At 34.8% G+C, this 72,089-nt stretch overlaps 4 protein-coding genes and 1 pseudogene across 4 annotated transcripts; all 5 read right to left on the bottom strand.

The window, feature by feature from the left end:
- Positions 1-2,158: 2,158 nt before the first annotated feature.
- LOC145005489 (putative germin-like protein 2-2) lies at positions 2,159-2,907 on the bottom strand. Its single transcript, XM_078964572.1, has 2 exons — positions 2,793-2,907; positions 2,159-2,694 (listed from the first exon to the last, which is right to left on the bottom strand). The coding sequence occupies exons 1-2, from the start codon at positions 2,905-2,907 to the stop codon at positions 2,159-2,161; spliced, it is 651 nt and encodes a 216-aa protein (XP_078820698.1).
- Positions 2,908-17,265: 14,358 nt separating this feature from the next.
- On the bottom strand, positions 17,266-18,009 carry LOC145005096 (putative germin-like protein 2-2). The gene is made up of 2 exons (XM_078964144.1): positions 17,895-18,009; positions 17,266-17,801 (listed from the first exon to the last, which is right to left on the bottom strand). The coding sequence occupies exons 1-2, from the start codon at positions 18,007-18,009 to the stop codon at positions 17,266-17,268; spliced, it is 651 nt and encodes a 216-aa protein (XP_078820270.1).
- A 15,040-nt stretch (positions 18,010-33,049) lies between these two features.
- On the bottom strand, positions 33,050-33,798 carry LOC145005920 (putative germin-like protein 2-2; annotated as a pseudogene).
- Positions 33,799-36,318: 2,520 nt separating this feature from the next.
- LOC145007009 (uncharacterized) lies at positions 36,319-39,453 on the bottom strand. The gene is made up of 3 exons (XM_078966014.1): positions 39,112-39,453; positions 37,217-39,012; positions 36,319-37,132 (listed from the first exon to the last, which is right to left on the bottom strand). The coding sequence occupies exons 1-3, from the start codon at positions 39,451-39,453 to the stop codon at positions 36,319-36,321; spliced, it is 2,952 nt and encodes a 983-aa protein (XP_078822140.1).
- A 28,293-nt stretch (positions 39,454-67,746) lies between these two features.
- LOC145005092 (putative germin-like protein 2-2) lies at positions 67,747-68,627 on the bottom strand. The gene is made up of 2 exons (XM_078964139.1): positions 68,445-68,627; positions 67,747-68,351 (listed from the first exon to the last, which is right to left on the bottom strand). The coding sequence occupies exons 1-2, from the start codon at positions 68,557-68,559 to the stop codon at positions 67,816-67,818; spliced, it is 651 nt and encodes a 216-aa protein (XP_078820265.1). The 5' UTR covers positions 68,560-68,627; the 3' UTR covers positions 67,747-67,815.
- Positions 68,628-72,089: the final 3,462 nt, after the last annotated feature.

Genomic DNA, 72,089 nt, shown 5'->3' with positions numbered 1-72,089 from the left:
AAACAAGAAATCTATTTATTTCTTCAGTTTGATTCAATTAAAACCTCAAAAAGTCACAAATCGGTATCGAAGAAACGCATAAAAAGTCACAGATTGGTTCGTGCTTTGGGGTTTAAATAAGAGAAAATGTATAGAGTAATGAAAAGAAAGAAGAATGAGAAATAGGTTCCCTAATGGCGTGGTAGATGAGCTTGATCATGTCAGGTTCATGTTTTAGGGCTCCATAGAAAGCGCACATGCCCATAGAACCCAAACCCTAAGTTGATACCTCTAAACCCTATGAACCCAGTTTGACTCTTCGAACTGCTACCATTTTCTATCTTTGTTCTTCTTCTATGGATCCATGAAAACGAAGGTTGACTGATTTCTTCATACAGGAATCCATGTCGGTGTTAGTGTTATCCAGAGCATAGGGATGAGCAATTTTTCCCAAATCCCGATCCGGTAATGATACCGTACCGGAACCGGTACCGAACCGTACCGAATTTAAAAATATGGGACGGTACTTGGTACTCCAAATACATAAAATTCGGGATTCGGAACCTCCGGTACCGGTACTAGTACCGAAAAACGGTACCATTCCCGGTACCGGTACCGATGATTTTAATTCGGTTCGGAACTCGGGATTTACTTTTGATCAAATTAGGTTTTCAGGAAATCGGGAACGGTACGGGTCGGTACCGGTTCCGTCCCATGCTCATCTCTACCAGAGCCGATGATGGTGTAGCGGCGGGAGCTACTGGTTTGGCGAATGATTCCATCGGAAGAAGAATGGATGAATGGATAGAGCTTGGGGACGAGGAAAGAGGGCATCACTAGGAGAAAAACGAGAGAGAGGGAAGTGAAAACTAACCATAAATCACCCAAGGCAGGTTTTTTTAGTTATGGGATTCCCCCCCCCCCCCCCCCCCCCCCCCCCCCCCCCCCCCCCAATTTGCTACTAAGGATGAGACGCGCGTTTGCCTAAAAATTTATAAAACGACAAGTAATTTTAAGGCACAAAAAAATGCGTGTCTTAAATCCTTCAACTTTATAAGAGATGACGTTTTCTTTAGGATACCCACATCTGCGTATCTTAAATCAGTGCGTGTAATAATTTGCGTGTCATTAAAAGCCTATTTTCTAGTAGTGGAGGTTGATATTGCTATTGTTTGGTTGCTTCTTTAGTTTTTTTGGGAAAGAGGCCATAATCCCGGCAAAGATATTGCTTGGTTGCTTCTTTAGTTTGTTCTATAGAGAAGTTGACAATCCTAGTTATTTCTCATAGTTTTTGATTAATGGAATGAAAACGAAGAAGAGATGCTTTTATTCTCATTGACTGATACGTGTTGTTACTTACGTGGCTTGAGAATATGTTATTATGTTGTTTTTAATTACCAGGTCATCAAGGATACAAACCCACCCCGTTTCCTAGCTAAAAAGGTTGTAATTGACAACAATTTTGTAACTTAAATGACATTGCACAAAAATCACTTTAGTGAGCAATCCGGGACAAAACCAATAGTTAATTGTATTACATTATCATTTTCCATTTTTGGGAAAAACGACACACCTAAGAAAATGCATATGGATATATAAATATGGACAAAATTTGTTAAAAGTTTAGGACACCCATAAATATGTAGATTAGAAGATTAAGTTCCAAAGGAAACAGTAATTTGAAAAGTGCGTTGATTCTGAGATTTTCAGAAGTCTGATATACCTTTCAGCCACCAGACCTGATATCAGGTTTTCAGTGAGCCTGATCAGCCATTTCAAGGAATTCCCCAAACACAATCCAACAAGATATCCAAGTTATTGATTATCATATACCCTCACCACACTCATAATCCCAGTTTAATAATGACATATTTTCTAGATTTTACTGGTTATACAACCCTTTTTGCATCCGGGTGTGATTTAAGACTGTAAATTCCGCATCTACAGCCTACAGGTAATATTTGGTTGTCACTAGCTAATAAAAACTATTAAATATAACCATTAGCATGTCAAACCAACATATTAAATAAAGTACACCATGAATAAATACAAACTTGAAAAGACAATTGCACACAAATAAATTTGAAAGAAACCATCAAAAGAAGCCTATGAATGAAATCAAATGATTACACGAACATTGACTGCAGTAAACGTTTTGTAATTGAAACTGTTTGTAACTTTAGAACTTAGCTTGTAGCTGATCCACCACACTCTTATCCACTTGGAATGCCCTGGCGAGGATATCCCATGGAATTGAAGGATTTGCACCGAAAACAGCATTTGCAATTGTTATTGCACCTGGGTTTTGACTGCTTAATGCAGCAATAACAACCGCATTTCCATTACCCACATTCTGCTGGAAATGAACAAGTCCCACAGGGAACACGAAAACATCACCCTTTTGCAACACCTTGGTGATAAAGCGGTTATCAGGATTAGAAGTGACAAATCCAACTTGTAGAGTCCCTTCAAGAACTGTAAGAATCTCTGTGGCTCTCGGGTGAGTGTGAGGAGGATTAAGTCCCCATGGTGCATAGTCAATTCGAACCATTGAGATGCCTAAAGTGTTTAGCCCTGGTAACTGAGTCGCAAAGACTGGGGTCACCTTTGATCCCAATTGGTTTGATGTGTTACCCCTGAGATGTAGCCCACTGAAGAAGAAATCGGCCGCTTGAACTTGCATTGGGTTCTTGCATGTGGCACCATTTACTTTGACTGAAAGTTAAACAACATTTTGTTTGTTAAAATAAAAGGTAAATGTAATTAAAAGAGCACATCAGATGTGTGACAATGAATCAATGATTAGACAATACCTGAGCTGCTGGAGTCGGCTACACAAAAATCTTGGAGGGGGCTTGGCTCGTAGGCTAAGGCAAGGTAGTTAAAAGTAAGTGCTACAACACTCAATAGAACGAGTTTGTTCCACATTTCTTTTAATAATAAGAATAACAGCAACACAAAGATATAAGAATGTGAGCTCTAGGAAATAGAAACAATGGAGAGGGTATTTATTGGTGAATGAATCTGCTTTGTGGTTCCATATATATAAGGCTGATTTGCATGGTTCTTGATTTTGTTCTTTACTGTGTCTTTCCGCATCCAATGAAAAATAATCTATCTATTAGAATTGCCGTCTAACACGTAAAAACACCATTAGGCCCCACTACAATATGAATAGATGGCAGATCACTTTGGATTATAAGGAATTGGTCAGCCGGCTTTTTAGCTGCTTTTATTCCTTTATGTTGCCAAGAATTGGTCGCATCAGTTCTGAAATATTAAAAAGCTAAATTGCGTACCATGTTCCTTTTAAGTGCTAATTTTACAAATTAATAACACTCGGCATGAGAGTGATTATCATATGTGTCTACACTACAAAAAATGTTGGCATTAGCGGCGACATGTAACGTTACATGTCGCCGCTAATGCCAACATTTCTTGTAGTGTAGACACATATGATAATCACTCAAATGCCTTGCGTCGCCGCTAAAGGTGTCGCCGCTAATGCCAACCTAATAGCGATCTGCATCAAACGAACCCTGTCCGTCCAATTTGTTTTCAATCGAAGGGTCGTAAAGGAACGAAAAAATGCGCTGATTTTCCCCCAGGGTGTCGCCGATAATACCAAGGCGTTGCCGCTATTGCCCGTCGCCGCTAAAGGCCTTCCCAGATAACCCCCAACAACTTCCTTTTCTCATTTGTGTCGTTCCTTTCAGCATCTCTCACTGAAAACCGGCGATGGACTTTGAGGACCGGAGACGCAAGCGACTGCCGACCACCAGCCACTCCTGTCGCCACAAAACTGGCACACCGTCGACCACCTCCATTACCGGCGACGTAGAGGTAATCACTGGCGACCTATAGCTCTAATTCCGAATTTTTGACATTGATGGTCGAATTCCTCCCTATTTATTATTATTATTATTATTATTATTATTATTATTATTATTATTATTATTATTACTTTGTTTTGGTGCTAATTTGGGTGGTAAATGGGTAGTATTCTTCAATTTTGTTGTGTGATTATTCAATTTTTTTTGTGTGATTGTCTTTGGATTGATGGATATGGAAGTGTTTATGCATTTTGTGGGATTATATATATGTTTTTTTTTTTTTTTTTTTTTTTTTTTTTTTTTTTTTAGATTTGTGGGAAGGGAAGTGTTTATGCATTATGTATATGTTTTTTTATTTATGTTTATACCACATCAACTTAAAAATGAAATTTGGCATGAAATTTAAATTGGATATTGAAATTGGATGTATATATACATTTGTATGAAATTAAAATTAGATGTAGGCATTTGTTTGAAATTGGATGTATACATTTGTTTGAAATTATATGTTTAATTGTATGAAATTGGAATATGCAAGTTGTATTATATGTCTAAAATGAACTGAAAATTGGAATTGAATGTATTCTATAAATGTATGATTATGTGATATTTAGGATTTATAATTTGGCTTAATTAGGTTATTAATAGAAACTTACTTCTAGTAATGTATTTTATATGGTTTTAAAGTGCTTAATTTTGTTAGTGATTTAATGTTGGTCATTACAATTTTAGCTTAATTAGGTTAATTATTGTTTTCATTTTTTAAAAAATCAATAGAAAAATAGTAAACTAATTGTAAAATCAAATTAAATTAGTTTTAAAATCAAGTTAATATTAATATTAAAATAAAATTAGTTCAAAAAAGTAAACTAATAACAAAAAAGAAAGTATTAAATTAATTAGAAAATCCAAATAAGTTACCTGTAGAATCAAATTAAATTAATTATAAAATCAAATTAATATTAATATTAAAATATAATAAAACTTGTTATAAAATCAAATTAAATTAATGTTAAAAAACTAATAAAAAAAAGAAAATATTAACTTAATTATAAAATTATATTAAGTTAAAATTTAAATCAAGGTGCTTAATTTTGTTAGTGACTTAATGTTGGTCATTACGACTTTAGCTTAATTAGGTTATTAACAGCAACATACTATTAGTAATTTTAATTTAATTATAGATAAAAATTAAATTAATTTTTAAAAAATCAATAAAAAAATAATAAATTAATTGTAAAATTAAATTAAATTAGTTTTAAAATCAAGTTAATATTAATATTAAAATAAAAAAAAATTATTTTTAAAAAATTAAACTAATAATAAAAATAAAAATATTAAATTAATTAGAAAATCAAAATAAGTTACCATTAGAATCGAATTAAATTAATTATAAAATCAAATTAAATTAATCTTAAAAAAACTAATAACGAAAAAGAAAATATTGAATTAATTATAAAATAAAACTAATTTAATTTTAAAATCAAAGTGCTTAATTTTGTTAGTGACTTAATATTGGTCATTACAACTTTAGCTTAATTAAGTTAATAATTGCAACATTCTTCTAGTAATTTTAATTTAAATATAGAATAAAATTAAATTAATTTTAAAAAAATCAACAAAAAGAAAATATTAAATTAATTGTAATATCAAATTAAATTAGTTTTAAAATCAAGTTATATTAATGTTAAAATAAAACAAATTAGTTAAAAAAATAAACTAATAACAAAAAAGAAAATATTAAATTAATTAGAAAATCAAAATAAGTTACCTTTAGAATCAAATTAAATTAATTAGAAAATTAAATTAATATTAATATTAAAATAAAATAAATTAGTTATAAAATCAAATTAAATTAATGTTAAAAGAAACACTAGTAACAAAAAAGAAAATACTAAATTAACTATAAAACAAAATTAAGTTATTATTATTATTATTATTATTATTATTATTATTATTATTATTATTATTATTATTATTATTATTATTATTTTGAGTTTAGCTATTTTTAATTTAATTTAATTTAATTATCATCGTACAACAAGTGAGATGGCTAATGTTATTGATGATGTTATGTGGGAGTTGAGAGACAATGATACCAACATCGATGAAGGAACCTCGAACACAAGTCATTGCAAATTTGTACCATTTGTAAAGAGAGCCGGTGGATTGATAAAAACACCAAGGGTAAGAAGGTGGCTTATAAGGTGTTACAGTACTTTCCAATGACCCCTAGACTACGACGTTTGTATTGTTCAAGGTAGACTTCCAAAAATATGATATGGCATAGTACTGGGAGATCAGAAGATGGTGTGATACGTCATCCCGTTGATAGAGAGTCTTTGAAATTTTTTGATGTAGATTACCCTAACTTCTCGAGTGAACCTCGCAACATATGTATAGGGCTGGCAGTTGATGGCTTTAATCCATTTGGTAACATGTGTAATTTGCATAGCGTGTGGCCTGTCTTACTCACCACATACAATCTGCCACAATTAGGGTTTCAATCTGAACCTAGTATGCATAGCGTACACTATGGTACGCCCGACATACAAGGTAGCCTCCGCGTCAAGAACACACTCATGAGTACGCGCAACGTACTCAATTGCCATAAAATATTTCAAGGACTAAATTTGACAACTTAGGGAATGAAGGAGGACCAAGGGGATATACTTGATTTCGGGATGTTACATCATATTTCATTACGACGTGTTGTGGGCCATGAGAAACTCACCTGAAGTCCTTTGAAATGTTATGTATGTCGTTCGCCATATCTCGCTCTACCTAAATATCATTAAAAGGATAAACATCAGAGGGGAAGATGGATTAGTTACTGTTTTGTTCAAGAAATTGATCAATGACTTCTCAAAACACAAATTAACTTGGATCGTTATCTGGCCTCCTCATTTAACCAATGACTGAAAGCTTCCCTATGCTCATTCTCTAGCCATGCTTGTATTTTCATGAGATGTTTATTTTTAAGATGTATCTGGTGTCGCCTATGTGTACATTGATGAACATTAAATTTTGAATTGTTGAATATCAAACCAATAGACATGCAAGAAAACCGACAAATAATATTGAGAATTATATATCGATTAATTGCGAATAAAACAAATCCATATATTTATATGGATAAAATGAGTAAATGGGTTAAGCCAAAAGTCCCGGCTTAATGTATTAAGACCCCAACATACTTTATGCATGTATATATACATCATTGTGTTAATGTATTATATATTGCTATCCATATATTTTATATATGGGATTAATGTATTATATAGTTATCCAGTCTAAGTGTTTATAATTAATTAACACACTTTTACATGTATACATATTAAGTGATGAATTCAGTAATGTATTAATGAATTAAGCTCTTAATCTGGATTGTATAAATAAATGCATAACTAATCAAACAAATAATGAATATACAATTAGTAATATACTTACTCGATATACAGATACACTTCAGGTGTATTTTGCAGTATAAAGAAATGTGCTATGCGGAAGAGTTCTAGACAAACTTCAGAGTGATATGAAGCTTCAATAATATCAAGCTTTCCAACAATTCCAACAAATCCAACAACAACAATTCCAGCCACAACCATCACAACCCCTCATTCGTTAGATTTTGTTTTGGAAACTCAACCTTTACTGCTACCTCAACCTAAAAAAAGGAAAAAAAACCGGCCCGACCAACACCACCCAAGAAAGGGTCCCATGGACAAAAGAAGAAGAAGAAAAGATCACCGAGGCATGGATTTTGGCTTCCCAAGACCGATTGATGGCGATAGTCAAACGTTCGGTTGTTTTTGGGAGAAAGTTCGCTCGGTGTTTTATGAGTTAACGGGAAGTGAAAGTCGAAATCCCAATCAAATTAGCTCCAAGTGGCGCAATATTCGACTCAAATGTAACGGATTTGGAGGAATTTACAACAACCTTCTAAACATACGAAAAAGCGGATCAAATGATTTTGATGTTTTCAAGGCGACTTTGGACCAATTCGAAAAAACAATGGCAACCCGCAAAGCTTTTCCGTATGTGAAACCTTGGCTAAAGTTGAAAGATGCTCCGAAATGGAAAGAGCAAACGTAAGGAAGTTCACAATCTTCCGGTTAAAAATGTTAAAGAAACCTTGACGGAACGTCTCAACAATCGGATGGCCGAACACATTTTGACATAAACGACGAACCGCTCGATCTTGAAGACGAGCAACCTCTACGTTGGCCCGTTGGAAGAAATAAAGCAAAATAAAACGGCTTCAACGTCTTCGGGATCTAGTGTTATAGATCAATTTGGAGAGAAATTTGATCGTTATATGCACGTTCAAGGAATGAAGGTGGAGTTTTGAGTCGGGTAGAACAAAAAATGATAGAAACACAATCGGTGATTCAAATAAAAACCGATATGGAAACCTTGAAAATGAAAGCGGACGAACTCGAAGACGAAGGTTTGAAGCTATTTCTTGCGATGAAGGAGTCCATTCGAGTCCAATGTAGGAATAGGGGATAGTTTTTTAGTTAAACTTGGTAATTTTAGTTTATTTATTTCTAATGTTATTTTTTTTATTTTAATCAATGCAATTTTTATTTCTAATGTTATTTTTTTTATTTTAGTTAATGTAATTTTTATTTCTAATGTTATTTTTATTTTTATTTTTTTAATTAATGAAATTTGGTATTTTAAATTAATGAAAACTAGTATCTAATTAAAAAAATTATATGATTTTTATGTATTTTTTATTTAAATTTAATTATAAAATGAGGTGGAGTGGTGTGCTTAGTGGTAGGTATCACATGGTTAATGGTAGGAAGCGTGGTGATGATGTGGCACCCACCACTATAGTGGTTAATGGTGGGTATAACGGATGGTTTAAGTAGTAAAAAGTAAAATAGAGAACTGACATGAGGACATGCCCGCCGTTAAGGTTATTTGGAATGACTTGAGAAAGAGCAAATGCATGAGAAGTATGAGGCTGCTGCAACTGTTTTGGATATTGATTATCATTCTTTGCAAAAAAATGATTATATGATTACAATAGAATCATTCATAATAATTGTATAAAATAAGTTAGAAAGCTGTTGAGAGACTACCTGTGTCCTTCTGTAATGTTGTTTATGTCCAATCATAATTTTCTCAAAATGAGATTTCAGTGTATCCTCTTCCATTGGTCCTGTAACCATTGAAATAATTGTCTTGCACTGCCCGGTATAAACATCCAAAAACCAACAATCATACTCATACATATATATTAACATGTGTATTTTATACATAAAAAAGAAAAGAAATTGAATATTGCCTCTGGAATGTCGGGTAAAGTAGAGGGATAAGGTTGGGAGTTCCCTGAATCTTCAGCACTATCAGCCCCATCACTAGTATTTTGATCCATTAATATTTTATGCCGCTCTTTGCATTCTTTTGACTTGCGAAAAATGCACTGCACATACATGTAACAAACCAACCTTTTTAATATAAAAAACTTTAAGAAAAATTAAAAAGTTCTTCGAATATGATACTTACCTTGAACAGCATCATGAAGATACCATACAGATGTTGGGGTTGAAACACACTTTTATTCAGAACTAGAACAAAAGAGAAGAGCTTATACGCTCAATATTACAAGAAAAAGAAACAACCCTCTAATACTCACTCTAAGTATTACTCACTACACTCTCTGTTTTTGTGGTGCCTTACAACTCAGATTACAACTTCTATTTATACTAAAGCTAGCCACTATAAGTACTGTGGCAATTTATTGTGTTCATCGTATGAAATAAAGAGGCTGCCATTTCTAGTTGTTATTGTCAACAAAGGAGGCATTCATTTGTCAACTAAAGAGGATGGTGCAGCTACTCATGGCAGGTTCACACCCAAGTAGGTTTACACTCACATTTTCCCCCTTAAACCGAACTTGGCTCGAGATTCGTCACTCCGATCATGTTTCGCATTTCACCATGTATCACGTATGCTAAAGCTTTTGTAAAGATGTCCGCCCGTTGATCCTTCGAGTTGACATATTCTACTATAATTTGCCCACGTTCAACACATTCCCGTATGAAGTGATAACGAATGTCAATGTGTTTGCTTCGTCCATGAAACACATGATGTTTCATCAATGCGATTGCTGACTTGTTATCAACATATAAGGTGATAGGCATGATATGATGTCTCGTGAGCTCCTTCACGAGATTAGCAAGCCAAATGGCTTGACATGCTGCTGTTGTAGCTGCCATGAACTCGGCTTCACACGTGGACAAAGCAACAGTCTTTTGCTTTTGGGATTGCCAAGTTATCAAGTTCCTTCCTAGATAGAAAATTATTCCACTTGTGCTCTTGCTATCAACAGGGTCACCTCCAAGATCACTATCGGTAAAACCAACCAAATCTTCAATTTCATGACCTCTTCCATAATTGATTCCATAATCAACTGTTCCTTTCACATACCGTAAGATGTGTTTCACAACTTAGAAGTGCAAAACGGTCGGTTCCTCCATGAAACGACTTGCAATTCCAACAGAAAATGACAAGTCTGGTCGAGTGTGAGTCAAGTACCTCAAACAACCTACCACTCGCCTATATTCAGTTGGATCAACTTTTTCACCATCTTCATCCTTTTTAACCTTCAACTTAGGTTCCATTGGTGACATTGTCAGATTGCAATCCAGCAACCCAAATTGCTCTAAAATCTTTTTTGCATAAGCTGTTTGTCGCAAAGATATTCCCCACTTCTTTTGCGAAACTTCAATTCCAAGGTAGTAAGAAAGTAATCCCAAGTCACTCATTTCGAATTCTTTCTTCATTTGTTCTTTGATTTCGACAACGTCGTTAGTGCTCGATCCGGTAATGATCAGGTCATCAACATAGACACGAACAATAAGAATTTTCTCTTTTGAGTTCCTTTTGTAAACAGCTGGCTCTTGTGAACTTTTTGTAAAACCAAGCCTTTTTAAGCTTTTATCCAAACGAATGTTCCAAGCTCGAGGAGCTTGTCGTAGACCATAAAGAGCTTTATGAAGCTTGAACACCTTATGACTGTTTGCTCTATCAACATAACCTTCTGGTTGGGTGACATAAACCTCCTCTTTGAGATCTCCATTGAGAAAAGCTGACTTGATATCGAGATGGTGGACAACCCACCCATGTTGAGCTGCTAAGTCAAGAATGAGTCTTACGGTGTCAAGTCGTGCTACAGGTGCAAAAACTTCATCAAAGTCGACTCCTTCCTTTTGTACAAATCCTTTTACTACAAGTCGAGCTTTATGCTTCACCACTTTTCCCAAGTTGTCTTTCTTCACTTTAAACACCCATTTCAAACCGATTGCTTTGTTTCCGGGTGGCAAATTGGTAAGTTGCCATGTCTTATTCTTCTCGATTGCATCCAACTCTGCTTGCATAGCCTCCTGCCATGCTTTAGAGGTTATTGCCTCTTTAAAATTCAAGGGTTGATTTGATGCAATAATCAACAATTCTCCGAGTTCAAGGAACACATTTTCGCCTTCAAAATAGATATCGGTTAATGGACGTAATCCCCTTGGCCCAATCTCACTAGAAGGGCTTTCCATATGGGGCGAGGTTGAAGAAAACGGGGCTGAGACAGGAGTTTGTGAGGCCGGTTCAGGCTCGTCAAATTCAGCATATGGTTGTCCAGCTTGGATAGCATCGATTCCTAGACTGTTTGGTTGTTTCGGGTTGATTTCGGGGTCATTTTGAGGTGTTTCGAGGTGTATTTGGGGTTGTGGTTCAATTATGGTAAAGGTCTTAGGAGTCGCCATCTCTTCTTCTTTGTTTTTGTACCAATTCCATTCTTCTTTTTCGTCAAAAACAACATCGCGACTAACTTGCAACTTTCGGTCTTGCGGATCAAACAAATGGTTGCCTTTAGTTCGATCTTCCACACCTAAATACACCATCTTTTTACTTCGATCATCAAGTTTCTTCAAGTGACCACCTACAAGTTTAGCAAAAGCAACACAACCAAAAACTTTTAGATGTTCAAGGTTAGGCTTTTTGCCAAACCATGTTTCATAAGGTGTCTTGTCGGGAAGTGCTTTTGTTGGCAGGCGGTTGAGAAGATAAATTGTATGTCTAATCGCTTCTCCCCAAAACTCTCCCGGGACATTTCTACCTTTGAGCAGACTTCTTGCCATGTCCATAACGGTTCAATTTCGCCTTTCTACAACTCCGTTCTGTTGAGGCGAATATGGTGTTGTAAGATGCCTTTGAATACCATTTTCTTCACAAAATAATGAGAATTCTTTTGAAGTGAATTCTCCCCCTCGGTCCGTTCGAAGTATCTTTATTTGATAACCCGAATTCTTTTCAACCATCAACTTGAACCGTTTGAAAGCGCTCAAGGCTTGAGACTTCTCTGATAGCATGTAAACCCACATCCACCGGCTAAAATCATCTACTAAAAGGAGAAAATATTTACTCCCTCCAACAGATGTAGGTGTGATCGGACCACATAAGTCCACATGAACAAGTTGTAGAGGTTTTTGAGCCCGAAAAACTGCATGATCCGGGAAAGGAATTCGGGTTTGTTTGGAAAGAACGCACCCTTCACATACTTGGTTTGGGTGCTCAATCTTTGGGACTCCGATTGCCATATTCTTTTCGGACAACTTCTTTAAGGCGAGAAAGTTAACATGACCGAGTCTAGAATGCCATATCCAATCTGGTTCGTCTTTTGTTGCTAAAAGACAAGTCGGTCTATCGGTCCTTAAAGGAGTTTTATATAACCGGTTTGGGGATCGTTTAACTCTTAAAAGTAGAGTTTTGTTTCTATCAAACAATGTCAGATCCGAGCCATCCATTATGACCCGACTCCCTTCCTCCGTCATTTGTCCAAGACTAATAATATTGTTTTTTAGACTTGGAATGAAATATACCTCATTAAGGATTCTTTGGTCACCATTTTTGCTATCGATTAAAATCGACCCTTTTCCTAAAATAGCGACGGACGAACCATCCCCAAATTTCACGTGACCCGTAACGTGCTCATCTAGTTCGCGAAACTTTGAGCGGTCTCCAGTCATGTGATTGCTAGCACCGTTGTCGAGATACCATACCTCGGACTCGACTCTACTTTCTCCAGATGTAAGAAGATTAACAAAAATCTTCTCTCTTAGAGACACCTTTTTGTTTGCATATTCTTGTGCGGCTACCATCATCAAAATAGGCTCTTCTTCATTGGCTTGAGCGAGGTTCGCCTCCTCACCTCGATTCTTGTTTGGACACTCCAATGCATAATGACCAAATTGTTTACAAGTAAAACATTTGATTTTACTTTTATCCTTTCGAGAAGGATTATGGTCATTCCGATTTGTATTGTACTCGCGACCACCTCCTTGGCCACGTCCACGACTTCGGCCTCGTCCCCGACCTCGGTTACCATGTCCTCCTCGTCCTCTTGAAGTGTTTGACGAGTTTCTCTCTCCAGTTTGCTTTGAACGAGATGCCCACTCGACATGTGTAAGCAATAGAGAAGGTCTTCCTTCTTTTTCTCCATAGCTTCGAAGTCTCTCTTCATGGGTCTTAAGACGACCCACAACTTCTTCCACCGTCATATTCTTCAAATCTCCGAATTGCTCTATAGATGTTACGATTTGTATAAATCGTATCGGTACGGCTCGCAGAAACTTCTTCACAACCGTTATTTCTTCAATCTTTTCACCTAGAGATCGAATACCGGTTACGATAATATTCAATCTCATGGAAAAATCATCTACCAATTCACTGTCTTTCAACCGGATCACCTCGAAGTCACTTATCAAGGTTTGAGCTTTAGCCTCCTTGACCCGATCGGCTCCTATGTGCATCATCTTAAGCGTTTCCCATGCTTCTTTAGCTGTGTCCTTCTCAGCTAACATCAGAAGTACATCCTCTGGAATTGCTTGATAAATAGCCGCAAGAGCCATCCGATCTTTACGTACGTCCGTTTCTGCATTTTTAATTACATCCCATACTCCTTGTGCTTGTAAATTCACTCGCATTTTTATGGCCCACACCGCGTAGTTCATCTTGGTGAGCATTGGATAGTGTAACGTAACACTACCGTCTTTCCCGGTCCTTTGAAAACTTTCAACTTCGGCTTGAGAAGATGATGAAGTTGGTGTAGTCATTTTTGGCATATACTTGGGCATACATAATAATGGTTTTTTTTTTTTTTTTTTTTTTTTTTTTTTTTTTTTTTTTTTTTTTTTTGAAGTACAGGGACCAATATGAACTTTTCAGAAGTTCAGGGTGCAAATAGAACTTTTACGGACGTAAAACAGGGGCTAAACTGAAAATTTTCTGAAAAACGGGACAAAAAATGCAATTTTTCTGAAAAACAGGGGCTGAATTGCACTTTTCGGAAGAACAGGGGCTAAACTGCAATTTTCTGAACTTTGGTCAGCCGCTGATGTCATTGATGACGTCACTGCTACAGTGCTGCTACAGTACTCGTTACAGTGTCGTCTTCTCCGGCGAACACTGGTTTTTCCGGCCAACTTTCCGGCGACTTTTGACCGGCGATTTGGAAGCCTTCCGGTGGTCAAAAAATTCAAAAAAATATATTTTCGGAATCCTCGGAACGAGAACTTTCCAATGGTGTACTCCGAAATTGTTTTTGAGATAAAAAATTTTCAACCAAAAAACAAAGAATGCTCCCCCGGAGCTTAACCAAGCTTTGATACCACTTGTTGGGGTTGAAACACACTTTTATTCAGAACTAGAACAAAAGAGAAGAGCTTATACGCTCAATATTACAAGAAAAAGAAACAACCCTCTAATACTCACTCTAAGTATTACTCACTACACTCTCTGTTTTTGTGGTGCCTTACAACTCAGATTACAACTTCTATTTATACTAAAGCTAGCCACTATAAGTACTGTGGCAATTTATTGTGTTCATCGTATGAAATAAAGAGGCTGCCATTTCTAGTTGTTATTGTCAACAAAGAAGGCATTCATTTGTCAACTAAAGAGGATGGTGCAGCTACTCATGGCAGGTTCACACCCAAGTAGGTTTACACTCACAACAGATACAATAAAAAAATATTTGCGGAAGTTGAAGAAGAATTCTATCGTCACAGAACAAGAAACACTCCCTTCAATTCATGATTCGTACTGAACAAACCCTAATTGTAGGAAAATGCACAAAGAAAAAGTAGAAACAGGAAAGGAGAACTCGTCTGCACTTGAACACAGAGAAAAAAATAAATCTATTTATTTCTTCAGTTTGATTCAATTAAAACCTCAAAAAGTCACATATCGGTATCGAAGAAACCCATAAAAAGTCACAGATTGGTTCGTGCTTTTGGGTTTAAATAAGAGAAAATGTAGTAGAGTAATGAAAAGAAAGAAGAACAAGAAATCAGGTCCCTAATGGCGTGGTAGATGAGCTTGATCACGTCAGGTTCATGTTTTTGGGCTCCATAGAAAGCAGACATGCCCATAAAACCCAAACCCTGAGCTGATACCTCTAAACCCTATGAACCCAATTTAACTCTTCGAACTACTACCATTTTTCTATCTTTGTTCTTCTTCTATGGATCCATGAAAACGAAGGTTGACTAATTTCTCCATACAGGAATCCATGTCGGCGTTAGGGTTATCCAGAGCCGATGATGGTGTAGCGGTGGGAGCTACTGGTTTGGCGAATGATTCCATCTAGGGATGAGCAAAAGGACCGAACCGGTTGGAACCGGCCCGAACCGGACCGGAACCGGGAACCGGCTTCGGCCAAAATCAAGAACCGAACCGGCCCGGCGGTTCTATCGGTTCCGGTTCTACCGGTTCCCGGTTCCTACCGGTTCTTGTCGTGTCATCAAATGTTGGAACTGGTCCTTGAAAAATAGCATAATACGGTTCCGGTTTTTGCCGGTTCTACCGGTTCCGGTTATATTGGTTCCGGTTCCTACCGGTTCCCGGTTACAAAAATCCACAAAAATAACGTTCCGGTCCCGGCTCGACCGATTGCATTGGGTTCCGCTTCCGGTGCCGGTTCCGGTTCCAGTACCGGTTCTCCGGTCCATTTGCTCATCCCTAATTCCATCGGAAGAAGAATGGATGAATGGATAGAGCTTAAAGATGAGGAAAGAGGGCATCATTAGGAGAAAAACGAGAGAGAGGGAAGTGAAACCTAACCCTAAATTACGCAAGGCAGGTTTTTTAAGTTATGGGATTCACCCCCCCCCCCCCCCCCCCCCTTTTCGCTACTAAGGATGAGACGCGAGTTTGCCTAAAAATTTATAAAACGACAAGTAATTTTAAGGCACAAAAAAATGCGTGTCTTAAATCCTTCAAATTTTTTAAGAGATGGCATTTTCTTTACGTTACCCACATTTGTGTATCTTAAATCAGTGCGTGTAATAATCCGCATGTCATTTTAAACCTATTTTCTAGTACTGGAGGTTGATATTGCTATTGCTTGGTTGCTTCTATAGTTTCTTTTTTTTTTTTTTTTTTTTTTTTTTTTTTTTTTTTTTTTGGGAAAGAGGCCACAGCCCCGGCAAAGATATTGCTTGGTTGCTTCTTTAGTTTGTTCTATAGAGAAGTTGAAAACCCTAGTTATTTCTCATAGTTTTTGAGTAATGGAATGAAAACGAAGAAGAGATGCTTTTATTCTCATTTACTGATACGTGTTGTTACTTACGTGGCTTGAGAATATGTTATTATGTTGTTTTTAATTACCAGGTCATCAAGGATACAAACCCACCCCGTTTCCTAGCTAAAAAGGTTGTAATTGACAACAATTTTGTAACTTAAATGACATTGCACAAAAATCACTTTAGTGAGCAATCCGGGACAAAACCAATAGTTAATTGTATTACATTGTCATTTTCCATTTTTGGGAAAAACGACACACTTGAGAAAATGAATGGAATATATAAATTTGGAAAAAATTTGTTAAAAGTTTAGGACACCCATAAATATGTAGATTAGAAGATTAAGCTCCAAAGGAAACAGTAATTTGAAAAGTGCGATTGATTTTGAGATTTTCTGAAGTCTGATATACCTTTCAGCCACCAGACCTGATATCAGGTTTTCAGTGAGCCTGATCAGCCATTTCAAGGAATTCCCCAAACACAATCCAACAAGATATCCAATTTATTGATTATCATATACCCTTACCACACTCATAGTCCCTAACTTAATAATGACATATTTTCTAGATTTTACTGGTTATACAACCCTTTTTGCATCCGGGTGTGATTTAAGACTGTAAATTCCGCATCTACAGCCTAGAGGTAATATTTGGTTGTCACTAGCTAATAAAAACTATTAAATATAACCATTATCATGTCAAACCAACATAATAAGTAAAGTACACCATACAAACTTGAAAAGACAATTGCACACAAATAAATTTGAAAGATACCTTCAAAAGAAGCCTATGAATGAAATCAAATGATTAATTACACGAACATCGACTGCAGTAAACGTTTTGTAATTGTAACTTTTTGTAACTTTAGAACTTGGCTTGTAGCTGATCCACCACACTCTTATCCACTTGGAATGCCCTGGCGAGGATATCCCATGGAATTGAAGGATTTGCACCGAAAACAGCATTTCCAATTGTTATTGCACCTGGGTTTTGACTGCTTAATGCAGCAATAACAACCGCATTTCCATTACCCACATTCCGCTGGAAATGAACAAGTCCCACAGGGAACACGAAAACATCACCCTTTTGCAACACCTTGGTGATAAAGCGGTTATCAGGATTAGAAGTGACAAATCCAACTTGTAGGGTCCCTTCAAGAACTGTAAGAATCTCTGTGGCTCTTGGGTGGGTGTGAGGAGGATTAAGTCCCCATGGTGCATAGTCAATCCGAACCATTGAGATGCCTAAAGTGTTTAGCCCTGGTAACTGAGTCGCAAAGACTGGGGTCACCTTTGATCCCAATTGGTTTGATGTGTTACCCCTCAGGTGTAGCCCACTGAAGAAGAAATCAGCTGCTTGAACTTGCATTGGGTTCTTGCATGTTACACCATTTACTTTGACTGCACGTTAAAGACAATATTTATTTTGTTAAAAATAAAAGGTAAATGTAATTAAAGGAGCACATCAGATGTGTAACAATGAGTAGACAATACCTGAGCTGTTGGGGTCGGCTACACAAAAATCTTGGAGGGGGCTTGGCTCGTAGGCTAAGGCAAGGTAGTTAAAAGTAAGTGCTACAACACTCAATAGAACGAGTTTGTTCCACATTTCTTTTAATAATAAGAATAACAGCAACACAAAGATATAAGAATGTGAGCTCTAGGAAATAGAAACAATGGAGAGGGTATTTATTGGTGAATGAATCTGCTTTGTGGTTCCATATATATAAGGCTGATTTGCATGGTTCTTGATTTTGTTCTTTACTGTGTCTTTCCGCATCCAATGAAAAATAATCTATCTATTAGAATTGCCGTCTAACACGTAAAAACACCATTAGGCCCCACTACAATATGAATAGATGGTAGATCACTTTGGATTATAAGGAATTGGTCAGCCGGCTTTTTAGCTGCTTTTATTCCTTTATGTTGCCAAGAATTGGTCGCATCAGTTCAGAAATATTAAAAAGCTAAATTGCGTACCATGTTCGTTTTAAGTGCTAATTTTACAAATTAATAACACTCGGCATGAGAGTGATTATCATATGTGTCTACACTACAAAAAATGTTGGCATTAGCGGCGACATGTAACGTTACATGTCGCCGCTAATGCCAACATTTCTTGTAGTGTAGACACATATGATAATCACTCAAATGCCTTGCGTCGCCGCTAATGCCAACCTAATAGCGATCTGCATCAAACGAACGCTGTCCGTCCAATTTGTTTTCAATCGAAGGGTCGTAAAGGAACGAAAAAATGCGCTGATTTTTCCCCCCAGGGTGTCGCCGCTAATACCAAGGCGTTGCCGCTATTGCCCGTCGCCGCTAAAGGCCTTCCCAGATAACCCCCATCAACTTCCTTTTCTCATTTGTGTCGTTCCTTTCAGCATCTCTCACTGAAAACCGGCGATGGACTTTGAGGACCGGAGACGCAAGCGACGGCCAAACACCAGCCACTCCTGTCGCCACAAAACTGGCACACCGCCGACCACCTCCATTATCGGCGACGTAGAGGTAATCACTGGCGACCTATAGCTCTAATTCCGAATTTTTGACATTGATGGTCGAATTCCTCCCTATTTATTATTATTATTATTATTATTTTTTTGTTTTGGTGCTAATTTGGGTGGTAAATGGGTAGTATTCTTCAATTTTGTTGTGTGATTATTCAATTTTTTTTTGTGTGATTGTCTTTGGATTGATGGATATGGAAGTGTTTATGCATTTTGTGGGATTATATATGTTTTTTTTTTTTTTATTGTTTTTTTATTATTTTTTTTTCCAGATTTGTGGGAAGGGAAGTGTTTATGCATTATGTATATGTTTTTTTATTTATGTTTATACCACATCAACTTAAAAATGAAATTTGGCATGAAATTTAAATTGGATATTGAAATTGGATGTATATATACATTTGTATGAAATTAAAATTAGATGTAGGCATTTGTTTGAAATTGGATGTATACATTTGTTTGAAATTATATGTTTAATTGTATGAAATTGGAATATGCAAGTTGTATTATATGTCTAAAATGAACTGAAAATTGGAATTGAATGTATTCTATACATGTATGATTATGTGATATTTAGGATTTATAATTTGGCTTGATTAGGTTATTAATAGAAACTTACTTCTAGTAATGTATTGTATATGGTTTTAAAGTGCTTAATTTTGTTAGTGATTTAATGTTGGTCATTACAATTTTAGCTTAATTAGGTTAATTATTGTTTTCATTTTTTAAAAAGATCAATAGAAAAATAGTAAACTAATTGTAAAATCAAATTAAATTAGTTTTAAAATCAAGTTAATATTAATATTAAAATAAAATTAGTTCAAAAAAGTAAACTAATAACAAAAAAGAAAGTATTAAATTAATTAGAAAATCCAAATAAGTTACCTGTAGAATCAAATTAAATTAATTATAAAATCAAATTAATATTAATATTAAAATATAATAAAACTTGTTATAAAATCAAATTAAATTAATGTTAAAAAACTAATAAAAAAAAAAGAAAATATTAACTTAATTATAAAATTATATTAAGTTAAAATTTAAATCAAGGTGCTTAATTTTGTTAGTGACTTAATGTTGGTCATTACGACTTTAGCTTAATTAGGTTATTAACAGCAACGTACTATTAGTAATTTTAATTTAATTATAGATAAAAATTAAATTAATTTTTAAAAAATCAATAAAAAATAATAAATTAATTGTAAAATTAAATTAAATTAGTTTTAAAATCAAGTTAATATTAATATTAAAATAAAAAAAATTATTTTTAAAAAATTAAACTAATAATAAAAATAAAAATATTAAATTAATTAGAAAATCAAAATAAGTTACCATTAGAATCGAATTAAATTAATTATAAAATCAAATTAAATTAATGTTAAAAAAAAAACTAATAACGAAAAAGAAAATATTGAATTAATTATAAAATAAAACTAATTTAATTTTAAAACCAAAGTGCTTAATTTTGTTAGTGACTTAATATTGGTCATTACAACTTTAGCTTAATTAAGTTAATAATTGCAACATTCTTCTAGTAATTTTAATTTAAATATAGAATAAAATTAAATTAATTTTAAAAAAATCAACAAAAAGAAAATATTAAATTAATTGTAATATCAAATTAAATTAGTTTTAAAATCAAGTTATATTAATGTTAAAATAAAACAAATTAGTTAAAAAAATAAACTAATAACAAAAAAGAAAATATTAAATTAATTAGAAAATCAAAATAAGTTACCTTTAGAATCAAATTAAATTAATTAGAAAATTAAATTAATATTAATATTAAAATAAAATAAATTAGTTATAAAATCAAATTAAATTAATGTTAAAAGAAACACTAGTAACAGAAAAGAAAATACTAAATTAATTATAAAACAAAATTAAGTTATTATTATTATTATTATTATTATTATTATTATTATTATTATTATTATTATTATTTTGAGTTTAGCTATTTTTAATTTAATTTAATTTAATTATCATCGTACAACAAGTGAGATGGCAAACGGGCAACAAACTGTGCCGCTACGCCTTTTTGTATAGCAAAACTCAATCTTTTAAAGACTACATTCATAGAACTAGGGATATATCATTGCAATGCATGATCCGTTGTACTCTATTAAGAAGCTCTACTGCATCCGGTGCGAGGAAACTAAACGTATCAAACTCAAACGGTATGATTGTATGAACATATGTTGATTTTCCATGCACGATTTCTCATGTTTATTGACTTTGCCTGTAGCAACTTTTAAAGCAGTTAGTCCTGCCGTGAAACCCCCCGACCTCAAGCCCACGAAAGGGGATACCCTGTAAGGTCCACACATGCAACTTTAGCTTAATTTTAAAATCAAAGTGCTTAATTTTGTTAGTGACTTAATATTGATCATTACAACTTTAGCTTAATTAGGTTATTAACATCAACGTATTTCTAGTAATTTTAATTTAATTATAGAATAAAATTAAATTAATTTTAAAAAAATGAATAAAAATAAAATATTAAATTAATTGTAAAATCAAATTATGATGTTATAATTAACAAAAAGCAATAAAAATAAAAATATTAATAAAAGCCGGACTACTAACAAAAATCATACTAGAAATAACTCTTGTGTTTGAATACTTTTTGAATCATCGACTTTATGAATACTCTATTTGATTTTTGCTTCCCTTACAGTAATCCATAAACGCTAAACTATGTTTCAGTTGCATCTTGTTTATTGATAAAAGTTGGACTGCTAATCCACATCGTCAATCTCCGAGTTCCAGCTAGGACTCTTTTGTCCATAAATCCATGTTACACCTAGAATGTAAAGGTGAAACCAGGTGTCCATGTGAGCAATGTGATAATCGTTACATCATGGATCCGAAAGCAATGAGACGTCATGTTCATATATACGGTTTCAGTCGGTCATACGAAACGTGGATATATCACGTTGAACCTTTAATTCCTCCGATTGTAGATGTCATGTCTCCAGGTGACGAGATGGCTAATGTTATTGATGATGTTATGTGGGAGTTGAGAGACAATGATACCAACATCGATGAAGGAACCTCGAACACAAGTCATTGCAAATTTGTACCATTTGTAAAGAGAGCCGGTGGATTGATAAAAACACCAAGGGTAAGAAGGTGGCTTATAAGGTGTTACAGTACTTTCTAATGACCCCTAGACTACGACGTTTGTATTGTTCAAGGTAGACTTCCAAAAATATGATATGGCATAGTACTGGGAGATCAGAAGATGGTGTGATACGTCATCCCGTTGATAGAGAGTCTTTGAAATTGTTTGATGTAGATTACCCTAACTTCTCGAGTGAACCTCGCAACATACGTATAGGGCTGGCAGTTGATGGCTATAATCCATTTGGTAACATGTGTAATCTGCATAGCGTGTGGCCTGTCTTACTCACCACATACAATCTGCCACAATTAGGGTTTCAATCTGAACCTAGTACGCATAGCGTACACTATGGTACGCCCGACATACAGGGTAGCCTCCGCGTCAAGAACACACTCATGAGTACGCGCAACGTACTCAATTGCCATAAAATATTTCAAGGACTAAATTTGACAACTTAGGGAATGAAGGAGGACCAAGGGGATATACTTGATTTCGGGATGTTACATCATATTTCATTACGAGGTGTTGTGGGCCATGAGAAACTCACCTGAAGTCCTTTGAAATGTTATGTATGTCGTTCGCCATATCTCGCTCTACCTAAATATCATTAAAAGGATAAACATCAGAGGGGAAGATGGATTAGTTACTGTTTTGTTCAAGAAATTGATCAATGACTTCTCAAAACAAAAATTAACTTGGATCGTTATCTGGCCTCCTCATTTAACCAATGACTGAAAGCTTCCCTATGCTCATTCTCCAGCCATGCTTGTATTTTCATGGGATGTTTATTTTTAAGATGTATCTGGTGTCGCCTATGCGTACATTGATGAACATTAAATTTTGAATTGTTGAATATCAAACCAGTAGACACGCAAGAAAACCGACAAATAATATTGAGAATTATATATCGATTAATTGCGAATAAAACAAATCCATATATTTATATGGATAAAATGAGTAAATGGGTTAAGCCAAAAGTCCCGGCTTAATGTATTAAGACCCCAACATACTTTATGCATGTATATATACATCATTGTGTTAATGTATTATATATTGCTATCCATATATTTTATATATGGGATTAATGTATTATATAGTTATCCAGTCTAAGTGTTTATAATTAATTAACATACTTTTACATGTATACATATTAAGTGATGAATTCAGTAATGTATTAATGAATTAAGCTCTTAATCTGGATTGTATAAATAAATGCATAACTAATCAAACAAATAATGAATATACAATTAGTAATATACTTACTCGATATACAGATACACTTCAGGTGTATTTTGCAGTATAAAGAAATGTGCTATGCGGAAGAGTTCTAGACAAACTTCAGAGTGATATGAAGCTTCAATAATATCAAGCTTTCCAACAATTCCAACAAATCCAACAACAACAATTCCAGCCACAACCATCACAACCCCCTCATTCGTTAGATTTTGTTTTGGAAACTCAACCTTTACTGCTACCTCAACCTAAAAAGAGGAAAAAAACCGGCCCGACCAACACCACCCAAGAAAGGGTCCCATGGACAAAAGATGAAGAAGAAAAGCTCGTCGAGGCATGGATTTTGGCTTCCCAAGACCGATTGATGTCGATAGTCAAACGTTCGGTTGTTTTTGGGAGAAAGTTCGCTCGGTGTTTTATGAGTTAACGGGAAGTGAAAGTCGAAATCCCAATCAAATTAGCTCCAAGTGGCGCAATATTCGACTCAAATGTAATGGATTTGGAGGAATTTACAACAACCTTCTAAACATATGAAAAAGCGGATCAAATGATTTTGATGTTTTCAAGGCGACTTTGGACCAATTCGAAAAAACAATGGCAACCCGCAAAGCTTTTCCGTATGTGAAACCTTGGCTAAAGTTGAAAGATGCTCCGAAATGGAAAGAGCAAACGTAAGGAAGTTCACAATCTTCCGATTAAAAATGTTAAAGAAACCTTGACGGAACATCTCAACAATCGGATGGCCGAACACATTTTGACATAAACGACGAACCGCTCGATCTTGAAGACGAGCAACCTCTACGTTGGCCCGTTGGAAGAAATAAAGCAAAATAAAACGGCTTCAACGTCTTCGGGATCTAGTGTTATAGATCAATTTGGAGAGAAATTTGATCGTTATATGCACGTTCAAGGAATGAAGGTGGAGTTTTGAGTCGGGTAGAACAAAAAATGATAGAAACACAATCGGTGATTCAAATAAAAACCGATATGGAAACCTTGAAAATGAAAGCGGACGAACTCGAAGACGAAGGTTTGGAGCTATTTCTTGCGATGAAGGAGTCCATTCAAGTCCAATGTAGGAATAGGGGATAGTTTTTTAGTTAAACTTGGTAATTTTAGTTTATTTATTTCTAATGTTATTTTTTTATTTTAATCAATGCAATTTTTATTTCTAATGTTATTTTTTTTTTATTTTAGTTAATGTAATTTTTATTTCTAATGTTATTTTTATTTTTATTTTTTTAATTAATGAAATTTGGTATTTTAAATTAATGAAAACTAGTATCTAAAAAAATCATATGATTTTTATGTATTTTTTATTTAAATTTAATTAAAAAAATGAGGTGGAGTGGTGTGCTTAGTGGTAGGTATCACATGGTTAATGGTAGGAAGCGTGGTGATGATGTGGCACCCACCACTATAGTGGTTAATGGTGGGTATAACGGATGGTTTAAGTAGTAAAAAGTAAAATAAAGAACTGACATGAGGACATGCCCGCCGTTAAGGTTATTTGGAATGACTTGAGAAAGAGCAAATGCATGAGAAGTATGAGGCTGCTGCAACTGTTTTGGATATTGATTATCATTCTTTGCAAAAAAATGATTATATGATTACAATAGAATCATTCATAATAATTGTATAAAATAAGTTAGAAAGCTGTTGAGAGACTACCTGTGTCCTTCTGTAATGTTGTTTATGTCCAATCATAATTTTCTCAAAATGAGATTTCAGTGTATCCTCTTCCATTGGTCCTGTAACCATTGAAATAATTGTCTTGCACTGCCCTGTATAAACATCCAAAAACCAACAATCATACTCATACATATATATTAACATGTGTATTTTATACATAAAAAAGAAAAGAAATTGAATATTGCCTCTGGAATGTCGGGTAAAGTAGAGGGATAAGGTTGGGAGTTCCCTGAATCTTCAGCACTATCAGCCCCATCACTAGTATTTTGATCCATTAATATTTTATGCCGCTCTTTGCATTCTTTTGACTTGCGAAAAATGCACTGCACATACATGTAACAAACCAACCTTTTTAATATAAAAAACTTTAAGAAAAATTAAAAAGTTCTTCGAATATGATACTTACCTTGAACAGCATCATGAAGATACCATACAGATGTTGGGGTTGAAACACACTTTTATTCAGAACTAGAACAAAAGAGAAGAGCTTATACGCTCAATATTACAAGAAAAAGAAACAACCCTCTAATACTCACTCTAAGTATTACTCACTACACTCTCTGTTTTTGTGGTGCCTTACAACTCAGATTACAACTTCTATTTATACTAAAGCTAGCCACTATAAGTACTGTGGCAATTTATTGTGTTCATCGTATGAAATAAAGAGGCTGCCATTTCTAGTTGTTATTGTCAACAAAGGAGGCATTCATTTGTCAACTAAAGAGGATGGTGCAGCTACTCATGGCAGGTTCACACCCAAGTAGGTTTACACTCACATTTTCCCCCTTAAACCGAACTTGGCTCGAGATTCGTCACTCCGATCATGTTTCGCATTTCACCATGTATCACGTATGCTAAAGCTTTTGTAAAGATGTCCGCCCGTTGATCCTTCGAGTTGACATATTCTACTATAATTTGCCCACGTTCAACACATTCCCGTATGAAGTGATAACGAATGTCAATGTGTTTGCTTCGTCCATGAAACACAGGATTTTTCATCAATGCGATTGCTGACTTGTTATCAACATATAAGGTGATAGGCATGATATGATGTCCCGTGAGCTCCTTCACGAGATTAGCAAGCCAAATGGCTTGACATGCTGCTGTTGTAGCTGCCATGAACTCGGCTTCACACGTGGACAAAGCAACAGTCTTTTGCTTTTGGGATTGCCAAGTTATCAAGTTCCTTCCTAGATAGAAAATCATTCCACTTGTGCTCTTGCTATCAACAGGGTCACCTCCAAGATCACTATCGGTAAAACCAACCAAATCTTCAATTTCATGACCTCTTCCATAATTGATTCCATAATCAACTGTTCCTTTCACATACCGTAAGATGTGTTTCACAACTTAGAAGTGCAAAACGGTCGGTTCCTCCATGAAACAACTTGCAATTCCAACTGAAAATGACAAGTCCGGTCGAGTGTGAGTCAAGTACCTCAAACAACCTACCACTCGCCTATATTCAGTTGGATCAACTTTTTCATCATCTTCATCCTTTTTAACCTTCAACTTAGGTTCCATTGGTGACATTGTCGGATTGCAATCCAGCAACCCAAATTGCTCTAAAATCTTCTTTGCATAAGCTGTTTGTCGCAAAGATATTCCCCACTTCTTTTGCGAAACTTCAATTCCAAGGTAGTAAGAAAGTAATCCCAAGTCACTCATTTCGAATTCTTTCTTCATTTGTTCTTTGATTTCGACAACGTCGTTAGTGCTCGATCCGGTAATGATCAGGTCATCAACATAGACACGAACAATAAGAATTTTGTCTTTTGAGTTCCTTTTGTAAACAGCTGGGTCTTGTGAACTTTTTGTAAAACCAAGCCTTTTTAAGCTTTTATCCAAACGAATGTTCGAAGCTCGAGGAGCTTGTCGTAGACCATAAAGAGCTTTATGAAGCTTGAACACCTTATGACTGTTTGCTCTATCAACATAACCTTTTGGTTGGGTGACATAAACCTCCTCTTTGAGATCTCCATTGAGAAAAGCTGACTTGACATCGAGATGGTGGACAACCCACCCATGTTGAGCTGCTAAGGCAAGAATGAGTCTTACGGTGTCAAGTCGTGCTACAGGTGCAAAAACTTCATCAAAGTCGACTCCTTCCTTTTGTACAAATCCTTTTGCTACAAGTCGAGCTTTATGCTTCACCACTTTTCCCAAGTTGTCTTTCTTCACTTTAAACACCAATTTCAAACCGATTGCTTTGTTTCCGGGTGGCAAATTGGTAAGTTGCCATGTCTTGTTCTTCTCGATTGCATCCAACTCTGCTTGCATAGCCTCCTGCCATGCTTTAGAGGTTATTGCCTCTTTAAAATTCAAGGGTTGATCTGCTGCAATAATCAACAATTCTCCGAGTTCAAGGAACACATTTTCGCCTTCAAAATAGATATCGGTTAATGGACGTAATCCCCTTGGCCCAATCTCACTAGAAGGGCTTTCCATATGGGGCGAGGTTGAAGAAAACGGGGCTGAGACAGGAGTTTGTGGGGCCGGTTCAGACTCGTCAAATTCAGCATATGGTTGTCCAGCTTGGATAGCATCGATTCTTGGACTGTTTGGTTGTTCCGGGTTGATTTCGGGGTCATTTTGAGGTGTTTCGAGGTGTATTTGGGGTTGTGGTTCAATTATGGTAAAGGTCTTAGGAGTCGCCATCTCTTCTTCTTTGTTTTTGTACCAATTCCATTCTTCTTTTTCGTCAAAAACAACATCGCGACTAACTCGCAACTTTCGGTCTTGCGGATCAAACAAATGGTTGCCTTTAGTTCCATCTTCCACACCAAAATACACCATCTTTTTACTTCGATCATCAAGTTTCTTCAAGTGACCACCTACAAGCTTAGCAAAAGCAACACAACCAAAAACTTTTAGATGTTCAAGGTTAGGCTTTTTGCCAAACCATGTTTCATAAGGTGTCTTGTCGGGAAGTGCTTTTGTTGGCAGGCGGTTGAGAAGATAAATTGTATGTCTAACCGCTTCTCCCCAAAACTCTCCCGGGACATTTCTACCTTTGAGCAGACTTCTTGCCATGTCCATAACGGTTCAATTTCGCCTTTCTACAACTCCGTTCTGTTGAGGCGAATATGGTGTTGTAAGATGCCTTTGAATACCATTTTCTTCACAAAATAATGAGAATTCTTTTGAAGTGAATTCTCCCCCTCGGTCCGTTCGAAGTATCTTTATTTGATAACCTGAATTCTTTTCAACCATCAACTTGAACCGTTTGAAAGCGCTCAAGGCTTGAGACTTCTCTGATAGCATGTAAACCCACATCCACCGGCTAAAATCATCTACTAAAAGGAGAAAATATTTACTCCCTCCAACAGATGTAGGTGTGATCGGACCACATAAGTCCGCATGAACAAGTTGTAGAGGTTTTTGAGCCCGAAAAACTGCATGATCCGGGAAAGGAATTCGGGTTTGTTTGGAAAGAACGCACCCTTCACATACTTGGTTTGGGTGCTCAATCTTTGGGACTCCGATTGCCATATTCTTTTCGGACAACTTCTTTAAGGCGGGAAAGTTAACATGACCGAGTCTAGAATGCCATATCCAATCTGGTTCGTCTTTTGTTGCTAAAAGACAAGTCGGTCTACCAGTCCTTAAAGGAGTTTTATATAACCGGTTTGGGGATCGTTTAACTCTCAAAAGTAGAGTTTTGTTTCTATCAAACAATGTCAGATCCGAGCCATCCATTATGACCCGACTCCCTTCCTCCGTCATTTGTCCAAGACTAATAATATTGTTTTTTAGACTTGGAATGAAATATACCTCATTAAGGATTCTTTGGTCACCATTTTTGCTATCGATTAAAATCGACCCTTTTCCTAAAATAGTGACGGACGAACCATCCCCAAATTTCACGTGACCCGTAACGTGCTCATCTAGTTCGCGAAACTTTGAGCGGTCTCCAGTCATGTGATTGCTAGCACCGTTGTCGAGATACCATACCTCGGACACGACTCGACTTTCTCCAGATGTAAGAAGATTAACACAAATCTTTTCTCTTAGAGACACCTTTTTGTTTGCATATTCTTGTGTGGCTACCATCATCAAAATAGGCTCTTCTTCGTTGGCTTGAGCGAGGTTCGCCTCCTCACCTCGATTCTTGTTTGGACACTCCAATGCATAATGACCAAATTGTTCACAAGTAAAATATTTGGTTTTACTTTTATCCTTTCGAGAAGGATTATGGTCATTCCGATTTGTATTGTACTCGCGACCACCTCCTTGGCCACGTCCACGACTTCGGCCTCGGTTACCATGTCCTCCTTGTCCTCTTGAAGTGTTTGACGAGTTTCTCTCTCTAGTTTGCTTTGAACGAGATGCCCACTCGGCATGTGTAAGCAATAGAGAAGGTCCTCCTTCTTTTTCTCCATAGCTTCGAAGTCTCTCTTCATGGGTCTTAAGACGACCCACAACTTCTTCCACCATCATATTCTTCAAATCTCCGAATTGCTCGATAGATGTTATGATTTGTATAAATCGTATCGGTACGGCTCGCAGAAACTTCTTCACAACCATTATTTCTTCAATCTTTTCACCTAGAGATCGAATACCGGTTACGATAATATTCAATCTCATGGAAAAATCATCTACCGATTCACTGTCTTTCATCCGGATCACCTCAAAGTCACTTATCAAGGTTTGAGCTTTAGCCTCTTTGACCCGATCGGCTCCCATGTGCATCATCTTAAGCGTTTCCCATGCTTCTTTAGCCATGTCCTTCTCAGCTAACATCAGAAGTACATCCTCTGGAATTGCTTGATAAATAGCTGCAAGAGCCATCCGATCTTTACGTACGTCCGTTTCTGCATTTTTAATTACATCCCATACTCCTTGTGCTTGTAAATTCACTCGTATTTTTATGGCCCACACCGCGTAGTTCATCTTCGTGAGCATTGGATAGTGTAACGTAACACTACCGTCTTTCCCAGCCCTTTGAAAATTTTCATCTTCAGCTTGAGAAGATGACAAAGTTGGTGTAGTCATTTTTGGCATAAACTTGGGCATACATAATAATGATTTTTTTTATTTTTTTTTATTTTAATTTTTTTTTTGAAGTACAGGGACCAATATGAACTTTTCAGAAGTTCAGGGTGCAAATAGAACTTTTACAGACGTAAAACAGGGGCTAAACTGAAAATTTTCTGAAAAACGGGACAAAAAATGCAATTTTTCTGAAAAACAGGGGCTAAATTGCACTTTTCGGAAGAACAGGGGCTAAACTGCAATTTTCTGAACTTCGGTCAGCCGCTTATGTCACTGATGACGTCACTGCTACAGTGCTGCTACAGTACTCGCTACAGTGTCGTCTTCTCCGACGAACACTGGTTTTTCCGGCCAACTTTCCGGCGACTTTTGACCAACTTTGACCGGCGATTTGGAAGCTTTCCGGTGGTCAAAAAATTCAAAAAATATATTTTCGGAATCCTCGGAACGAGAACTTTCCAATGGTGTACTCCGAAATTGTTTTTGAGATAAAAAAATTTTCAACCAAAACACAAAGAATGCTCCCCCGGAGCTTAACCAAGCTCTGATACCACTTGTTGGGGTTGAAACACACTTTTATTCAGAACTAGAACAAAAGAGAAGAGCTTATACACTCAATATTACAAGAAAAAGAAACAACCCTCTAATACTTACTCTAAGTATTACTCACTACACTCTCTGTTTTTGTGGTGCCTTACAACTCAGATTACAACTTCTATTTATACTAAAGCTAGCCACTATAAGTACTGTGGCAATTTATTGTGTTCATCGTATGAAATAAAGAGGCTGCCATTTCTAGTTGTTATTGTCAACAAAGGAGGCATTCATTTGTCAACTAAAGAGGATGGTGCAGCTACTCATGGCAGGTTCACACCCAAGTAGGTTTACACTCACAACAGATACAATAAAAAACTATTTGCGGAAGTTGAAGAAGAATTCTATCGTCACAGAACAAGAAACACTCCCTTCAATTCATGATTCGTACTGAACAAACCCTAATTGTAGGAAAATGCACAAAGAAAAAGTAGAAACAGGAAAAGGAGAACTCGTCTGCACTTGAACACAGAGAAAAAAAATAAATCTATTTATTTCTTCAGTTTGATTCAATTAAAACCTCAAAAAGTCACATATCTGTATCGAAGAAACCCATAAAAAGTCACAAATTGGTTCGTGCTTTTGGGTTTAAATAAGAGAAAATGTAGTAGAGTAATGAAAAGAAAGAAGAACAAGAAATCGGGTCCCTAATGGCGTGGTAGATGAGCTTGATCACGTCAGGTTCATGTTTTAGGGCTCCATAGAAAGCAGACATGCCCATAAAACCCAAACCCTGAGCTGATACCTCTAAACCCTATGAACCCAATTTAACTCTTCGAACTACTACCATTTTTCCATCTTTGTTCTTCTTCTATGGATCCATGAAAACGCAGGTTGACTAATTTCTCCATACAGGAATCCATGTCGGCGTTAGGGTTATCCAGAGCCGATGATGGTGTAGCGGTGGGAGCTACTGGTTTGGCGAATGATTCCATCTAGGGATGAGCAAAAGGACCGAACCGGTTGGAACCGGCCTGAACCGGACCGGAACCGGGAACCGGCTTCGGCCAAAATCAAGAACCGAACCGGCCCGGCGGTTCTATCGGTTCTGGTTCCTACCGGTTCTTGTCGTGTCATCAAATGTTGGAACCGGTCCTTGAAAAATAGCATAATACGGTTCCGGTTTTTGCCGGTTCTACCGGTTCCGGTTATATTGGTTCCGGTTCCCGGTTCCAAAAATCCACAAAAATAACGTTCCGGTCCCGGCTCGACCCCGCCCCCCCCCCCCCTTTCGCTACTAAGGATGAGACGCGAGTTTGCCTAAAAATTTATAAAACGGCAAGTAATTTTAAGGCACAAAAAAATGTGTGTCTTAAATCCTTCAAATTTTTTAAGAGATGGCATTTTCTTTACGATACCCACATTTGCGTATCTTAAATCAGTGCGTGTAATAATCCACGTGACATTTTAAACCTATTTTCTAGTACTGGAGGTTGATATTGCTATTGCTTGGTTTCTTCTTTAGTTTCTTTTATCTTTTTTGTTTTTTGTTTTTTTTTTTTTTTAATTTTTTTTTATTTGGGAAAGAGGCCACAGCCCCGGCAAAGATATTGCTTGGTTGCTTCTTTAGTTTGTTCTATAGAGAAGTTGAAAACCCTAGTTATTTCTCAGAGTTTTTGATTAATGGAATGAAAACGAAGAAGAGATGCTTTTATTCTCATTTACTGATACGTGTTGTTACTTACATGGCTTGAGAATATGTTATTATGTTGTTTTTAATTACCAGGTCATCAAGGATACAAACCCACCCCGTTTCCTAGCTAAAAAGGTTGTAATTGACAACAATTTTGTAACTTAAATGACATTGCACAAAAATCACTTTAGTGAGCAATCCGGGACAAAACCAATAGTTAATTGTATTACATTGTCATTTTCCATTTTTAGGAAAAACGACACACTTGAGAAAATGAATGGAATATATAAATTTGGAAAAAATTTGTTAAAAGTTTAGGACACCCATAAATATGTAGATTAGAAGATTAAGCTCCAAAGGAAACAGTAATTTGAAAAGTGCGATTGATTTTGAGATTTTCTGAAGTCTGATATACCTTTCAGCCACCAGACCTGATATCAGGTTTTCAGTGAGCCTGATCAGCCATTTCAAGGAATTCCCCAAACACAATCCAACAAGATATCCAATTTATTGATTATCATATACCCTTACCACACTCATAGTCCCTAACTTAATAATGACATATTTTCTAGATTTTACTGGTTATACAACCCTTTTTGCATCCGGGTGTGATTTAAGACTGTAAATTCCGCATCTACAGCCTAGAGGTAATATTTGGTTGTCACTAGCTAATAAAAACTATTAAATATAACCATTATCATGTCAAACCAACATAATAAGTAAAGTACACCATACAAACTTGAAAAGACAATTGCACACAAATAAATTTGAAAGATACCTTCAAAAGAAGCCTATGAATGAAATCAAATGATTAATTACACGAACATCGACTGCAGTAAACGTTTTGTAATTGTAACTTTTTGTAACTTTAGAACTTGGCTTGTAGCTGATCCACCACACTCTTATCCACCTGGAATGCCCTGGCGAGGATATCCCATGGAATTGAAGGATTTGCACCGAAAACAGCATTTCCAATTGTTATTGCACCTGGGTTTTGACTGCTTAATGCAGCAATAACAACTGCATTTCCATTACCCACATTCCGCTGGAAATGAACAAGTCCCACAGGGAACACGAAAACATCACCCTTTTGCAACACCTTGGTGATAAAGCGGTTATCAGGATTAGAAGTGACAAATCCAACTTGTAGGGTCCCTTCAAGAACTGTAAGAATCTATGTGGCTCTTGGGTGGGTGCGAGGAGGATTAAGTCCCCATGGTGCATAGTCAATTCGAACCATTGAGATGCCTAAAGTGTTCAGCCCTGGTAACTGAGTCGCAAAGACTGGGGTCACCTTTGATCCCAATTGGTTTGATGTGTTACCCCTGAGATGTAGCCCACTGAAGAAGAAATCCTCCGCTTGAACTTGCATTGGGTTCTTGCATGTGACACCATTTACTTTGACTGAAAGTTAAACAACATTTTGTTTGTTAAAATAAAAGGTAAATGTAATTAAAAGAGCACATTAGATGTGTGACAATGAATCAATGATTAGACAATACCTGAGCTGTTGGAGTCGGCTACACAAAAATCTTGGAGGGGGCTTGGCTCGTAGGCTAAGGCAAGGTAGTTAAAAGTAAGTGCTACAACACTCAATGGAACGAGTTTGTTCCACATTTCTTTTAATAATAAGAATAACAGCAACACAAAGATATAAGAATGTGAGCTCTAGGAAATAGAAACAATGGAGAGGGTATTTATTGGTGAATGATTCTGCTTTGTGGTTCCATATATATAAGGCTGATTTGCATGGTTCTTGATTTTGTTCTTTACTGTGTCTTTCCGCATCCAATCACTACAAAAATACTAACCTTTAGCGGCGACGAAAGTCGTCGCAGTTGAACATCTCTGTCGTCGCTAATAGCATTAGCGACGACATATCGTCGCTAATGCGTCGCCGCAATTGGTTCGTAGCTAATACCCCATGTCGTCTCTAATACTGTGGTCGCTAATACCTGTCGTCTCTAATACACTGATGTCGTCTCAAATAGTGTCGTCCCTATTAATATTCCGGCAACCGGTAGGATTTTTCCGGCGATACTCTCTGGAGGCCATGTCGTCACAATTGACAGTAGTCGTCTCTAAAGGCGTCGCTGCTAATGTTTTTTTTTTTTTTTTTTTTTTAAGAAAAACTTATTTTTGATAATATTAATTTATATATATTATAAAATGTTGTTTTGATAGAAATACATATATAAATACATACGATATTATATAAAAACATCAAAAATACCATATTCCATTAACTATTTTCCAAACAAACATCAAACATACCATATCTAATAAATCTCAAACAAACACTTAATATATATCATACATAAACTATTTTCCAAATCAAAAGTAACATCCTCCATATCATAAAACAAGAAATACTAGTTGTCTTCGTCTTCCCCACCGTCTTCCCCACCGTCTTCCCCACCGTCCTCCCCATCGTTGTTTTCCTCGTTGACTTGGTTTTTAAACGAGCGAATAATGTCTCCAATGGCCGTCACAAATGCCGGGTTTTGAAGAAAAGCGTTCACATCAACATCCTACAATTAAGTCACAAACAAATAAGTTATGAACAATTCAACAAACCATCAAAGCACCAAATCAATTAAGTCTATAACAATTTAAGAAACTACCGAGTTACCAAAAGTTACTACAAATACATTAAGTTCTTAACAATATAACAAAGCAACCAATTTTTTTAAGAATTTAACAAGTACCTGCGTTGGTTGCGATGCTTGTGATTGTGGCTGCCATTGGGATGAAACACTTGTACCCGCAGTTGAAGAAGCTTTAGGCCCAATACCTCTCACATGCCCCCTTCGAGTACCCAACACCTTCTCAAATATTGCGATCCAATCAATGGTGTCTGGATCACCACCAGAGTCGGCTATGTGATGAGTCTGTAGAGCAACCTCAGCAACTAAGGCATTCTGTATTTCACAAAGATTGTTAATATACGTTAAAACTAACAAAAAAAAAATTAACAATCTACTTCATTTTTAAGTAATAATAACTTACATATTGCTCTTCAACCAATGGATCAACAAATTCCCCTCTTTTATTTACATGCGCACGATGAAATACTTCAAGTCTATTCAAATTCTGTTTAACATTACAAAATATGTTATAGTTGAATAAACATTAAAAAATATGTTATAACTGAATAAACATTATTGTAACTTACTTTTTTGAAACAAGCACTACCGTAGCTGCACGTCCCTCCACGATTCTTCACTACTTGCTTCTTCCGGCATTCTTTGTTTCCAGTGGATCGTTTTTGATGTTTTTCTATTAAGAAATGGTCAATAGTAGCATTCCAACGCTGCTAGTCCATACCCCTAGGGTCTTGAGCCCTTGCTGCCTCCACATTCCCTGCAAAATCATCAAAACGTTTTTTTGCAATATTTTTGCGTCCTCTATACCGCGCACATATCCGATTATTCAGTGATGCCCAATAAGTTGAAGCCATGGGATGATTTGTAATCGCGTCAAAATCAAACCATCTCTACAAAAAAATAGATATATTAAAAATAAATCAAAATTAAAAATATTAAATATATAACTTTATAAATAATTTACCGAAAGATACTGCAACATTCCAACCCTTTCGGCTTCAGAAACCTCTATCCATGTGTCTTTATCAAAACCGATGTCCCGCCACATATAGCTCCCAACCTCCCGAATAAAACATTCATACACCTCCCCAATCGGCATGTTAGTATTTACGTCAAATACTATCTTAAGAGGCCGTTCACCGTTAGCTTTATAGAGTTTGTGCATTTTTTTATTTACCGCCATGCCTCTTCGTTTCGGAAGCACCACTGCATAAAAAAAATATTAGTCAGAATAATTTTTTATATACATACAATGTGAAATACATTGAATTAGAATAGATTTTAATTACCATCGTTTTGGTGATCACCAAAACCCCCACCGAACGGATGTGGTGGCTCGTCACCACCGTCGCCTCCATGACCCATCACAGCAGCCATGAGATGGAGCAATGCAATCCAAAAAAATGACATCCTGAAAAATTATAACACAATATGAATGTATATATATATATATATATATATATATATATATATATAATATGACTACAACAAATACAAACCTTATTTTACTAATTAAATGTAAAAAGATTTTTTAATCATTCTCGCCCCCAGACACTTCAGTGTCTGCCGATACATCACTATCATAATCAGAATCTTCCTCATCATAATCAGTCTCGCAATCAGACACATTATTGATGATACTCGTTGGTGGGTCAACTTCAATATCATCTTCAATCGATTGAGAATTTTGAAAGTACTGGCTAAAGTCAATTGAGAGAGTGAAATTGGAAGAAGCATTACTAAGAACGACATCGGTTGAATCATTGTCGATATTTTCAATGGGATCATGATCAACATCATTCATCGGTAGATCCCAAATTCTTCTATGATTAACATTTTCAACAACCCACCGTTGGGTGTCATTTTCGTCACTTGGAGAAGGTTCTTGGATGTAAAATACTTGCTTGGCCTGCGTAGCAAATATGAGTTGATCTTCGCTGCTCAATTCGCGTTGTGGGTCGATAGTGGTGAAATTATTATCAGATTTAACTCCTGCAGTATCGAACCACTTGCAACGAAAAAGTACGGTGGAATATTTATGTGGATAATGCAACTCGATAATCTCTTCTAGCTGACCATAATATTTCTGCTTATGCTCTCCCTCAGTTAGAACCCCCGAGTTTTGTGTTGATCGTTGAGCGTCACGCATAAGTACCATATACCTAACACCATTCACTATGCAAGCGGTGTAAGTAAAGGCATGCGCATGCACACCGATTGAAAGAGCTGATAACTCCTTATTAAACTCTAGAGATTTTTGTTTTTGCATATCATAGACCTTATGAAGAAACCATTTAGGAAATTCGATTTTTTCATCACTTTCAGGATGTAATGATTTGAATTCACTACATTGATGAAAAAATATATATATATTTAGTAAAAATGTGAAATTAAAAAAAGACAGTGAATTAAAAGATAAGAACACTTACGCAATATACTTTCTGACTTCCTCACAATTATCAAGCACAAACCAATGTAGACGTTTTCTCTCCTCTAGACTGAGATTTTTCATTTTCCTTCCGCTAGTTGGTCGACACTTAGACTGAAACACCCATAGCTTTGTTTCTTCTATGATAACATCCTCGTTTCTTTCAAGGCGATTGAATCGAGTCTCAACATCTTCAAGGTACATCGAACAAAATGATAATGCCTCTTCAGCGACATAACCCTCAGCTATAGAACCTTCCGGCCTCGCCTTGTTTCTGACATAGTTTTTTAGTTTTTTAATATACCTTTCAAAGGGATACATCCATCTCATACATACTGGGCCTCCAGAAATTGCTTCATCAGGTAAATGCAAAACTAAATGAACCATAATGTCAAAAAACGCAGGAGGATAGATCACTTCTAATTTGCACAATATTTTAATAATGGCTGGTTTCGCTTCTTTCATATCCTTCACTAACAATGTTCTTGAGCAAAGTTGCTTAAAAAACATACAAAGCTCTATTATTGGTGTATAAACACCTTTCCCCAAAAGACCTTTAACTCCAATGGGTAACAAACGTTGCATAAGAATGTGATAATCATGAGATTTCAACCCAATAATGTTAGTATTAGTTTCATTCACTTTCTTACCGATGTTAGATCCAAACCCATCTGGCAGTTTCACATTTCTTATAAACTTACAAAAACGAATGCGGTCAGCTTTCGTGAACGAGTAAGGTGGATGGGGTTTATGGAACTTGTTTCCATTCTTTTTCAACCATAGATTTTTCCGAATGTTCAGTTTTGTCAAGTCCGCCCGAGCATTTGATGTGTCTTTCGACTTATCATTCATCAGAGAAGTACCCACAAGACTCTCACCGACATTTTTTTCAACATGCATAAGATCGAAGTTGTGCTTCAGCTCCAGAGAAGACCAATACTCAAGTTCAAAGAATATGCTCTTTTTGGACCAATTCAACTCGAAATCCTCACGATCTCTCTTAATACTAGCTCGTTGAGCAGCTACTTTACCCGGTGGACGAAACAATAGACGAGCGTGTTGCGCTTGTATTTCTTCCTCACTAAACTTTCTTGGAGGACCTCTTGTCTCATGTTTCCCATTATAGTCCAAACTTTTTCTCCATGGATGGTCAACATCTAAGAACCGGCGATGACCAATATATACGACTTTATTTGATACTCGGTATGACGGGGTGTCTTCGTTGCAAGTCGGACAAGCTTTGTACCCTTGTCCGCTCCAACCGAATAAACTACTACGAGCAGGAAAGTCGTTTATTGTCCATAACAACATCGCTTTCAAATTGAAGAATGTATTTGTCGCTGCATCTTTAGTACGTACTCCAAAACTCCATAATTGCTTCAACTCATCCACCAACGGCCTAAGGAACACATCCAAGTCCTTCCCGGGTGCTTTGGGGCCGGGAATCAACAAGGTCAACATGAAAGATGACTCTTTCATGCATAGCCATGGTGGAAGATTGTAAGTGGTGAGTATGACAGGCCACGTGCTGTGAGGATTACACATGTTACCAAACGGATTAAAACCATCAGCAGCAAGCCCTAAGCGTACGTTTCGGGGTTCCCTCGAGAAGTCAGGATACTTCATATCAAATTTTTTCCATGAAGTACCATCAACGGGATGAATCATCGTACTATCTTTGGATTGTCCGGTACTATGCCAAATCATATCTTTAGCTGTGTGTCTTGAACAGTACAAACGTTGTAGTCTGGGGGTCACAGGAAAGTATCGTAAAACCTTATGAGCCACCTTCTTACCCTTTGTATTTTCATCAACCCACTGACTCTCATTACAAACTGGACATTTTTGCAACAACTCGTGCTCTTTCTAGAAAAGAAAGCAGTCATTTTTACATACGTGTATTGACTCATAACCTAAGCCGATCTTTTTAAGTGTCTTTTTTGCTTCGTAATGTGATGGGGGGACCCTATTTCCTTCAGGAAATGCAGTTTGCAACAACTCAAGAAGCTGATCGAATGAACTATCAGTCCATTTGTTGATCACTTTGATATGCATCAGCTTTGCTAAAAAGTCAAGGGACGAAAACGAACACCCAGGATATAATTTGAATTGGACTTCCTCTAACAGCTTTTGAAATCCAACATCAACACCTCTATCGTCTGTATCTAGGTTCCCTTCGTTGCAGTTGCTATCATTTTCAATCACACCTCCCATAACATCATCAATAACATCAGCCATCTCGTTACTACGCGGTATGTCTTCGACAACCGGGTGAGTTGTATTTTCGCCGTGATACTTCCATATAATATAATGTGGACTAAAACCATGTTGAAGTATATGGAATTTCATTATGGCTAGTAGTATAAATTTATTGACATTGCATTTGTTACACGGGCATCTAATTTGACCTTTGTTATCGACATGTGGTTTGGACCTCTCGAGAAAAGATTCAAGTCCTTGTTGGAACAAGGTAGAGTTACGGTTTTCAATAGTAGTCCACGTTTTATCAATAGACATGTTGCAACTGAAACAAAAGTTAAGTTTTAGTGTTTACTCTACAAGAAGTAAAACTTGGATTCAATATTTATAACAACCGAATATTTCTTAAATTATTTTTTTTATTATAGCATGATACTTTAAACGATAGTATATATATTTGTTATTTATATTATCGTTTTTTTTCATAACTTATAGATTTAGCGTAGCGTTTTAACTTTTAATTTTTTTTATTATTAAATTTTACTGTAAATGATATTATATATTTGTTATTTATTTAATTAGTTTTTTTTCTTTTAAGAACCTTTTTTACGAATGTTTCTTCATTAACTTATAGAAAAAATTATCTATTATGATGTATTCATTTTATTCTTTTAATATACAATAAAATATATTTCTAATGATCATATGAATATTCTTAAATTTTACATACAAATTCATGATGAACATACAATAGTTTCACAAATATATATATATATATATATATATATATATATATATATATATATATATATATATATATATCAATTTCACATATAAATTTATCAAACTCATACATGATATATACACTACTCAATTCATACAAAACATATCAAATTAATCAACTAAACACACATTCAACCAATTGAAAAAAAAGATCAAATTCATAGTTCTAGTTCTAGGTTCATAAACAATTTTACAGTTCTAGGTTCATAAACAATTTTACAGTTTACATCAAATTATACTAATCAAACTAACCTGTCTGCCAGCAAAATGAAAGCTAGAACAACTTTTCAGTGGTGAAGCTGCTGAACTTGAACCTTGCTGGAACGAAGAACAAAAAAAAAAAAAAAAGAAAAAAAAGAAATCAACTCAAATAAGAATCGGTGGTGTTAAATGGAGTACAATGGCCGGAGATATGAGCAAGAACACTAACCTCGCCAGAGAAATGAACACGAAATCGAAGCTCCCGTCGGAATTGGAGGACACTCGCTTTGGAGTTAAACCGCCGGTGGGTGGGACTCGGTTTTGGAGGACAATCGGCCGGTGGGAGAAGGGTTTGTAGCCCAATCAGCGGTGGAGAGCGTTGGGAGTCGCCGGAGTCGCCGGAGTCGGCGGAATCGCCGGTTGAAAGAAAAGGGACGCTAATAGCGTCTGGGGAAGACGAACTGGAACATAAAGGGCTAAGCTATTAGCGGCGACGCTAATAGTGGCGACGCTAATAGCGGCGACATGTGGCTATTTGCGGCGACAAATTGGAGGGAATCATACACGCACTTTTTGGCGATTACCAACCGTTGGATTTGGTTGGAATTGTAGGGTCAGATTTCGTTTTAGGGTGCGTTAACGGATCGGACCCTTTAGCGGCGACATGTCGCCGCTAAAGGCGTCGTCTCTAATGCCTTATCACAGGATTAAACCCTATCCGTTGGATTATTTTCCAAACCAAGGGTCACGATTGAAAGTAGCGTATCTCCGACGGATCACCGGTGTCTGTCTTTAGCGACGCCGCTATTAGCGACGACGGCGTGGTTTTAGCGGCGACATACAGCGCGTCAAGTCTGGTGTCGCCGCTATTGATTAGGTCGTCCCAAAAAACGTCGTCCCTAATACTCCGAATTCTTGTTGTGAATGAAAAATAATCTATCTATTAGAATTGCCGTCTAACACGTAAAAACACCATTAGGCCCCACTACAATATGAATAGATGGCAGATCACTTTGGATTATAAGAAATTGGTCAGCCGGCTTTTTAGCTGCTTTTATTCCTTTATGTTGCCAAGAATTGGTCGCATCAGTTCTGAAATATTAAAAAGCTAAATTGCGTACCATGTTCCTTTTAAGTGCTAATTTTACAAATTAATAACACTCGGCATGAGAGTGATTATCATATGTGTCTACACTACAAGAAATGTTGGCATTAGCGGCGACATGTAACGTTACATGTCGCCGCTAATGCCAACATTTCTTGTAGTGTAGACACATATGATAATCACTCAAATGCCTTGCGTCGCCGCTAATGCCAACCTAATAGCGATCTGCATCAAACGAACCCTGTCCGTCCAATTTGTTTTCAATCGAAGAGTCGTAAAGGAACGAAAAAATGCGCTGATTTTTCCCCCAGGGTGTCGCCGCTAATACCAAGGCGTTGCCGCTATTGCCCGTCGCCGCTAAAGGCCTTCCCAGATAACCCCCATCAACTTCCTTTTCTCATTTGTGTCGTTCCTTTCAACATCTCTCACTGAAAACCGGCGATGGACTTTGAGGACCGGAGACGCAAGCGACTGCCGACCACCAGCCACTCCTGTCGCAACAAAACTGGCACACCGCCGACCACCTCCATTACCGGCGACGTAGAGGTAATCACTGGCGACCTATAGCTCTAATTCCGAATTTTTGACATTGATGGTCGAATTCCTCCCTATTTATTATTATTATTATTATTATTCTTATTATTATTATTATTATTTTGTTTTGGTGCTAATTTGGGTGGTAAATGGGTAGTATTCTTCAATTTTGTTGTGTGATTATTCAATTTTTTTTTTGTGTGATTGTCGAAGTGTTTATGCATTTTGTGGGATTATATATGGTTTTTTTTTTTTTTTTTTTTTTTTTTGTTTCAGATTTGTGGGAAGGGAAGTGTTTATGCATTATGTATATGTTTTTTTATTTATGTTTATACCACTTCAACTTAAAAATGAAATTTGGCATGAAATTTAAATTGGATATTGTAATTGGATGTATATATACATTTGTATGAAATTAAAATTAGATGTAGGCATTTGTTTGAAATTGGATGTATACATTTGTTTGAAATTATATGTTTAATTGTATGAAATTGGAATATGCAAGTTGTATTATATGTCTAAAATGAACTGAAAATTGGAATTGAATGTATTCTATACATGTATGATTATGTGATATTTAGGATTTATAATTTGGCTTGATTAGGTTATTAATAGAAACTTACTTCTAGTAATGTATTGTATATGGTTTTAAAGTGCTTAATTTTGTTAGTGATTTAATGTTGGTCATTACAATTTTAGTTTAATTAGGTTAATTATTGTTTTCATTTTTTAAAAAAATCAATAGAAAAATAGTAAACTAATTGTAAAATCAAATTAAAATAGTTTTAAAATCAAGTTAATATTAATATTAAAATAAAATTAGTTCAAAAAAATAAACTAATAACAAAAAAGAAAGTATTAAATTAATTAGAAAATCCAAATAAGTTACCTGTAGAATCAAATTAAATTAATTATAAAATCAAATTAATATTAATATTAAAATATAATAAAACTTGTTATAAAATCAAATTAAATTAATGTTAAAAAAACTAATAAAAAAAAGGAAATATTAACTTAATTATAAAATTATATTAAGTTAAAATTTAAATCAAGGTGCTTAATTTTGTTAGTGACTTAATGTTGGTCATTACGACTTTAGCTTAATTAGGTTATTAACAGCAACGTACTATTAGTAATTTTAATTTAATTATAGATAAAAATTAAATTAATTTTTAAAAAATAAATAAAAAAATAATAAATTAATTGTAAAATTAAATTAAATTAGTTTTAAAATCAAGTTAATGTTAATATTAAAATAAAAAAAATTAATTTAAAAAAATTAAACTAATAATAAAAATAAAAATATTAAATTAATTAGAAAATCAAAATAAGTTACCATTAGAATCGAATTAAATTAATTATAAAATCAAATTAAATTAATGTTAAAAAAAACTAATAACGAAAAAGAAAATATTGAATTAATTATAAAATAAAACTAATTTAATTTTAAAATCAAAGTGCTTAATTTTGTTAGTGACTTAATATTGGTCATTACAACTTTAGCTTAATTAAGTTAATAATTGCAACATTCTTCTAGTAATTTTAATTTAAATATAGAATAAAATTAAATTAATTTTAAAATAATCAACAAAAAGAAAATATTAAATTAATTGTTATATCAAATTAAATTAGTTTTAAAATCAAGTTATATTAATGTTAAAATAAAACAAATTAGTTAAAAAAATAAACTAATAACAAAAAAGAAAATATTAAATTAATTAGAAAATCAAAATAAGTTACCTTTAGAATCAAATTAAATTAATTAGAAAATTAAATTAATATTAATATTAAAATAAAATAAATTAGTTATAAAATCAAATTAAATTAATGTTAAAAGAAACACTAGTAACAAAAATAAAAATACTAATTTAATTATAAAGCAAAATTAAGTTATTATTATTATTATTATTTTTATTATTATTATTATTATTATTATTATTATTATTATTATTATTATTTTGAGTTTAGCTATTTTTAATTTATTTTAATTTAATTATCATCGTACAATAAGTGAGTTGGCAACGGGCAACAAACTGCGCCGCTACGCCTTTTTGTATAGCAAAGCTCAATCTTTTAAAGATTACATTCATAGAACTAGGGATATACCATTGCAATGCATGATCCGTTGTACTCTATTAAGAAGCTCTAATGCATCCGGTGCGAGGAAACTAAACGTATCAAACGCAAACGGTATGATTGTATGAACACATGTTGATTTTCCGTGCACGATTTCTCATGTTTATTGACTTTGCCTGTAGCAACTTTTAAAGCAGTCAGTCCTGCCGTGAAACCCCCCGACCTCAAGCCCACGAAAGGGGATACCCCTGTAAGGTCAACACATGCAACTTTAGCTTAATTTTAAAATCAAAGTGCTTAATTTTGTTAGTGACTTAATATTGATCATTACAACTTTAGCTTAATTAGGTTATTAACATCAACGTATTTCTAGTAATTTTAATTTAATTATAGAATAAAATTAAATTAATTTTAAAAAAATGAATAAAAATAAAATATTAAATTAATTGTAAAATCAAATTATGATGTTATAATTAACAAAAAGCAATAAAAATAAAAATATTAATAAAAGCTGGACTACTAACAAAAATCATACTAGAAATAACTCTCGTGTTTGAATACTTTTTGAATCATCAACTTTATGAATACTCTATTTGATTTTTGCTTCCCTTACAGTAATCCATAAACACTAAACTATGTTTCAGTTGCATCTTGTTTATTGATAAAAGTTGGACTGCTAATCCACATCGTCAATCTCCGAGTTCCAGCTAGGACTCTTTTGTCCATAAATCCATGTTACACCTAGAATGTAAAGGTGAAACCAGGTGTCAATGTGAGCAATGTGATAATCGTTACATCATGGATCCGAAAGCAATGAGACGTCATGTTCATATATACGGTTTCAGTCGGTCATACGAAACGTGGATATATCACGGTGAACCTTTAATTCCTCCGGTTGTAGATGTCATGTCTCCAGGTGACGAGATGGCTAATGTTATTGATGATGTTATGTGGGAGTTGAGAGACAATGATACCAACATCGATGAAGGAACCTCGAACACAAGTCATTGAAAATTTGTACCATTTCTAAAGAGAGCCGGTGGATTGATAAAAACACCAAGGGTAAGAAGGTGGCTTATAAGGTGTTACAGTACTTTCCAATGACCCCTAGACTACGACGTTTGTATTGTTCAAGGTAGACTTCCAAAAATATGATATGGCATAGTACTGGGAGATCAGAAGATGGTGTGATACGTCATCCCGTTGATAGAGAGTCTTTGAAATTTTTTGATGTAGATTACCCTAACTTCTCGAGTGAACCTCGCAACATACGTATAGGGCTGGCAGTTGATGGCTTTAATCCATTTGGTAACATGTGTAATCTGCATAGCGTGTGGCTTGTCTTACTCACCACATACAATCTGCCACCATGGCTTTGTATGAAAGAGTCATCATTAATGTTGGCCTTGTTGATTCCCGACGCGAGAGCACCTAGAAAGGACATAGATGTTTTCCATAGGCCGTTAGTGGACGAGCTTAAGTTTTTATGGCACTCGGGCGTACGTATTAAAGACGCAGCGACAAACACATTCCCAATTTTCAATGAAGACTTTCCCACTTGTAGTAGTTTATTAGGTGGGAGCGGACAAGGGTATAAAGCATTCCCGACTTGCAATGAAGACACTCCCTCGCACCGTGTAGTAAATAAAGTCATTTATATCGGTCATCGTCGGTTCTTAGATGTTGATGATCTATTAAGGTTGAGTTTGAAATTTAACGGGCTACCCGAGACAAGACTCGCTCTGAGACACTTTACTGATGAAGACATACAAGAGCAACTAGGTCGTCTACTACTTCGTAAACCGGGTAAACATACTAAGACTCTCAAGGAAAAAATGGATCGGCAAGTATTCGAGTTGATCTGGTCGAAACATAGCATATTTTTCAAGCTCGAGTATTGGTCTTCTCTGTAGCTTAAGCACAACTTTAATGTGATGCATGTCGAGAAAAATGTGGGTGAGACTCTTTTGGGTACTTCTATGATGAATGATAAGAGTAAAGACACATCAAATGCACGTGGGGACTTAAGAAATCCAAATATCCAACGTAATCAATGGTTGCAAAAAAAGGGTAACAAGCTCACTAGACCACATGCAAGCTACTCATTCAAGAAACTTGACCGCAAAAACTTGTGTCAATTTATAAGAGATGTTAAATTGCCAGATGGGTTTGGATCTAACATGAGTAAGAAACTGGTAGATAATGATACTAACATTATTGGGTTGTGTAACGCCCGTAGATCCGGGCTAGTCAATTTAGAGACGATAAGCATCAAAATGACTTTTTGATGGAATATTATTTAGAAGTATTAATCTTAACCAAGTTGTAGTATATGTCACAAGTTTTCCGTGCAGATAAAGAACGCCAAAATCCGAGTTATAACAAAGAAGTTATGACCTGTCAAAGTTTTGCGACAGAACCGACACGACCTAGCATGACCCAGCGCGACGTAAATAGTGAATTTAAGGTAGATAGATATCTATCCTTAGTGATCTAAACGAGAGTCGAAGATTTCTTCGATAGTAGTCCAACGATAAAAAGACAGACGAAAACAGAGTTCAGATGAAGGAGTTATGAATTTTGAACGGAGTTTTTCCTGTCCCGGCCTACTATAGATAATATATAAGTAATATACTTATAATATATTAAAAATAAAGTCAAAATTAGCCAATGGAGTCTAAATGAGAGTTGTATATCATAATCTAACCTTCGCGTCGATATAAGGAACGTCGAAAACGGAGTTCGTATGCGAAAGTTATGAATTTATGAAGTTCGGGGCGCGAAACCCCAAAATTGTCAGAGACCACGATGTGGCAAGCAGTGTCACGACGTGGCAAGTCTCCTGACAGCTCCGGGAGTCCCCCGGATTCAACTTGGGATGACGCATGCAGTGACGATCAAGCCCACGACGTGGCAAGGGCCAAATTTGCCCTATAAATAGATTTGAAGGGCCAGCCGACTATGGTTGCTCCATCCCTTCTCTCCCACTCCCGATACACCCTCTAAGCCCTATTTTAACCCCCCCGAAGCCTCTATATCAACCCCGAGACCCGAAGCAAGTCCCGAAGCATCGAAGATCCCGAGAAGTGCGGTTTCCGAGTAGAAGCTCTGCCCGCGAGAAGTTCGATTTTTGCGGAGATCTTCCAGATCTACCAAAGAATACTACTTCTGCAAGTCGTAGTGCTGTCCGATCATCTTCTGATCAAGTGAGTGTATACTACCTTTCATAAACACGATAATAATACAAGTATGGTTTGAGTGTATTAAGTTTATTGTTGCTTATATGTGTGAGTGTATACTACCTTTCATAAACACGATAATAATACAAGTATGGTTTGAGTGTATTAAGTTTATTGTTGTTTATATGTGTGAGTGTGTAGTTACTTTCTTCTAACACATAAATATGATGTATTTGCTATGAAATACGTGCTATGTGTTTATATGTTATTTGTCTATTTGAGATGGGCATGGAAATTGGAGTTTTATACAGGTGTTAAATGATTTAAACTGTGTAAGTATTTATATCTACAAAATTGTTGGGTAAAACATAGGTAGATGGAATAGTTGGTGACTATGGAGTTAGCGCCTATTGTATAAACCTTGGCGACTATGGAGTTAGCGCACGTTGAGTAAACCTTGGCGACTATGGAGTTAGCGCACGTTGAGTAAACCTTGGCGACTATGGAGTTAGCGCACGTTGAGTAAACCTTGGCGACTATGGAGTTAGCGCTTGTTGAGTAAACCTTGGCGACTATGGAGTTAGCGCTTGTTAAGTGAACCTTGGTGACTATGGAGTTAGCGCCAGATAACTATGGATTTAGTACTTGATAAATGAGCTTTGGCAGCAATGGAATTCATGCCAAATTCCTTACGAATAAATGAATGAAGGATAGTTGGTTCTTAGGGTAAAACCTTAAGGAGATAATGGGGATGGGCAATTGGGTTTATTGTTTGCTGATTACATATAATAATTATATTATTGTGGGTTGAAAACCCTATATGCTCACCAGACTCCCAAGCCTGACCCACTCAGTTTTCTTTTCATTACAGGTAATGGAACAAGGGTATAAGTTGGTGGACTTTACGAGAGATTTTGGATTATAGATCAGTAGTTGAATAACTATTGTAAGGTCTATTTTATTTTGTTTATGCTTTTGGTCTGTATCGAACATGACATCCCAAGGTTTTATTATTTAATAAAAATACATTCTTTTCGAGAAATGTTTTGATAAATGGTTATCATATTTTATTTTGGGAACAAATTCCGCAACTCTTTTAATCAAAAGATTACTCTGATTTTATAAAACAAAGCATAAACAAATCGGTCTTTTCTGGCCGTGAAATTGGGGATGTCACAGGTTGAAATCTCATGACTATCACATTTTTATGCAACTTTAAATACCGATTGGAGTTAGAGTGTTATTGGACAAAGAAACTTCTACACCAATTGTAGATCTTTGTATGTTTTTCAAGCAAATTTGCTCTAGAAAACTAAAGGTGGAGGATATGAGGAAAGCAAAAGAAGACATTATTAGAATCATGTGCAAGTTAGAGTTGATTTATCATCCAACGTTTTTTTTACATTATGATTCATTTAGTTTTGCATTTACCTGATGAAGCGATTGTCGGATGCCCGGTATGTATGAGATGGACGTATCCATTCGAAAGGTATATGAAAAAACTAAAAAACTATGTCAGAAATAAGGTGAGGCCAGAAGGTTGTATAGCAGAAGGTTATGTTGCTGAAGAAGCTTTGTCATTTTGTTCGATGTACTACCGAGACATGAAGACTCAATTCAGTCACTCTGAAAGAAATGAGGACGTTGTCATTAAAAAACCAAAGTTTTGGATATTTGAGTCCAAGAGTCGAGCGGCCAGTGCAACGCAAATCAAACATCTTCATAGAAGGGAAAAATGTAATATATAATGGTTTATATGGAATAGATGTCAAGAAGTCAGACAATACATCGAGTAAGTGTTCTTATTTTTAATTATCTTTCATTATTTATTGTTACCCTTTTCCATTCATCAATTACATATATTTGATCAATATAGAAAATTCAAATCTGAACATCCTGAAGTGACGAAAAGTCCGAATTTCCCAATTGGTTTCTTGAAAAGGTAATAATAATTAACAAACAAATATATTTGATCAATATAACGAATCAAGAATACATAACACATCAACATATGTTTAATAGGTTTATCAGATGGAAAAAGACTCTACAGAATTTCGCAAAGAGTTGTCGGGCCTTTCAATGGGTTCACAAATGGATGTTTATACTTACACCATGTGCATAATCAATGGTGTTAGGTTTATGGTACTTAGTCGTGATGCACAACGCAAAACGCCAAACTTTGGGGTTCTAGCGGTGGGTGAAAATGGAGAGTAATATTATGGCCAGTTGGAAGAGATTATGGAAGTGCAATATCTATATGATGATTCGATTGTAATATTTCGGTGCAAGTGGTTCGATATAGGAGATACTCTTGATGATAATTTCATAACTGTCAACACAGAACACGAAGATGGTCAACTCACATAAGCTTCACAAACCAAACAAGTGTTCTACATCTGCGAGCCTGTTAATCATGGAAGAAACCAAAACAACAACCCTCGTTTTGTTGTCAAGAATGTTAATCATCGAAGTATTTGGGATCTACCATCCAACAATGCTCGTGTCCTAAATGTTTATAGTGACTCTGTCCAAAATGTCAACAATGTGCAGGCCGAAACTGTTGACGTAGTTCAAAACAACTCTTCATCTGAAGCTAGACTTTTTATCGACTTCTCAAAATACTTTCAAAAAATGTTGATGTAGCTCAAAAAAATGTTGATTTGATGATGAGGACGATACAAACTGGAAGAGTCGATAATGTTTCCGATGAAGAGATTGATTATGATGATGACGATTCTGATTTTGATACTGATGAAGAAGACATTGAAGTATATGATGGAGATTTTGATAAAAGAAAAATCAAATGTATTTTTTTGTAATAGAAACTTTATTTGAAGTCTTTTATTTATATATCTTTTTAACTTTTATTTATGTTGTTTGTCTATATTGCGTATCTTATAATTTTTTAGGGTAACTAACTTTTATTCATGTTGTATTTCTATATTGTACATCTTTTAATTTTACAAGCTACAAATGAGGTTTACGTGGGTGATATCCTTTGTTATGATGGTCGATCTTATGGGTCTTGGTCATGGAGGTGATGCAGTTGGGGATCCACCACCTCCAGGAGGCTATGGTCGCGGGCATCATGAACAGGATGGTAAGTTATGAGATATTTAAATGTTTATTTAAAGTATAATTAATCTAATTTTTAATGTTAAATAGGATATCACTCGAATCAAAGCATTTCGTAAGGCTAATTCCAATTGCCAAGAGGTATTATATAGTCCTACAGTCGAGCAATAATATGTAAGTGGTTAACTTGTATTTTCATATGATTGTTTATATCGTCAAGGGTATTTAGTAATCTAATTTTTATGATGTTTATCATTTTTTTTGAAAATACAGAATGCTTTACTTCAGGAGATCAATCAACAAACCTAAGCTTCTTCTTTAGCAAGTTGTCTAACGCCAAGTGATACAAGAAAATGTTTTGAAAAAATATTGGGTGTTCTACGCGGACATATCAGAAGCATTGGGTGTAAACCTCCTACCGTTGTGTCTATGTACGATCCAGAACAACCAATAAAACAAGAAGCACCACAATCACAGGTAATTGTTTCTTTATGTTGAAAAGTATAATGATATAACGAAAAAAATGAAAAAAAAGTAGGATGCTATAATGATATGTTGGTAATTGTTTGTTTAGTATATAGTACAATGCTATAATGGAAAGTAGAATGCTATAATGATATATTGGTTATGGTTTGATATGCTGATATTTTGTAATTTGGTAATTTTTGGAAAGTAGAATGCTATAATGATATGTTGGTTATGGTTTGATATGTTGATATTTTTTAGTTTGTTAATCTTTGGAAAGTAGAATGCTATAATGGAAAGTAGAATGCTACAAATTGATTTTTCAAGGTTCAATCTTGCATGTATCTTAGTCAAACATAGATCCAATGTTTCTAGGGTTGCATGAACACCTTAGGAGTGTTAGAATGCTCAAAACCCTTAACTATCAACGTCTACTATGAACTATTACCACTTACATCTTCATATCATCATATACATAAAGCTATAACATACCAACCACTTAATTTGTAATTTTACCGATATGTTTAAATCAACCATATAAATCTCAATCTCATAATCACGATCAATTACACCTCGTTTGTCGCCTTTTCCATATGATCGCCATCAACCCTTCACTAAATTCTCCCTTCTTTGCTATTTGTACACACCCTATTGCTGCCACATGATACATCTACCATTGGAATTATCCCTTTTTGTGCTCAGTTCTATCTTGTCTCTATTATCGTACACTTCCATAGTTCTTCACCCCTTGTATCATTAAAACATAGTCAAATATGATGGGTTGCAATGATAACTATCTACAATCAATTGTGTTGGGATAATGTATCCATATGAGATAATAAAACTACCAACAATTTTGAATGAGAAGCGATGTCCTAAAGTACCCAAAACCTTTGGTAATGGAAGGAGGATTAATCTAACACAAAAATAGAACAAATATTATACATAAATACTATGATAACAATATCTAGCAAGGACATGAAAACAATAAAAGCATGTTCCTACTCTCAAAAAATAATGAAGTACATTGCTTATATGGATAAAAAAATGAAAGAATGTTGTCTATATTGGTAAAAGATATAGTCTATAGCAATTATAGTTAAAAATAATGTATGATGATATTATGTATAAAAATTAATCTATTTCTATTATGGAAAGAAGTAAAGTAAACTGCCATTATGGATAAAGAAAATAATGTATGTTTCTTTTATGAAAAAAAAAGATAATATGTTTCTATTATGGATACAAATGTATGTATGTTCCCTATACTCGTAAAGAAAGATAAAGTACGTTGATACTATGAGTTAAAAATAATATATATGGCGATAAAGGATAAGTGTTAATACATATAGTTTGTTTAATAATTATATGTGTTTTTATTAACTCTTTAGGTACGGGTGAGTTGCAAAGGGAAATGAAACGAAAATCACAAGAACATATGCTAGACCATATTGTAAGGGAAATAGAAATGAAACCAAAAAGCACATGAAGATAATCGAGTTTAAATATCATAACTTATGATACGATTTTGTAACACTCCAGTTAATCCACCAACCTCATTTTAGTTTTTTATGTTTGTTGGTTTATGCACATTGAACACGTATCTTTATTATATTTGTAGTTTATACATTTGTTAAAACTTTTATATTGGATAATTTTTTGATTTATTTTTATTATCTTTGTGGTTGAATATGCATAACGTGAATTATTATTGTATATCACTACTACAAAAGGCCATATAGGACTCGCTATTTAGGACCCGTTTTTTCGAAAAACCGGGACATATTATGAAAGAATCGGGATCTAAAAGGAGAGAAGCAATATGACCCGGTTCTTTTTAAACAACCGGGACATATGTTATACTTAAGTAACCCGGCTCCCAGCATAACAACCGGGACTTTTCGTTTTATGGGTATGTGACCCGGTTTCGAAAAAACAACCGAGTTCTATTAGTTTTGCACGCATCACCCCTATCTAGATGACTAAAGTGCTCATTTCTATTCCAATTAGTCAACTTAATGCTCATATCTTGTTTCTTTTTTATATCAATTTTTTCTCATGTAGAACACAAGTAATAATAACTCAGATGATGCTTATATTGTATATTGTATTATTATTTGTATTGGCATCATGTTTTTTTTAACGATTGATGTATAGACATCAATTTACTTTCATGTATATACTATTTTTAACCAATGGTCTAGAATTACATGTCAAGTTCAATAAATTACATTAAATTAAGACTATATATTAAAAAGAATTGAATTTAGTTCACAAAAGGTGTCCTCTGATGCACTTTGATGGTTAGAAATACAACACCAATTCTGCATCAGATACCTTCAATCCCTCCATTGATATTGTTGTAGCTGAAACACCAAAACCATAAGCAAAACATCATAAACCCCACCTGTCAACAAGTAGATATATACATTTTCAACATGTTACATAATCTTGAGTTAAGTGAACAAGGTTTCGTAACACATCAGGAAGAGTCAGAAACATAATGTTAGGGAAAGGGTAAGGGCTATCTAAAATTGGAATCTCTGACTTATTATCATTTAGATCAGACAAAAACGGAGAAGATCAACTTCACAACCATGGGAACATATGGAATCGTCTATAATCCAACAACCAACCAATTACGAAGATTGATCTAACACAACTTTACCAGGTAACTACTTTCTGCATTGAGTATTTTAGGCTAAATTCATGCCTCATCTGAATGGCAAAATGAAAGCAATTCCCCACCACAATATATTAGAAAAAAACAAGTGCAACAGGAAGCTAGAACAATAAAAAAAAAAGTTTGTAGAAACCAACAGAATAGAGAAAAACTACTTTGCTCCCAAATCGGCAACCAGAGGAAAAGGAGGTAATGAAGTCTTTAATTCAAGAAACAATATCAAAACTATAAGCATAGGCTCACATGACATATGAATTGTGCATATGGAGCCTTAAGCTAATAACAGGGCAGCACCAAAAAAATCAGTTGAATTTCAACAAAATAACACTAGGGGCAAAATGGTCAAGTTGGATCTGAAGGGAGGAATTTATCTCTCAGCCACCCAATTAGCATGAATGAACACCCTGTAGCACCAGAATAGCAACTAACTCTCATGAACGGGCATCCATCCAAAGGAAAATCAGCAACTCAACAACTTTTTAGTAAAATTTGATCAAAAGTCAAGACGTAGATCATGAAATTCTAGTGGGTAACAACTCTATGGCACCAACTATGAATATAGCTAGATGCAAGGTCCACACCAAATACCCTTGACAAGATTCTGATTCTAGGTTCTAAATATAATTACCATTTCTGGGATTGTTTAGCTTGATTTTTTTTATGTAATTCCACTCAATTACAAACATGTGTACAGCTGAGTTGAAGTTTTGTCTTGTGTGTAGCTAGGAGGGTAACGTTGGAAAATTTGTTGAATGTCTTCACTCTGCAGACATGAAACACATCGTCAGTAAAACAGTATATCTATATGCTAAACTTTATCATATCAAGATATGCCAAAACCAAATACGATTATCATAAAAAAATATTGATTTTTTTAATTTAACATAGGAGAAAAAGATATAAGATTATCACCAAATAATATATGAATTTTAAAACTTAACAGATCATGAAACAAAATCTTAACAGATAATGATAAAATCTTTTTGAATAAATAATTTATCACTGATTGCTGGGATTACTTTAGCTATTTATTGAATTTATTCGACCATTAACGCATACAGAAACCCAACCGGAGACAACAAAATGCAACTAAGTGTTTAATCCTCTATTAACACACGCAGAAAATCTAAGTCAAGGAAGATAAAAGCTGCTTGGTATGTACCTCTTAATTTAATTAAGTGCTTACTTTCAATTGATTTACACTTCTTTACACAAGTTTATTGTTTATTTATGCACACTGAATGCCAAGAGACACCATACGAATGTGATAGCAAGTGAAATCTACAACACATATTTCTTTACAAATCAGTATGTAGTTTACTCTTATTAGATGTGCCCTTTTCTGTAATTCCACTCGTTTTTTTATTAAATCAGTTGCATACAACCATCATAATATATATATATATATATATATATATATATATATATATATATATATATACACACACACAATTAACTTTAAAGTGACCTGATTTATGCTACTTTGAGTTGGAATCAAGAACATGAACAAAATAGGGACTAACCTGATGCTATGTTGATGATTTATATATGGAAATCTCGTCACCTGTATAGGCTTCTTATTTTTTTCCTTCTTAGAAATTATCTCTCTTCTTTGTGAATGAATTGGTGCTTGCTTATATGGGAAAAAATCGTCCTTAATTATATAAGGAGGAATGAAAAAACGCATATACACAAATATATACAAAGTCAATAGTGTTGATGATCTTGGATTTTTGGCGGGAAATTAATTGATGTAATCCCCCCTTAATGTAAATGGAAAGTAATATGTAATTGTTTATTGAATATATAATATAAGTATTAGCTATTTTTTCTTTTATTTATTTTTTAACTTTGTTGATGTTGTTCATTTATGACTGGTAATAGTGCGTGGTTATTTATTTTGAGTTTCATTATAAGTTTCCAAACAAATTTCATTTAATATATATATATATATATATATATATATATATATATATATATATATATATATATATATATATATCCGTTGTTCTAAATACATTGTTATTATACGTTTCTATTTAATATATATCAGTTAGATAAACTATTTTTAATTACTCATATAACAAATAATATGATTTGTTTTAGTATTAAAACCCAATCAAAATAACAATGGATTAATAATAATAATAACAATAACTTATTTTATTACGTAATTCGTTATATGACTTGACTTACTATTTGTTTGAATATTGTAGGAATATTTGTTGAAGCTTATTGAATCATCAAATAATACATTACTGATCTTGTCTATCAAGTGAAGATAAGGTATTTTTATTACTTTCAAACACTCGGTCATATTTTCGTAAGATTAAATTTGTATTAGGTAAATTACAAATGCCTTTAGATGTATTCTTAGTCCTACATGCATGTTATTAATATATGGTTTATGTGATAACAGATGGATCGTAGTTATTGGATGTATAGTGTTAAACGTTCATGTGATGAATATTTGGCATGTCTGGGTGGTTTTCTTAAAGCTGCAGAGGAACATCGGGTGAATAAAGGAGAAAGCTACATATGGTGTCCTTGTGTAGATTGTCAGAACTGTCATATGTACAGTGATTCTGCTAAAGTACAGGAACATTTAATAACTCGTGGGTTTATGAGAGATTATATATGTTGGTCACGACATGGAGAGACATTGGTTAATGATAATGAGGTTGTTTCAAAGTTTAATAATGATAATAATGATTTAAACAATGACAAGTACGATGACTTATCTGGAATGTTACATGATTGGGAGGACAATGTCGCTGAAAAGGATTATGAAAATTTTCAACAATTATTTGATGACTCAGAAAAACCATTGTATACCGGGTGTATGAAGTATACCAAATTATCTGCTGTTTTGAAACTATTTAACCTAAAAGCAAACAATAGTTGGAGTGATACAAGTTTCACAAATCTTCTAAAGCTTTTGAATGATATGCTTCCTGAAGATAACGAGTTACCTATTTCAACATATCAAGCGAAAAAACTAATGTGCCCAATGGGAATGGAAATCGAAAGAATACATGCATGTCCAAATGACTCTATGTTATACAGAAACCAGTATGCAGATCTAGATAAGTGTATCACATGCGGTACATCATGGTATAAGAAGAATAATCATACAGAAGAAACCAATGATGTGAAAAAGAAAGGTCCACCTGCTAAAGTATTGTGGTATTTGCCTATTGTGCCTAGATTGAAGCGGTTATTTGCAAACGCCAAAGATGCAAAATTAATACGATGGCATGATGATCGTAAAATAGACGAAAAAATAAGACATGTGGCTGATTCCCCTCAATGGAGAAATATTAATTCCAATTTTAAAGAATTTGGTCGAGAAATTAGAAATATTAGGTTCGGACTTAGTTCTGATGGAATTAATCCATTTGGAAGCCTAAGCAGTCGTCATAGTACATGGCCGGTTCTTCTTTGTATCTACAATCTCCCACCTTGGTTATGCATGAAAAGAAGATACATCATGATGTCATTACTAATTCAAGGTCCAAAACAGCCGGGAAATCATATCGATGTTTATTTAGCTCCATTAATTGAGGACATGAAAAAATTATGGAGTCCGGGTGTCGAAGTGTATGATGCATATAGTGGGGAAAATTTCCAACTTCGGGCCATGATTTATTGCACCATAAATGATTTTCCAGCATATGGGAATTTGTCTGGATACAGCACAAAAGGAGCAAATGCATGTCCAATTTGTGAAGATGATACACAATCGTTATGGTTGACAAATTGCAAGAAAAATGTATATATGGATCATCGAAGATATCTTCCAAAAAATCACCCATATCGCAAGAAAAAAAAAGGTGTTCAATGGTAAAACTGAGGAGAGGACAGCAAGGAAACCATTACGAGGAGAAACTGTATTTTCTCGTGTTGAAAATCTAAACGTGACATTTGGAAAATTCAAAGGTAATGGTAAAGGAAAACGTAAACATAAACGTACAGGTACAATTCCTCCTAAAGTTATTTGGAAGAAAAGATCTATATTTTGGGAGTTACCATATTGGAAGCACTTGCAGGTTCGCCATTGTCTTGACGTTATGCATATTGAAAAAAATGTTTGTGAAAGCCTGATAGCCTTATTGTTGAACATTAAAGGAAAGTCAAAAGACGGGATTAATGTTCGAGAAGACATGGTTGAAATGGGAATTCGCCCCGAGCTTGCTCCTATTAGGAATCCTGGAAAGCGTACGTATCTGCCAGTAGCTTGTTATACCATGTCAAAGGATGAGAAAACAAAATTTTGTAAGTGCTTACATGGTGTAAAGGTTCCATCAGGCTATTCTGCTAACATTAAGAAGTTAGTGTCAATGAAAGAACTAAAACTATTTGGTATGAAGTCCCATGATTGTCATGTTTTAATGGCACATATGATTCCCATTGCAATTCGTGGAATACTACCGGACCGAATTCGACACACAATCACAAAGCTATGCTTGTTTTTCAACATGATTCATTCTAAAGTTATTGATCCCGAGGTATTAGATTCATGGGGAAGTGATATTATCTTGACATTATGCCAACTCGAGATGTATTTCCCACCTTCATTTTTTGATGTCATGGTTCATCTAACATCTCATATTGTTAGAGAGATAAAGTATTGTGGGCCAGTATACTTACGATACATGTATCCATTTGAGAGATATATGGGCGTCTTAAAAGGGTATGTAAGGAATAGACATCGACCAGAGGGTAGTATTGTTGAAGGATATGCAACAGAGGAGGTAATTGAATATTGTACTGACTATTTACAAGGTGTTGATAACATTGGCATTCCAAAATCTCGACATGAGGGTAGACTTGTAGGGAGTGGGACTATTGGACTGAAAAAGATCATTCCAAATCGAGAAGACTTACAACTTGCACATTTTACAGTCCTACAACATATGACAATCATTGCTCCATTTATAAATGAGCACAAAAGAACACTGGAATTGTCAAATCGCGGTAGGAGCAATAGATGGTTGGTTAAGGAACATAACAAAACGTTCTCACAATGGTTAAAAGACAAAGTGAGAGCAAGTTATGGCATCGACAGTGTGGATCAAGCTGTAGTACATCTAGGGAATGGTCCTGAAGATTTTGTGGCAACTTACCAAGGATATGACATTAATGGTTATACATTTTACACTAATAAACAAGATGGAAAAAGTACACTTCAAAATAGTGGTGTAACAGTAATAGCGTCAACTGAAGTATATGGAGATAGTCATGATACAAGGGTGAGGATCGCCAAAGAATCATACTATGGCGTCATTCAGGAAATATGGGAATTGAAATATGATTCCATCATTATACCTATGTTAAAATGCAAATGGGTTGACAACCAACGAGGTGTTAAAGTTGACAATGATGGTTTTACAGTTGTTGACCTTTCCACAAACGGATATGTATCAGAACCATTCATCCTAGCTAAACAAGCTACTCAGGTATTCTATGTTGAGGACCCAAAGGAATCGGGAAAGCACATCGTTATGCATAGCAAACGACATATACTTGGTGTTGATGATGTTGTGGACGAGGAAGAGTACGACCAGTTTGATGAACTACCCCCATTTTCTATCGGTATTCCATCTTCAAATGATGATGTTGATGACACCACTTACTTACGGTCAGATCACAATGAAGGAATATGGATATCATAACCCACACCTGGGGAAAAAATGAAGAGGATTTGAGTGAGGTCTCAGACAAAGATATGATTGACGATGAGACGTGTCATTATATAATATGTTTTAGCGTCGTTTGAATTTTAATTATTTATGTTTGTATTAATGTTTTAGTTTGAACATGTTTCCATGAATGTTTTTTTATTTTCATTTGGATGTTTAAGACTTAAGTTTCTAAAGTTCGGATATGTTTGCATCAAGAATTTATTCATGTTTAATTATCAAATTTATTTACGGAATCTGACCCACGAACCCAAATATGGCCCACGAACCTATGAACCCAAATCTGACCCAATAACTTATGAACCCAAATCTGACACAGGAACTTGCCAACCTGTGAACTTATATAAATATGTGGGTTGACAGGTCATATATGGGTTTATATTCTAAACCTGCCAAACCATGACCTTTATAGTTAAATGGGTCGTGTTCGGGTTGGTATATTTTGACTCGCTAACCCGCAACCCATCAACTCGATCACGACACGATTGTCAGGTCTACTTTTAATCATATGGTGTTGTTTAGGAAAAGAAAACTTAGGCGTTGTTTGGTTCATAAAATGTTGCTAATGGAATTTGAACTGGAATTGGAAAAGGAATCTGTCAGGAATTTGAATCCAATTCCATATGTTGTTTGGTTGGCATGACATGGAATTTGACTTAATTCCAAATTTTGTTTTTGGTTTGTAGGAAATACAATTGGAATTCATGTAAAATGACAAAATTACATTTTTTTGGTCTATTTTGCAAAAATTTACATTGTTTTATAACTTATATGTAAAGATACACCATATAAATTATAAAAACAATAGAAATTTGGCAGTCGTGGCAGTGGTGGTGGGGGACGGTGGCGGTGGTAGCGACAACAATGTTGGGTGGTAGTGACGGTGGTGGTAGTGGTGATGGTGGCGGTGATGACAGTGATGATGGTGTTGCTGGTGGTAGTGGCGACTGGTGGCAGTGGTAGCAGTGGTGGTAATGAAGATGGTACTAGGATACTTATTCATAAATTTAATTTACATGATCTTATCTAGGGTTGTTTCGCATGTCACTATAAAAATTTAAGGAAAGGATATCATCAATCCGTGACCTATGTATAATTAACTGGGTTTGATCGGGTTGGTATATTTTGACATGCCAACCCGAACATGACTCGATTGCACAACCTACTTTTAATGATGTTTAAAAAAAATCTTAATATTTTCAACGTCCATTTTATACAAAAAAGTCCTAAATTGAAACCTGACTCGTTTACAGCTAATCAAGCTGAATTTCATATTTATTATATATTAGAAATGAAGATTTGGATCCATCGAACCAACCCTATACCGTACCGACGTCAGATCAAACCAAGTTTTTTACTCAATGGGCCGGTTTCAAAAAAAAATTACATATTTTTTTGTTAAATGAATACATTATTTTTATAAGGATATATATTAAAAGTTCAATAAGCAAAAGGTATTAATTGAAACTTATATACAAATATAAAGGACTAAGCTTGAAAATTTCAAGCTATTTAAGGTAATGAAATCAAATGTATACGGTAAAAAACAAATCAATCATTTACTTTTTAGATTTAGTCTTTCGTAAGTTTTGGTAAATTTTTTTGATATCCCGCCATAACCCGCCACAAAATTTTGGTAAAATCAAAACCCAATCACGTTGTTACTCCTACACCTCCCGTTCTTCTTCACTGCATCAAGCAACCGGCGATTTGACTACCTACCACACCATCAGGCTGTGCCTTAACAGGGGATTCCTCCTCATCGTCCTAACTATAATCTGGTGCCTAAAACCCTTATCTTTTCCTCGATTTTCCCTATCCCCTACCTCATATCAGGAGGTCGCCAAGTCATTGCTAAGGCAACATTACTCGTATACACGACTCTACATCTCGATTGGTCCTCTTCCCCAAAACAACAGGACAAAATTCTTCACAGCATCTCCCCTCTCGTAAGTATACTTCCCGATCATTTAATGTTTCCCACCATCTCCTAGAGTATCGTGAATTCTTGTCACGAAAATGTATGCTATTTGAATCACTTTTTGTTGATGAACAATTATAGATATCAGTTGTATCATCTTCCTCGTTGGTTATGTTTACTTTTTATTGGTAATTTATCATTTTTTGCTTTAGATTAAACTGATTTGAATGGTAATTTGTTGCTTAATCACTGATACGAACACCTCCTGATGGAGATTTGCCATCTCTAATAAGGTTGTATGAATCACACGCTTCCTTTTTAATTCGATAATCTGTTTTGCTTAAAGGATGTTATATGTACCTGCTACAATGATTATAATAATTAAGTTAACTATCGTTAACATAATTTTTCATTCAACTGAAACAAAATTAGCTCTAAGGAATTTGATTGTTTTGGCCCTAGAAATTTAAAATTAAAATCCGATTCATCTAACACTTAGCAGCACATCCAAACTTCCCTTTAGTCTCATGGTTTATTGGGTAGTACCTGATAATGTTATCACTGTGGTCAGAGGGTTAGGTTTCTTTTTCTCTTTTTGGTTTTGCTTTACTTTATTAAGTACATAGATTCATCCAAGTGGGGTTAAACTTTTATTTTATGAGATTACTGCATAGGCAAGGCATCATAGGGTTACTATGTTTCACTGTTTGGCCCCTGTAGTTCTAATGCTTATGTCTCATGTTCTACCCCTGCAATGATGGGATAAGATATTTCATTTTTAGACTCAAAACTAATAGTGTTATAGGAATACAACATTAAATGGTTGATTATGTTGTATATATTGATTTGATTTGATGTTGTTTTTAAAGTAATTAAAAAAACCTGTCATCTAATTGGCTCTAGAAAAAGCATAATAGATATCAATCAAACGAATTTGTTATAATGTAGCTCATGGGTTATTTACACAACCATACAGTTACTAGCCTGACTACATATAGATATTAATCAAACGACAAAGTAAGCATTATGAATTGTATCTCATCTCCAGCAAAACATTGTAACTATATATAACATCTGTACCAGTTTATGCTATTCTTTTATTCTCTTGTCTTACTTACTAGATATGTTTATATTTTGGCAACTAATAGTGTTATAAGAATACAACATTAAAGGGTTGATTATGTTGTATATATTGATTTGATTTGATGCTATTTTTAAAGTAATTAAAAAAACTTGTCATCTAATTGGCTCTAGAAGAGCTTAATAGATATCAATCAAACGAATTTGTTATAATGTAACTCATGGGTTAGTTACAAAGCCATACAGTTACTAGCCTAACTACATATAGATATCAATCAAACGGCAAAGTAAGCATTGTGATATCATGTGAATTGTTTTTGTAATCTGTTCAGGCAGGTGGTTGAGCTATTTGCAAATCATCTACAATAAAGATGATGAATGATCAGCCACAACAACAACCGGTGCCACAACAACAACCGGTGCCACAACCACAACCGAGGAAAAAAAGAACAGCCACACGTCTAAGGGATATAACAGAGCCACAAGAAGTTGAATTTAACAGTCTTGGTCAGCATTGTGGCGATAATCAAAATAAGTTCGCCAATGACTGCGGGGTTGTTACGAGAAAGTTAATTTCTATCGAATATTCGACTTGGAAGAAAGTGCCAGCAAATGAAAAGGAGAACTTATGGTTGACCATCAAGGTTTTTAATCTAATACACATTACATGTGCTTTCATTTAATTAATATATGTTACTAATAGTTTTTTTTTTTTTTTTTTTTTTTTTTTTTTTTTTTTAATTTTATATAAAAAAAAAATACAAAAACAGAAACGTTGGAAAATCCATGATGAAAACCGCAAATCATATGTGCTTATGACTTGCAACCACAAGTGGAGATCATACAAAAAGAGGCTTAAAAAGAATTTCTTGGTCAATGAGAATGAGAGAAATCCACTTGAAAGCTACTCATATCTGGAAAAGACTGCGTTGCAAAAGTTTAAGGAAAGAATATCATCAATGGAATTCCAGGTTAGTAGGATATAATGTCTCTTGATAATATTAATCATTATGTTCCAGTTTTATAATTGTGGTTGTTGTTTTTTTCGGCAGGATATAAGTGAGAAAGCAAGGATGAGTTCAATGTGTAATACGAATCCAGCCCGAGTAGGCCCACATGGTTATCGGGGCAACAAAGCTAAGTGGGAACAAGAGAAGGCATCGGGTCAGTTGCCGTCACAGTTGTATGAGATAAAAAGCGAGCGTTCATTAGATTATGTGTTGGGGAGAAGATCTAAAAATGAGTCAGGGTCAAAAATAATACCACCTAACATGGAACCCATAGTAAAAAAGCTTGTAAGATTGCTCTTAATTTTGTTTTTTAAGATTTCGTTTTTAATTTTTTTGTCCAAGTAATTGTATGACTGTAATGTTGTTTGCATTAACATATAGATGTCCAAAAAGAAATATCCGAAGGTGATTTGTTGCTGGGTCCCGGAGAGGATTTGTTGACTAAGGCAATAGGACCGGAGCACCCTGGTCGTACCAGGGCGGTGGGGCATGATATTGGCTTAAGAAAGGGGATGCAAGGACTTGACAAAAAAAAGAGGAACGTCGTGGACAAAGATGTTGTTAGTAAGATGCAGGCGCAATTAGATGAAACAAAAACCCAATTGGCAGAGTTAAGAGCAATGCTTGCGAAACAAGAGTCTAGGAACCAAGTCCCGAAGAATGTATGCTTCGCTGTTCAAAACAATAGTTCTTGCTCGACGTTGACATTGGATGCTTTAAATACGATAAAGGTTTATGTTTTTTGAATTTCTTGATATCATATTACTTTGAACTTTGCTGTCAAATTATGTTTTACATCGTATTTTCTAACATATTAACACATGAAATACACTACATGCTATATGATTGCAGAATTGGTCACTATGTTATACAAATGTACAATAATGGTCCATGTGTGATAGAAAATATACTAAAATAGTTCCAAACTTTTGTATTTAGAATATTTTACTGTTTTAATGTGTTCGGCTTATATTTTTTGAATTTCTTGATATCATTTTACTTTGATCTTTGATGTCAAATTATATTTTATATCAAATTTTCTAACATGTTGACACATGAAATACACTACATGTTATATGATTGCAGACTATTACTTGTTGTGATTTGGTGTTACCTTATGGTGATATGAACCAAAAATGTGCCAGAGGGATGGTCTTTCCTTATAATGATGGGTTAATTCACTCACTTCCTTTACGCGGAAATCACTTGAAGGTTATGATAGACAACATAGATGAAAGATATAAAGGTATTCCTGTTCCTGTGATGACAAATGAAGTTGGTACCCTAGAAGATGCAGTTGGCACTGTAATTCAATGGCCGCGGATCGCAATTGTTCTTAGTAAGGTACATCTTCATTATCCTTTAAATTTTTATCTACCATATATACATTTTCTGAAAATGAGAGAATTCCCTATATGCTCCTATTAAACATTAAATTATTATATTTAGGCCGACAAATAAAATATTTTGATGTTTAAGAGTGGCATATACGACATTCTCGCTAATTAAAATGAGTTATTAATAGGAACAACAAAGCAAGGCGTCATCACAACAACAAATTCAGACCACAAGTGTGCGACCATCAACCACAAAGGCTGTTATGGAAAAAAACATGCCTAACCAAAAGATCAACAAACCAAGGCCAATAGAATCACTTCGCGACCTTTTGAAGACCAACCTAGTGGTTCATGTAGTAGCCGATGCTGGACATCTAGAAGCTGGGGCGTTTGATTTTTCAGTTACATATGAAGATTATTATCGTTTGTTGAAAAAACAAACAACTGATTTGTCCATCATAACAACTTGGCAGATGTAAGTGCATTCAAATTTTACTATTATTTGTTTCCATGATATTTTCTTTTTAGGCTGCTTATAAGATATGACTTGATTGGAAATTTTTTGTAATAATGTTTGTAGCCTTTTACAATTAATGCTTCAAAAACGTATGGGAAAGTGTGCTTTCTTAAACCCGTATAAGATTCTTGGGAAAGCCTGTCAGGAAACTCCGATTGATGTCGTCAATTATCTCGTTGATGCGATGCAACTTCATCATGGAAAATCGTTTCTTATCGCACCATACCTGCAAAAGTATCATATGTTGCTATCTATATTCATAGTTTTTTTTTTTTTTTTTTTTTTTTTTTTTTTTTTTTTTTTTTTTTTGTGTTTTTATACTAAAATTTCAAAACATTACTAGTATGCATTGGGTCCTCTTGGTGATTTGCCCTTCAAATCATATTGTCTACATTTTGGATTCTCTGATGAAGCCTATGAAAAATCCGGTTGACAACTACTACCTTCTCAAACTTTTGGAAAAGTAAGAAATTTTTTTATATGACATGAAAATAACATTCTTTCTATAAGTTTGAATACAACTTTGCTGCTTGTTTATTTTTAGGGCTTTTGAGAGGTATGAAAAGAACACATCAATTCCAATTGTATGGAAGCTCACTGAGGTAATTTATCTTATTACGTATCCACTAGTTAGATGTAGTTTCGTTTGTGATTTATGTTTACCTTTTATCACAATTTTAGTGCAACCAAGCTCGTGTATTGGAACGTGAGCTGAGTGGACATTATGTAATGAATTGGATCTTTGATTTCGTGTTGAACAGACAACATGGATTTCCGAGTAGAGTAAGTAATACTAAAAAAATCTTTTCTTTTAAAGCAAGAAACAAAGTGTTTCATTATTTAGTAGTTTTAATTTTATTTTCATATAGTTTGGTACCCTTTGGAATGACAAAATTGCATTTGAGGAAAAGGTGTTGGTTACAACTGTTGCTACATGGGCCAGAGAATTTCTGAAAAATTTTATGAATGATGTGGTTGTCTAAAAGTGCATATAAGGTTAGTTGTTAATCTTTATAACATCCTACTTTTAGTTTAATGATTGTTTGCTAAATTCAACTCCGTTAAAATGATAGACAAAAAAACTAATAATTTGTTGTGTTTTGTTTTTTTAGTGAGGATGAAGGGTAGCTGTTGTGTTTTGCTTTCAAGTGAGGTTGGAGGATAGCTGCAACATTTGATTATTGGACAATACCTCTGCATGGGAAAACAATTTTATTTTTGAATTTATTTATGTAAGTTTGATGTACTTCGAAATGACCAAATCATGGAGTTTTTAGAAACACGTAAGCATGTTTTTATCGATGACCATAATGATTGGTTATTTAGCATGTTTATATTAATATAATTTGTTCATCAATTCATAATTTTTGTTTTGTTTTGAATGTGTGCTTTGAATGCAAGTATCAATTTGTGTTTTTGATATGGTTATTTGAATAAATTTGTCAACAATTTAATCCTTATAACCATGCTTTCTGGTGGGGCTGTGGGTAGGGGTTTTTGCAAGGCTAAAAAAAGACCCGGTTATATTCATGGAACCGGTCCATATATAATCTTTATATGACCCGGTTTGAGGACTGGAACCGGGCTCTTTTAGCCATATATGACCCGGTTTCGTATGCTTAGACCGTGTCCTAATCTTCATATTTGACCAAAGATTGGGCATTATGTTCCACTTATATGTCCCGGTTTTATGAACAACCGGTTTCTTTTGTGTTGGATAGGAGCCGGTTTTAAAACCGGGTTCTATTCGTTTTTTCACATAGGTCTCGTTGGCTTTAGGACCCGGTTCAAAACTGGGTTATTTAATTGAAATAACCGGGTCCTATAAGCTTTTTTGTAGTAGTGTGACTTTTCTATATTTTTGACGGATTTAATATGGAATTGTTCTTATTTTATTAAATTACATACGAAATGGTCTCTAACTTAATAATGTCATGGTGTTTGAAAATATATCTCTCCCCTTAGGTTGAGGGTTCAAGTTATATCGTGAACAAATGAATAGTTTAGGAGTATGATTTAAAAGGTGTGTGTTAGCCTGAAAATAATAATAATAATAATAATAATAATAATAATAATAAAACTAAACAAATAAGAAACAACATTTTTAAGATGGGAAAATTACGACTAAAAACTTTCACTAATAGATTCAAATTGTATGCATTTGAAATGGTTAAAACGGACATCATGTAACCCAAATGGTTCTCTTAATTAGAAATGCATTGGTAGGGATCAAAATGTTCTGGTGGAGAAGTGTGAAAGTATATATCCATTTGAAATCCTTCATAATTATTTGTCTACACCTTATTTTGGTAGATTTTTTTCGGAATTCTGTTGGTAATAGCTTTTCCGTACTATTACCACCGACGGAATCATCAGTCGGAATTTTGCCAGTTTTCTAATAGTGTTAGGCACCTAAAGCCTTGTAATTTTGGTAATATCATAGTCACAAAGTTACTTTTATTGATTTAGTTAACATTTTAAATTGTGTTTCCGCGTCTACAGGTAATATTTTGTTGTCAGTAATTAAAACTTTCAAAATTATAAGCGCTATCATATGAAACCAACAGATCAGATAAATTACACAATGAATAATAAATACCAACTTGAAAAATCATTGCACACAAATAATTTTGAATGGAAGCTTTAAATTAAAGAAGCCTATGAATGAAATCAAACGCGCGATTACGCCAACACCAATTGTAAACCTTTTTAGTCATTGAACTCGTTGTAACTTTAGAACTTGGCTTGTAGCTGATCCACCACACTCTTATCCACTTGGAATGCCCTGGCGAGGATATCCCATGGAATTGAAGGATTTGCACCGAAAACAGCATTTCCAATTGTTATTGCACCTGGGTTTTGACTGCTTAATGCAGCAATAACAACCGCATTTCCATTACCCACATTCCGCTGGAAATGAACAAGTCCCACAGGGAACACGAAAACATCACCCTTTTGCAACACCTTGGTGATAAAGCGGTTATCAGGATTAGAAGTGACAAATCCAACTTGTAGGGTCCCTTCAAGAACTGTAAGAATCTCTGTGGCTCTTGGGTGGGTGTGAGGAGGATTAAGTCCCCATGGTGCATAGTCAATCCGAACCATTGAGATGCCTAAAGTGTTTAGCCCTGGTAACTGAGTCGCAAAGACTGGGGTCACCTTTGATCCCAATTGGTTTGATGTGTTACCCCTCAGGTGTAGCCCACTGAAGAAGAAATCAGCTGCTTGAACTTGCATTGGGTTCTTGCATGTTACACCATTTACTTTGACTGCACGTTAAAGACAATATTTTTTTTGTTAAAAATAAAAGGTAAATGTAATTAAAGGAGCACATCAGATGTGTAACAATGAGTAGACAATACCTGAGCTGTTGGGGTCGGCTACACAAAAATCTTGGAGGGGGCTAGGCTCGTAGGCTAAGGCAAGGTAGTTAAAAGTAAGTGCTACAACACTCAATAGAATTAGTTTGTTCCACATTTCTTTTAATATTAAGAATAACAGCAAAAGAAAGATATGAGAATGAGAGCTCTCGGAAATAGAAATAGTGGAGATGGTTTTTGTTGGTGAAAGAATCTGCTTTGTGGTTCCATATATATAGGGCTTATTTGCATGGTTCATGATTTTGTTCTTTACTGTGTCTTTCCGCATCCAAAGAAAAATAATATATCTATTAGAATTGCCGTCTAACACGTAAAAACAGCATTAGGCCCCACTAAAATATGAATAGATGGCTGATCACTTTGGATTATAAAGAATTGGTCAGCCGGCTTTTTAGCTAATTCCTTTATGTTGCCAAGAATTTGTCAGTATCAGTTCTGAAATGTTAAGAAGCGAAATTACGTACCATGTTCCTTTTAAGTGCTAATTTTACAAATTAATAACACTCGAGATGAGAGTGATTATCATTTCTGGCTAGGGGGCCGATAGGATAGTTAGATATTATATCTGTTAAATAAAACAATATATTATCTGTAGCTGAACTCTAGAAGGATGCCATTGTGAAAGGATACAATTATGTTAGAGTCTCCTAGGAGGAGCTCACCTACATTAAAGTGTGGGTGTGTTGCAACCGAGCATGAAACTCACCTAGCTTTGATTAGGGACATACGATTTGGCGGGCAAACACCTGTTTTGTGTGGTGTCACATAGGCATAGACACAATGTAAAAATGCGCAAAGGTACCAAACTGTGTCGATACACATGTGACACGGTATTTATAGGGATGTGTGTCAATGGTATTGAAAGGTATGAGCTAGACAATGGTAATTAGGTCATTATATATTAAAAAAAATAAACAATATTTATTATCAAGGTTTATGGTATTACTTCAGGACCGATTAGTCTGAACCATTGTATTGGTTTGAATCGATTTAATTTGTTGTTATTTTGTTAGTAATCCATCGTTAATTGCAGATGGTGCTCATGCAATCGATTTCATTTGTTGTTATTCCCGTCATTTTTTTTTTCACATCATTATTATCGTTTTTCGAGCATCAAACATCTTTTGACCACACAATATTCTGTTGTTATTCTGTTAAAAATTCTCCAAAAAATTACGGTTGAAAATTCGTTGATTTTTCATGGGTATTTATCGGAAAAATTTTCATTTGTGATTTGAACTCTATTAGTGGAGCGAAAATGGTCAAACCAATATTATTTTACCGAAGATGAAGGAGTTAAGGGTGGACACTAACCACTAGACAAACTAGCAAGAGTTAATGGTCCCAAATTCGTATTGTTTAGTCAATTTTTTTATTTATTATGTAGTCTTGAAACAATGACAATAACGTGGATCCACATTCAGTTGTTTTCTTCGTGGACAGTGCTTTACAACTGATGTTGGTCCTATATGTAACTTATGTGATGCTTCATCTTATGATGTTAAAATATTTTTAATGCAGTCTTTCAAACGTATTCAAAGTGTTAAATATGCCAAGTCTATAGAAAGTAATGAAATGAGGGCATATTGTAAACAATGCTAAAATATATGCTAATTAACAAGTCTATTGAGCTGTTCGGTAGGTCTTAAAATGTAACTTTGGATGAAAGCTAAAAGTTAAAATGTGCACTTATATAAGGAATGGTTGATTTAGCAAAGTACATTGTTAATTTACTCAAAGGTGGGACAAAAGTATAAATGATAGAATATTAGCACTACAAGAATACAAAGCTAAGGCGACGACACCTATCCCGACGCCGGCAGTCATCGCTACAGGTCAACCTATGCCGACGACAAGTTGTCGCCATAGCTTTTGGAACGTTTGACCAACTTTCTTTGACCACTATATCTGTGCAGACGATAAGTCGCCGCCATAGGTCTCGCGGGAACAACCAAAATGTTCGCGGTAATATGAAAATATATACCAACGACGTGTCGTCGGTATAGGTAACAAAAAAAGGATTTTTCATTTATTTTTATTCGAAATGCCAGAAAAAGAAAACGACGTAGTTTTTGAACACCCTATCCCGACGACATGTCGTCGGCACAGGGTTTTTAATTAACATTTATATTTTTATTCCAGGATTAAATGATACGGCGTCGTTTATGTCGACCCTATGCCGACGGCATAGGGGTATACCCTAAATAGATACGCAGCTTTCTTTCATTTGCACACAACGATGATTTTTCTGCATCCTCTCCCCCTAAGCGACGAAATCGGCTACCCAGCTTCAATTTCCGACGATTAACCCAATCCAAGGTCGTTTCTACCCCTAATTTGTTTTTTATTGTTGTTTGATATTGATTTTTACCCCTAATTTCGGGTTTTTTTGTGTGTAGCAACCGGTGGTGAAGCTCCACCGATCTAGTGACTGCCTCACCTTCCACCACCTAGTGCCGCCGCCTGAAATCACCACCAGCCACCACCTTGCTTCTTTGAGTAGCAAAAAAAATAGAACATCACGAACAAAAGGTTAGTTTTTTTTTTTTTTCTAATTTTTTTTGAAATTGAATTTAAATTGTGTTGAAATTTTTTGTTGTTTGTATGTATGTGTATATATATATATATATATATATATATATGTGTGTGTGTGTGTGTGTGTGTGTGTGAGATTGTGTTGTTGTTTGTTGTTTTTTCTAATTTTTTTCTAATTGTATTGTTATATATATATATATATATATATATATATATATATATATATATATATATATATATATATATATATATATATATATATATATATATATATAGTTGTAGTGAGCCCAAATATGTTCTTTCAATATGATAATAATGAAATGATCTTTGATGTTTACCAAGGTAACGATATCAATAATTTGTTAACAATAATATTGGTATGAAAGTAGAGATGTATAGAATGAAAATTCTAGTATACATTTATATGATATATTAATATTCTGTTTATGATATATTAATATTCTCTTTATTTACTCGATACTCATATATTGGAGTTGTGACGTGACCTAAAGTTAATAATTAACGTGAAATACTTATTTCAATAATTTGCCCGTTGATGTACGCAAATTAGTAAATACAGAAAAAGATATTTTACAAAAAAATCTGTTTCTACTTAACTTTACTATTTTAATATACATATAAAGAACACTCACAAAAAGATATTCATGATTGAATCAAATATGGTAAAAGATATTCAATAGCCTCAACCGACCCAAAATTCATAAACGAATTCATAACTCTAAAATTTATCTTTAACAACATGTTATATCTTAACCCTCATGGTAACCCAAATAATAAGTAAAAATTTGACCGTTGGTAACCGGCTTTAGGCTGAAATAACAAAAAATAAGTAAAAATTTTATATTTTTTTTTTCTAAAACAGAAAAGTCAACATATAAAGTTTTTTTTTTATATAATAAACATTTTTTATATTATAAATTTTGATTTGATGAATCGCGGAACAAGAAATTCACATTTCAATATAAGTATTTAAGATGAAAAGTAGCTCACACAAACTTGCGGCTGAAATTCACATTTCGTACACTGCATGCATAGTAAATGGTGTCCGATTTTTCGTGAATAGTCGTGATC

This window comes from Lactuca saligna, chromosome 7 (genome assembly GCF_052625555.1).
Source record: "Lactuca saligna cultivar CGN05327 chromosome 7, ASM5262555v1, whole genome shotgun sequence".
Lineage (NCBI taxonomy): Eukaryota > Viridiplantae > Streptophyta > Magnoliopsida > Asterales > Asteraceae > Lactuca > Lactuca saligna.
This window is presented reverse-complemented; position numbering and strand designations above follow the sequence as displayed.

Bases quoted from the DNA above. Each gene is read 5' to 3' on its own strand.
- LOC145007009 (XM_078966014.1), bottom strand. From the start codon at position 39,453: ATGGCTGATGTTATTGATGATGTTATGGGAGGTGTGATTGAAAATGAT. The intron at 39,013-39,111 runs GTATGTAAAAAT...GAAAATACAAAG, and splicing joins TAGGTTATGAGTCAATACAC to GGTAAGAAGGTGGCTCATAA. The intron at 37,133-37,216 runs GTAAGTGTTCTT...TCATCAATGTAG, and splicing joins GAAGTCAGAAAGTATATTGC to TGAATTCAAATCATTACATC.
- LOC145005489 (XM_078964572.1), bottom strand. From the start codon at position 2,907: ATGTGGAACAAACTCGTTCTATTGAGTGTTGTAGCACTTACTTTTAAC. The intron at 2,695-2,792 runs GTATTGTCTAAT...TTTAACTTTCAG, and splicing joins AGCCGACTCCAGCAGCTCAG to TCAAAGTAAATGGTGCCACA.
- LOC145005096 (XM_078964144.1), bottom strand. From the start codon at position 18,009: ATGTGGAACAAACTCGTTCTATTGAGTGTTGTAGCACTTACTTTTAAC. The intron at 17,802-17,894 runs GTATTGTCTACT...TTTAACGTGCAG, and splicing joins AGCCGACCCCAACAGCTCAG to TCAAAGTAAATGGTGTAACA.
- LOC145005092 (XM_078964139.1), bottom strand. From the start codon at position 68,559: ATGTGGAACAAACTAATTCTATTGAGTGTTGTAGCACTTACTTTTAAC. The intron at 68,352-68,444 runs GTATTGTCTACT...TTTAACGTGCAG, and splicing joins AGCCGACCCCAACAGCTCAG to TCAAAGTAAATGGTGTAACA.